The sequence below is a fragment of the Diospyros lotus genome, chromosome 4 (genome assembly GCF_014633365.1).
Source record: "Diospyros lotus cultivar Yz01 chromosome 4, ASM1463336v1, whole genome shotgun sequence".
Taxonomy (NCBI): domain Eukaryota; kingdom Viridiplantae; phylum Streptophyta; class Magnoliopsida; order Ericales; family Ebenaceae; genus Diospyros; species Diospyros lotus.
In genome coordinates, this window is record NC_068341.1 from 30371563 (window position 1) to 30443651 (window position 72089).

General features: G+C 39.1%; 1 protein-coding gene across 8 annotated transcripts; it reads left to right on the forward strand.

Annotated features, from left to right (window-relative positions):
- The first annotated feature begins 32767 nt into the window (after nt 1-32767).
- On the forward strand, nt 32768-46242 carry LOC127799468 (uncharacterized). Of its 8 annotated transcripts, none has more exons than XM_052333519.1 (5): nt 32768-33008; nt 33263-33374; nt 37205-37427; nt 37506-37619; nt 45198-46242. In XM_052333519.1, the coding sequence occupies exons 3-5, from the start codon at nt 37244-37246 to the stop codon at nt 45941-45943; spliced, it is 1044 nt and encodes a 347-aa protein (XP_052189479.1). In that variant the 5' UTR covers nt 32768-33008; nt 33263-33374; nt 37205-37243; the 3' UTR covers nt 45944-46242. The 8 variants fall into 8 exon arrangements, with proteins under 8 accessions (XP_052189479.1, XP_052189478.1, XP_052189480.1 ...); XM_052333518.1 differs by having other exon boundaries at nt 33263-33355; XM_052333520.1 differs by having other exon boundaries at nt 33263-33333.
- Nucleotides 46243-72089: the final 25847 nt, after the last annotated feature.

Sequence of the window (72089 nt, forward strand, 5' to 3'; positions counted from 1 at the left end):
ATCATTTATCAAGGGATAGACAAGTCCCATCTTGGTTATGCACCCATCTCCATAAGCCTCACGATATGTCCAACGATCGTCCACATGCATACCGGTCTTCTTATGAGATGACCGTGACAACCTTAGGTCCAAGGATTAGTTACACCCATCTCGTATGAGAATACCATCAACATATAACCAAAATGGATTCTCATGGTGAGTCATGTACAGTGACACGTTCTTCAATATTGGTCACCTATGTACTTGTCTAGGCATTCCAATACCTATGGGTGTGAGACCCCCATTACTATCACATAGCAAAAACATAACACATACAAGTCTTACCGCAATTGTCAATATCCATTCTTGACATTGCTACAACTTGGGACATTTAATGATGTCTTGAAACTGTGATGCATCATCTCACATCTTTATAGATTAATCATAGTATACATCATATGGACTTCTATCTAGTTTCATCCAGTCATTACAATAATAACAAGAAACTAATAGAACGACTTCTTTGTGAGATTAAATAACTCCTTATTCAATAATAAACATGATTACAATTGTCAGTGTACAACATGCCCAATCCGATTGGGTCTAGAGCACCTACACTAACAAATACTTAATATATGAAAGGCGTAAAAGAAATTTAACTCAAAATAAAGGCAAATGAGGAACTTACAATGATGAGGTAGCACTCGAACTCATCCATGTCCTGGAGAGATTCCTAAAATACGGGTGAAGGCATAGATTAGGCAAGAGTCGACACCGAGCACATCCACGATGTTAGTATCAAGCACTCCAGGGAATAAACGAAAATTCTCTCCTCAAAAATAAAGGCTATCCAGGTTGATCCCTCCCCAATGAGGCTGGGGAAGTTCCAGTAGCATGGGAGTTATCCCATGGAGCCTTTGCTCTGCATGTAATGTTTGACAGTCAACTTGCTAAGGGTTGGTAACAAACTGGCAAAACTAACCATGGCCACTCATCAGAATGGAATCAATAACCTCCTAGTCTATGCATGAAGTGACCTCCACCTTCGGGATAGCGGGCTATGCCATAGGAGGCTCAGGGGGTGTCTTACGACCAAAATCAATTGACATAGTGGATCGAGCCCATCTAGGTGATGGAGTCAGCTCAGCGACACACGCTATAGATTGAGCTTGTACGGGTGCTGGGCTATACTCAAGCAAAGTAGATGGACCTGCCTCTTGGTGATGACTTCTTCTCATCTTCCTCTACTACAGACCCCCACTCGTCTCTCCTTCTTCTTCTTCTTCTTCTTCTTCTTGAGGTGAAGGGGTAGGAAACTTAGGAGGGGGAGAGGAAACCTCGGGCTAAACAGGATAAGGTAGAGGATGCAGGGCCGTTACAATATCTTTAGCTACCCCTTTACATTAACCTCATAAAACTTCTCATGTCTACAAAAAGAAAAATGCTCACAGTTATATCTCGAAAAAAGCATAAATAGAGACAAACACAATAAAAAGAAATCCACGACTAAAGATAAAAAGTTGGGAGGAGAAAAAGAAAAGGCGCAGTTGGGAGATCCAAACCCTCAGGAAGTGGCTGCTCATGTAAGAGGGTGGCCCCTTCTTCTTTCAAAACGCAAGTTACAGAAGGAGCCGGGGGCCACTAGGGCGACATAGAAGGTCCCCAACGCCTCAAAGGCTCTCTCGTATAGAGAAACCAGCCAACCCTTCTCAATTGGTCCTCAGAGAGAAGGTCTAGGAGGCTCATTAGACCTCTATGTAGGAGTTAGGCTATGTTGCTTTTAAGGTGCTTCCTAAGTTTCATAATCGGCTCCATGAGAATCGGTTTTTCCATGAGAACCACCGTGATCATCTGTTGCTTTGGCATTCCACGCATCCTCAATATGGACCATGGTACCCAATTCTACTCTGGAGCATTTTGGGTATTTTGTCAGCGATGCGGGATCAGTTTGAGGATGGCATCTATGGTTTACCTATAGGTTAATGGGCAAGATGAGGCTAGCAACAAGACTATTTTGCACAGATTGAAGACTTTCCTGGAAAAAGCCAAAGGTACGTGGGTTAATGAGTTGCCCAGCATCTTATGGGATTATCGAATAACTAGCCGAGTGTATATAGGAGAGACCCCATTTAACCTGGTGTATGGGACTAAAGCCCTTATTCTAGTAGAAGTGAACCTGTAATCACCAAGGGTTATAGTCTTTCATGAAGGGGAAAATTTTGATCAATTGTGGGGGGGAATTTAGACCTATTAAACGAACTGAGAGACATAACATTTGTTCGATTGGCAACATGGTTCGTCACTAGCCACTTCAAGAGAGGAACCTTGTGCTCAAAAAGTCGACAATCACTAATACCCTCCGAGACAAAGTGAGGTTCAGACCAAATTGAGAAAGACCCTACAAGATTCAAAGAATGTTGGGACCCAACACATGCATACTACTGACGCTGTAGGGGGAGACACTAGCCAAGACATGGAACCCAATGCATCTGAAAAAATACTTCCACGTGTTAGAACAGGTAGGTTCTATGGCACACACCAAGAGGGGGGGTGAATTGGTTATTTTAAAAACTTAAATGATAGAACATCAATATAAAAACTTTTTGATACAGATTGAGGATTTAGAGTTTTAAAGCGTAAACCATAAAAATGACAAATGAACAAAGATAAATATGAGAACCGAGGAGGAATAATGAAATACTTGGAAAGATAAATATATCAAAGAACACAAGCATAAGAAAACACAAGGATTTATAGTGGTTCGGCTTAACCAAGCCTAATCCACTACCTTAGCTCCTCACTAAGGATTTTTTTAAACCATCCACTAAAACCCCCTACTTAAACCAAGTAGGTCCTCTAGTCCAAGACTAGGAATTACAACCTCTTGCTTATACAAGCAAGCCCTCTAGCACCTAGCTAGGAATTACAGCCACTTGCTTTAACGAGCAAGTCTTCTAGCACAAAGCTAGGAAAATAAGAGTGATACAAATGTAAACGAGATGCTAAGAGTGGGCACTCTTAGTTACAAGTTCTCTCACAATAAAAACAAGGCTTGAATGAATTAATACAAGTTAAAATCAAAGCCTTGAAGAGAGAAAAAATTGAAGCACAATCACTGTAAATACAAACGAGTAACAGTAAGCTCAAATCAATTCATTCTCGTCCATTTGCCTTCTCTTGATCTCCTTGATATGTATATATAAGCTTCCCACAAGATTGAAGAGAAATGAAGCCGTTTGTGACCGTTGGAAAATGAGAAACTAGCCGTTGGAGATTGAAAAACTAGCCGTTGTAAGTTTCTGTGAAACACATAGTCGACAGATCAAATAGGTTAGTCGACTATTTTATCAAATAAAACTAGCCATAGTCGACAGACAGAAAATCATAGTCGACTATCTTATAACACAAAAATCCCATAGTCGACAGATACATATGCATAGTCGACTATTGCAAAAATGTGAAGAAAATTTTGAATTTACAGAACAAAAATAGTCAACAGATGAAATAGCATAGTCGACTATCCTTTCACAATAGTCGACAGACACAAAAATAGTCGACAGATGCAAGATATAGTCGGCAGATTGAAGAAGCATAGTCGACTATCCTTATGCATAGTCGACAGATTGAAGCACACAGTCGACAGATGAAGAAGATTTTCAACAGAATGAATTTTGAAAACATTACAACATATTTACATGTCCTCATTTTGTTTAATTTATATTTTACCTTCCATTTACTTTAATACATAAATGTAAATAAGAAAGTACCCCCCATTTGGATTCAATAAAAATATCTAAAAAATCAAAATCCATAAGAATAAAAAAGTAGAATTTGGATTTTAGTAGGAACTTAGGATTTTGCAATTTTATCACCTCCAAGATATACACTTTTCATCTCTTGAAAAATTCGTTAAAAATCATTTTATCACTAATGAATGTTAGTTATTGAATTACCGGGAGTTAGTTTTCTAAAAAGAAACCATTTTCATATATGTCTCCTTATAAGGTGCTAGGCTTCTAGACTTAGAAAAATATTGAAGCGTTATCAAAACGAGTTTCGAGACATGATGCATGAACTAAAGGATTTTTCATACTATTAAGTTTCAAACCAAAACCTTTCATGCATGTTTCAAAATATGAAAGCTTATTCTGAAGAATGAGATTAACATAAATGATTTTTCATACTTAAGATTGAATTTTCATCAAACACATTTATGTTCAAGTTGGTCTTTTGCCTTAGAACAATTTTAGCTCTATGTTGACCAACGACTTCAAAGCTAATTTGAAAATCGTTTTAGGAGATTCTTTTAAGACTAAAAACTTGACTTTGCAAATCTCTAACTAAAATAGAAAATCATAAATCTTTTGGTTTTCATTTTAACAATGCACTTGAAATTGATTTTTGTTGAAAACCACCACCTTGATTCATGACTTAGGGATTTAATAACATATGTTTTTCATCATCAAAACTAAGCACAAGGGTAGAACATCACCACGCTTCCTTTTGATTTTAGTCTTTTGTTGTTTATGTAATGTTACATCCCCCATGAATAAAATATACACCCTTTGTATTCTTGTGGACATAGGCAAACTATAAATCAAACTACATAAAATGTCTTGTGTGTATGTCTGTGTAATACACAAGATTTTGTAAAGTTTATATATTTGAGGAAATAGAAATTTCCTTAGGGTTCGGGGGCGAAATCATAATTTTGAAATTCGAGTAAAAGTGTAGTTTTTGAAACATTTGGGGTAAGAGTGAAATCTTTGAAATGTTCGGGTCAGGGTACGATAACACAAAGGCCAAAGTATAATAGTACAAAACTTCGGGCCACTGTATAATTGTTGAAAACTCGTAACTGGGTGATTATAGAAATCAACCAACATAATGGGCCATTTGGAGTAATGATGAGTCACACAAACCAAGGCATGAGGTTACGGGGCATGTGGCAATCAACCATTGGCCACTTAGAAGTCATGATGATGCCTCATAAATGACCCTGAGGTAGTGACATGTGGATAGCCTGGGATTTCAAGAGAGTTCAAGTTTAATTGAGAGGGTTTGAGGAGAGGAATCTATTCTTGAGAGAGAGGATAAAATTATGCAAAAAGAATGAGTGAAATTGATAAAGAAACGAGGGAGAAACGGGCTTCACCGGAGTTTTCAAAGTTTTTCTAGATTCTGGGCCAAAACTATTGGAAAATAGTGAGGTAAGTTCGATTAAAGTTTATATTCCAGTAGAGGGGAGAGAGAGGAGCATGTAGGAAAAAATGGGAGTTGAATCAGAGCTAAAACGAGGGAGATATGGCTGAAAAATTGAAAGGTTATCACTCATCGTCGGAGAAGATGGTGGCATGTGCAATACATGTGCCGGAGAAGGGCTGCGCGTGTAGACACATGGCCGGTCTTCTTAGGGCATGTGAGAGCGCATGGGACCTCCTTTTTACTTGTAAATTTCCATAAAATTAGTATAAATTATTTAGAACAAGTTTTTATAAAAATATTTGGGTTTTGATTTACAGAAATACGTATTTTCTACAAAAAAAACCTAAACCGACAAGCGTGAAAGTACATCGAAAAGGTAAAAAGTCAAGGTGAGTAGTTCTTACATACTTTTGTGACATATCGAACATTTGTTGATTCATTCGCATGTGGTATGTGGCCTACATAACATTTGTTTCTTTGAAATTGCATTGCATCTCTATTTGTCATGCATCTTGGCATTTGTGGCTAGTTGGTGGGTTGTCATGTGTGATCTACCACGGGGGCCTGTGTGTAATACCCGAAGTTTTTTTAGCCATTGTTGTTCAAGAAGTAAAGCATTTCCTTGGAAGTCGAAGGATACGGTTGACACATGTGAAGTTCTTGGGTAATCGCCGAGGAACAAATGAAGGATTTTCTGAAAGATCATGGAGACTACTGCGAGGGGATATCATCTTAAGGGATTTTGGAAAGGTTTAAGGAAGTCTAGGGCTCAAGTGTCATAAGTACAAAGAAGTTTTGGGCTAAGGAGTTATTTTAGAGAAACCTAAAAAATCTTGTAACTAATTGGTTAAGAGAACCAAATGAGCTAAATTATGGTTAGGAAAGTAATCATGAGCAATGATGGGGAATCTTGAAAATCAAATTAAGCATGTGGTGGCACATATCTAAATGGACACTTGTTGCAAGGGTATGAAATGGCACAAATCTCTAGGGATACGTTGCGCGATCCTACGAAAGCAATGATTACCTACCTTATCCAAGCGACACATGGCACACCCAGATTGGCCGAGGATGCCTATAAATATTAAGCCTTTAGAAGGGACATTCTCACCATTAAATAAGAGGAAAAGGAAGTGAGTTTGAGAGGAAAACTTCTGCCCAAAAATAGAGTGGAAAAACACTTTGCTGGAAAGATCAGGCCACCACCATAAAAGGAGCCAAATAGCATTAAAATAGCAAGGTAATTCTAGTTTCTTTCATTAGTTCGATAAAAAATTGAATAAGGGTCACTTGGGTTCAAAAGGGGGTCAAATTGGAGTTCAGACGAGGGAGAATGGGCCAAAAAAATAGCAAGCGGTCAAAACAAGAGGGGCGGCACGTGCAGCTCACGCGCCACCTGCCTGCTGTGAATGTAATGCGTGGGGGCCCTTCCCCCAGCACGTGTGGGGCCCTCCTGGCAAAAAATTTTGTAGATATGGTCCTTAAATTTATTCCTAGGACCCTATGTAAAAATATTATAGGTTTGAGTTACGAAAGTATGTTATTTTTGCAGGAAAAACATTCATGATCCCTGTGAACAATGCCTTAACGCTTCCAAACCAGCAAGGTGAGTGCTTCTTGCATCTTTATGCTACATACTGAACATTTTGTCTTCACACGGGTAAGGGTGATTACTTGCATAAGCATGTCTTTCCTTTAAACCAAGCATTTTCTCTTTCTTTGCCATGCATCACTTGGTATGTGTGGCTAGTTGAAGTTAGGATCTCATGTTAGACTAGTGAAAATTAATGGTAATGTGAGAACATGATTGATTAGCAAGGGTGATTGCAACACCTCAGCGTTACTTCCACACAGGTGGTTTCATGTCATTTTGCATAACTCATTAACATGCATGCTTTCTCTTCTTGATGCACTCACTTAGATATAATTGTCTAACTTGGGTGTCTCATACCCTTGGAACATTCAACATTCCAGGTGGGTTAGTCGTGATAGGTGCCCCAGAGTCGAGCTAAAGGAAAGGAAATGAAGTGATTCTTGGATAGCTAGCTTCTTTACGTTTTTATTGTAAAAACGTTTTATTGTGGCTTAGTGTGAGTTTTAATTGTTATAAAAAGGGAGTCTAAATGATCCCTGGATCCCCATTTTGTTTAAGAGGTTGTCAGGTTGTTTTTACATTAAAATCATATAGTGGGAGCCTTGGTTGTCTAGCTTATGGATTTTTAAAAGCTTTCAGGTTTGATCCTTTGCTTTCGTCAGCAAAGGCTTCCATAAACGCCCTTGATAATCTTATGGACGCTAGCATCATCATGCATCTTTGTATACGTGTATGGAGAAAAGAAAAGTGGGGCATTACAGTTGGTATCAAAGATGGATTTACGTAACTCGATTTAGTTTCCTTACATGATTGACTTTGAGGATGTTTTTGGTTAAATACAGGAAATAGACCCCAATGTAGTTGAGCATCAAAACCAGCGCATTATCATGGGATGGTGGACCATGCAACTAGGGAGAGTGTACATGATTCCCGGAGATGCCTTAGGGGATTTTCTTAATGCTATGTCACCTACCATCCTAGAGCTTCCATCGGACGTAGTGGTGCCACATCTTGTAAGACTTCAAATAGCCTACTTGGTTTCCTTACTCACCCCCGAGTGGAAAGATGCAGGCAATCATCTCATTATTCATGAGGTTCACCCTAATTTTATAGCTTTCATGAATCGCCTACGTGAGGTGGAGGTCCTCATAGCTGATCAGGTCATACTCGTACTTGAGGAGGTACCCATACAGGAGCTCGAGGGACGTGCCCTGACACCCCCATCTAGGTCCGAGGATGAAGAGTGCTTTTGGTTGGAGGTGTAGGAAGACAATTTTGGTTCATGTAAATTTTGGATATGTATATTAGGGAAGTGGAATAGTGGCGGATATAGCTTATACATATGTATACGTAGAATAGCGATAGTGGCAGATATGGCTTATATATATGTATACTTAGAATAGCAAAGTAGGAAGGCCGTGGTAAGGATATGAACTGCTATGTATGCATAAATAAAAAGCAGTGATGTAATATACAAGATGTTATAGTCGTACTAATCTTGATGGTTTGTGGTGACATGTTATGTAAAACATAAGGAAGAAGGAAGCCAAAGGAATAACACCTAGACTTGATGAGTAAGTGGATTAAGGCAAGAAAGAGTAAGTTGGTCATTACGTAGGTTAAAACCACTTTATTGCCATAACTAAGAAGCATATTGGATTTTTGGAGGTAATTTTGGTTTGATGTATAGAGACCTAATTATTGCTTCCTGGAACTTGATGGTTATTATTGCTTAGAAATTGGTGGTTATTGTTCTTAGAAGTTGATGATTGTTACTTTCCAAAAAAAAAAAAAAAAAGAATAAGTGATGGTTATTGCTTTTGGGGATGTGATGTTTTTTATCATTTGGAGATTTGTTGATTGCTACTCTTTAGGAATTTGATGGACTAGGACCAACTGAATTTTGTTGATAAGGAAACCTTGAGTAATGGTTTGTGAAGTGAACAAGTGATTGTAGGTGAAGGATTAGGAACCTTGAGGATTTTGGACAAACTGACTTGGTAAATTGTTGATGTTGTAGGAATTTTGGGGTTGTATTGTAAGCCTAAAGGCCCTGAGTATGTAACAAGAACCCTAAGAGGTTGTTATAATATGGAATTTGGGACTTAGGGATTTGCATGCTTGATAATGGCTTTATAAGAATGGGTATGGATAGGTGGGTGATTATCATATAGAAGGTTAGGACGTGTGGTTGCGTGCTTTATTCTATTAACTAGGTGTATATCTTTGGGAGAATATGTTTATAAATTGTTTTTAAAATTTCTTGTAAATGGTTTCAGATGGTAAATACTCGTCGAACCAGGAACCCTAGGAGCGAAAACAACGTTCAAGAGGAGGAGATGCAGGACCTCCATAAGGAAGGGATGGAGACGCCTCAAGGTAACCCACTACTAGAAAGGAACCAAGAAGGAGGAACTCGAATGAATCAAATGGAACGGGTCTTGGAAAATATGGTCACCCTTATGTGAGGAGCGCAACCAGCAGGTCAAGTTATCCCCCAAAATCCTAATGTTAGCGACAGGTTCCAGCGGTTAAACCTGCTTATTTTTTGAGGAAAGGCAGGGACTGACCCCTGTGAAAGTGAGTTTTGGCTGGAGCAGATTGAAAAGATCTTTGACTTTATTGGTTGTGAGGAGGAGAACGAAGTTGGTTGTGCAACATTCATGCTTCGTGATGAAGCTAACCAATGGTGGAAAATAATGCAGAGAACCCTGCAAGGTCTTGAAGGATAAAGTATGCCAGTTACTACGTGGGTGCAGTTTAAGGAACTTTTTAAAAAGAAATACTTTCCCTTATGTAAGAAAATGGAGAAAGGATGAGAGTTCATGAATCTAAAACAAGCTTGAGACATGTCTATCTCCCAATACGAGGATCACTTCACAAGGCTAATCAAGTATATGCCTATATACAACCTGAACGAGGAAGCCAAAGCGCAGAAGTTCATTGGGGGACTGAAGTGGAAGATTCAACTGGCCTTAAGCTCCTTGGGGACACGCACCTATGCAGAAGTGGTGCCGCAAGCCTTGACAGTAGAAAGCAACCTTTAGTGAATGGAGACTTTGGGAACAGAGTTTTATGGGCCCGAGGAAGGAAGGTTGGGAAGAAAGCATAACTTGGGGACTCGAGGAAGAAAGTTTAAGACCAAAGGTATGTGCTCGAAATGTTAGAAATATCATCTAGGGAAACCCTGTAGGATAGGAACCCAGGGATGTTATTCTTGTGGAGGAATTGGCCACGTGGCTCAGGATTGCCCAAAGGGGACCGTGTGTTTCACTTGCCAGAAGCCTGGTCATATCTCTCGCGACTGCCTTAAGAAGAAAGGTATTGTTCAACTTAAGGTAAATAAAGGAAGCATGGAGCCGTAGTGGGGACGCGTGTTCAGTTTGACAAGAGAAGACACCAGTGCCAACCCGTCGATAATACAAGGTACAATGATCTTTCTTGATACGCCGGTGCAAGTATTGATAGACCCAAGGTCTACTCATTCATTTGTATCGCATGCATTGGCACATTGTTTAGAATTGGAAATTGGAGAACTAGGGGGTCCCATGATAGTATCTACCCCTTTTGGAAGACAAGTAAAAACATATACAGGCTATGGGGATGGACAAATCGTATTGGGGAATAATGAGTTTCCAGTCGAACTTACGTCCCTGGATATCCTGGATTTTGACATAATCTTGGGGATGGATTTTTTGACTAAATATAATGCGAAAATTAACTGCCAAGCAAAGATAATTAAGTTACAAGCAGATGATGGGACTTGGGAGAAGTTTCAAGGGCAAAACAGGAGTGGGAGAATCAAATGGATAACATCCCTTAAAGCTGTTAGGATGTTAGAAAAAGGAGCATATGGCTACCTAGCTTGTGTACAGGAGGATAACAAAAAGGTTGAGCTTGGGGAAGTGGCCATAGTAAGAGAATTCTCTAATGTATTTCCTGAGGACTTACCTAGATTACCCCCTCACTAAGGAATTGAGCTTGCCATAGATGTCCTACCAGGGACAGACCCTATATCAATACCTCCTTATATAATGGCCCTAGTAGAATTAAGAGAATTGAAAAGTCAGTTGTAAGACCTTTTGGACAAGGGTTTTATCCAACCTAGCATGTCACCTTGGGGAGCACCTATATTGTTTGTCAAGAAAAAAGAAGGGAGTTTAAGGATGTGCATAAATTACCGCCAATTGAATAAGGTTACTATAAAAAACAAGTATCCGCTCCCTAGAATTGATGAGTTGTTTGACCAGTTACAAGGTGCTAAGGTATTCTCGAAGATAGATTTGAGGTCGGGCTACTACCAGTTGTGAATTAGGAAGGAAGATGTATCAAAAACTGCCTTTAGATCTCGTTATGGACACTATGAGTACTTGGTGATGTCGTTTGGGTTAACTAACTCACCAATAGCCTTTATGGACTTAATGAATAGGATATTCAGGCCATACTTAGACCAGTTTGTGATTATGTTTATTGATGATATTCTAATATATTCAACTAGTAGGGAGGAACATGAGCAACACCTGGAAACAGTCCTAAAGACGTTACGGGAGCATAGACTATATGCCAAATTTTGTAAATGTGAGTTTTGGTTAACCCAAATAGCTTTTCTGGGCCATGTCATATCAGAGGAAGGAATAGCGGTGGATCCTTCAAAGGTTGAAACAATAAGAAACTGGGAGCAACCTAAGACTGTGTCTGAGATACGTAGCTTTTTGGGGCTAGCGGGTTATTATAGAAAATATGTTGAAAGATTTTCTCATATCGCTTTACCACTTACCCAGTTAACGAGAAAATGAGTTAAGTTTGAATGGAATATGGCGTGTGAGCATAGTTTTAATAAACTCAAAAAGAGACTAACCTTTATACCCATTTTAGCTATATTATGTGGGATAGGAGGATTCGTAGTTTATACTGATGTCTCAAAAACTGGCTTGGGGTGTGTACTCATTCAGAACGAAAGGGTGGTGGCATATGGGTCTTGGTAATTGAAAAATCACGAGCAACACTATCCTACCCATGATTTGAAGTTGGCTGCAGTCGTGTTTGCCTTGAAACTTTGGCGGCACTATTTGTATGGGGAAAAGTTTGAGATCTTCACAGATCATAAGAGCTTGCGGTATTTATTTTCACATAGGGATTTGAATATGAGGCAATGACGATGGATGAAGTTCTTAAAGGATTATGATTGTACGATCCAATACCACCCTGGGAAGGCAAATGTTGTGGCTTATGCGTTAAGTAGGGAAAGACCTGCTTTGGTGGCTAATTTGATGGCCCGGGAGTGGGGACTGGTGGAGGCTTTAAGCCAATTATCAGTGGGCGCTATTCCTAAAAGAACGTCTGTCTACGTTGCTAGTCTAGTGGTTAATTCCCATCTGGTGGAACAGATCCGGCAAGCTACTTTGGAAGACTCGAGGGTGAAGTTGTGGGTGGATGACCGGGGAAGGGTCAAAAACCCTGATTTCAGTTTTTCTGATGGTATATTACGGTTCATGGACCGAATCTATGTGCCTAGGGTCAAGGAATTGAGGCAAACCATTATGGGAGAGGCGCACCGAGCCAAATATACTATCCACCCTGGTGCTACCAAAATGTACAGGGACTTGAGAAATTTGTACTGGTGGTCGGGAATGAAGAAAGACATAGCTCGTCACATGAGTCAATGTGACACCTGTCAAAGGATAAATGTTGGTCCCTTAGGGTATGGCCGCTCAAGAGGAGGGGTGAATTGAGTGATTAAAATTTTTCTCAATTCTAATAAATATTCTTGATTGATGATTTTATTGAAAAATATATATTTGATAAATATAATAAATTATATTTGAGATTAATAATAAATGTAAGCCACAAGATATAAGAAAAATAAATAATATGAAGCACAACACAATTTATAGTGGTTCGGTGTTTCCACACACACCTAATCCACTCTCTCAAGATTTAACCACCCTTGGGGTTCCACTAAATCAAGATCACCAAGGTTTCCACACTAGCTCACCTTGGAAACTAGATATACACCTAGATTATAATGGGTTCTAGGCAACCACTTAAATGTTACAAATAATTTGTCCACACTTGGACACAAATAAGCAATTAAGAACAAATTATACAAGGCAATAGTATTTAAATAAATAAATTTGTAATCACAAATGGAGAAGTTTGGATTTGTCGTAGAAGACTTGAAAAACTTTTCTCCTCTTGCCTTGTGGCTCTTCGGTGGATGAACAATGAATCTTTGAGAGCCTTTGAATACTTGAAAATTAGCTTGAGAGTTTTTGAGAGATTTGAATGTCCAATATGTGCAATGGATATTCAAAAAATGAGTTTGGGGGGTATTTATAAGCATTTTAGCCACTAAAGAAAGGGTTAATATGAAATTTGAAATTCAAAAAATGTTTAGACTTTATCAAACAAAAAGAAAACATGTCATACCTTTAATTTAAAATAAATTTACTTTTTGCTTAAGAAATCAAGATTTAAAAATTCAAATATATGCTTTTGAGACATAAATGATTAAAACAAGAAAACATGTCTAAAAGCAATATCCTTTAATTCAAAATAAATTTAATTTTTGCATAAGTAAGAGAAAATATGTTTAAAACCAATTCTCTTTAATTCAAAATAAATTTACTTTTTGTATGAGAAAGAGAAAACATGTCTAAAAGTAATTCTCTTTTAATTTAAAATAAATATATTTTTTGCATAAGTAATAAAGCATTTATCAATAAATAAAAATTCAAACATAAACTTTTGAGACATAAATGATCAAAAGTAGAAAACATGTCTAAAGACAATTCACCTTTAATTCAAAATAAATTTACTCTTTGTACCCACTTTTAATTCAAAATAAATTTATTTTTTATATGAGAAAGAAATACATTTATATCATAAAAATACTTTTGTTAATTATCAAAACTTAATTAATATGAGCAAGTTGGCTCAGCAATAAAGATCTAACATCAAAAGCCTATTGGGAAGCTGTAACCTCTAGATATTCTTGAATGGAAGTGGGAGCATATCACTATGGATTTTGTTACGAGTTTGCCAAGAGGACCTACAGGAAATGATGCAATATGGGTAATAATGGATAGACTAACAAAGTCCGCTCATTTTCTTCCCATGAAAGTAGGGTAACCAGCAAATTAGCCTAACTGTATATAAAAGAGATAATCAGACTGCATGGAACTCCAGTGAATATAGTATCCGATAGGGATTTGAGATTCACTTCTTGATTTTGGGAGAGTTTGCAAAAATGTTTGGGGACCCAATTACGACTAAGTACAACATATCATCCCCAAATAGACGGACAGTCAGAATGGACAATTCAGATTATGAAAGACATGTTGTGAGCCTGTGTGATTGAGTTTTCAAAAGGATGGGAGGAGCACATACCCCTAATTGAGTTTGCATATAATAACAGTTATCACAATAGTATTAGTATGGCTCCATACGAAGCCCTCTATAGTTGAAGGTGCAGAACACCTCTATGTTGGACCGAGGTGGGAGAAAATCAGCTTTTGGGACCTGAAATGTTGCCACAAACTAACGAAAAGATTAAAGTGATTCAGGAGAAGATTATGCCAGCCCAAAGTCGATAAATGTCATTTGCCAATAATCGGAGGAGGGATTTGGAATTTCAAACTGGAGATAAGGCATACTTGAAGATCTTACACTAGGGGAAGAAACAAGGAAAGTTAAACCCATGCTATGTTGGGTCATATGAGCTTTTGGAACGTATTGGGCCAATAACATATCGGTTGGCACTACCCCCATAAATGTTTGATGTACACGATGTGTTCCATGTGTCTCATCTACGGAAGTGCGAACCCGATCCTTCCCAAAAAATTCCAGAAGAAACGGTTGACTATAAGAGAACTTGACCTATCCCAAGGAACCCATTGAAATCTTGGACTAGAAAAAGAAGGTGTTAAGAAGCAAGGTGATACCACTAGTGAAAGTGTTGTGGAAACACCATAACATTGAAGAAGCCACTTGGGAGAGAGAAGAAGAAATGTAGCAAAAGTTCCCATACCTCTTCAACCATATGGAGACCTAAGGGTTGTATTTCGAGGACGAAATCTTTTTTTTAAGGGGGGAGGATGTAATACCAGAATTTTTTTTAGGCATTGTTGTTCAAGAAGTAAAGCATTTCCCTGGAAGTCGAAGGATACGGTTGATACATGTGAAGTTCCTGGGTAATCGCCGAGGAACAAATGAAGGATTTTCTAAAAGATCATGGAGACTACCATGAGGGGGCATCATATTAAGGAATTTTGGAAAGGTTTAAGGAAGTCTAGGGCTCAAGTGTCATAAGTACAAAGAAGTTTTGGGCTAAGGTGTTATTTAAGAGAAACCTAAAATATCTTGTAACTAATTGCTTGAGAGAACCAAATGAGCTAACTTATGGTTAGGAAAGTAATCATGAGCAATGATGGGGAATCTTGAAAATCAAATTAAGTATGTGGTGGCACATATCTCAATGGACACTTGTCGCAAGGGTATGAAATGGCACAAATCTCTAGGAACACGTGGCGCGATCTTACCAAAGCAATGATTACATACCTTATCCAAGCAACACATGGCACACCCGGATTGGCTGAGGATGCCTATAAATATTAAGCCTTTGGAAGGAACATTCTCACCATTAAACAGGAGGAAAGGAAGTGAGTTTGAGAGGAAAAATTCTGCCCAAAAATAAAGTGGAACAACACTTCATCAAAAAGATAAGGCCACCACGGTAAAAGGAACCAAATAGCATTAAAAAAGCAAGTTAATTCTATTTTCTTTCATTAGTTCAATAGAGAATTGAATAAGGGTCACGTGAGTTCAAATGAGGGTCAAATCGAAGTCCAGACGAGGGAGAATGGGCTAAAACAACAGCAAGCAGTCAAAACGAGAGGGGCGGCGTGTGCAACTCACGCGCCACCTGCTTGCTGCGAGTGCAACGCATAGGGGCCCTTCCCCCAGTGCATGTGGGGGTCCCCTGGCCCTAAATTTATTCCTATGACCCTATGTAAAAATATTTTAGGTTTGAGTTACGAAAGCATGTTATTTTTGCAGAAAAACATTCCCGAACCCTGTGAACAGTGCCTTAACGCTTCCAAACCAGCAAGATGAGTGCTTCTTGCATCTTTATGCTACATACCGAATATTTTGTCTTCACACGGGTAAGGGTGATTACTTGCATAAGCATGACTTTCCTTTAAACCAAGCATTTTTTATTTCTTTGTCATGCATCACTTGGTGTGTGTGGCTACTTGAAGTCAAGATCTCATGTTAGACTGGTGAAAATTCATGGAGATGTGAGAACATGATTGATTAGCGGGGGTGATTGCAACACCTCGGCGTCACTTCCACAGAGGCGGTTTCATGTCATTTTACATAACTCATTAACATGCATGCTTTCTTTTCTTGATGCACTCACTTAGATATAACTGTCTAACTTGGGTGTCTCATACCCCTGAAACATTCAACGTTCTAGGTGGGTTAGTCGTGACAGGTGCCCCAGAGTTGAGCCAAAGGAAATGAAAGGAAGTGGTCCTCGGATAACTAGCTTCTTTACATTTTAATTGTAAAAGCGTTATACTGTGGCTTTAGTGTGAGTTTTAATTATTGTAAAAAGGGGATCTAAATGATCCCTAGATCCCCATTTTGTTTAAGGGGTTGTCAAGTTGTTTTTACATTAAAAGCATAGTGGGAGCCTTGGTTGTCTAGCTTATGGATTTTTAAAAGCTTTCAGGTTCGATCCTTTGCTTCCGTCAACAAAGGCTTCCATAAACGCCCTTGATAATCTTATGGATGCTAGCATCATCATGCATCTTTGTATACGTGTATGGAGAAAAGAAAAGTGGGGCGTTACGTTATGTAAGGGGGCTGACCACGTGGGCCTATGCAAGAGTGCTACCTCATGCCTGTGTATGGGCCTTTCCTGAACCATCTCACTTAGATGTAACTATATAATTTGGGTGTTTCATACCCCTAAAACATTCATTGTTCTAGGTATATCGAATATGCTAGGTACCCCAAAGACAAGTAAGATGAAAGCAAAGAAGTGGTCGAAGCTTAATTTGATTTTTTGTTGTTCATGTACTACGAATCCTTGTATAAAGAAAAGTTATTGTAACCTTTAGGTTTTTTTGTCTATTTCTATATTAGACATTGTGTAAAGAGGCTATTATTATGGGTTTTCATTACAATGAGGTTGTATACCACGATTGTACTTGTATCATAGTTGTGTAAACAGGGGTTACAGTAAGGCTTGGGTTTATCATTGTTCTATTGAGGGTTGTGTGTCGTAATTACTATGTACTGTGGACGTTGTATAAGGAAGCTACCATGATTAGGGATTATTTGTTATCTTTTTAGGACGTATGTTACTATTGTACTTGTGTTAAAGATTTTATAGCGAAAATCCTTATTATCTAGCTTTAGCTAGCTTTCAGGTTCGATTATTCGCTTCCGTTGGTAAGAATTTTCATAACTCACACGTGGGATATTAGCTTGAATTTAGCATCATTGTGTATTGAAAAGTGGGGCGTTATAGTTATGACTCTTATGCAGGTACCACAAACCAATGTAGCTTTTTCAAGGGCTATACGATACGCCATCTTAACAATTTGTAAGACCAACTAGCCTCAAAACTGCTAGTCTGACAGTGGGGGAAGGTCACCCAGTAACTATTTGGTGTCAAATCTACAAACTAACTCTGATTCCCTATTGTGTTCCGATGTTGTACCATGAGACTAACATGGATGCTCTGTTAAAGTCGGGAACCAAGCCCTCGGGCTAACCCCAACTCCTTGCATATATTCGATGCTAAGTTTCCTAGCAAACTTGGACACCTGGTCGTAATCTGAAGCAAAGCCCTTTAGTTAAATCTCTAATGTGAACAAACTCGAGGATAGAAAGCAAAAGAGGGCACCTTTCTACAACAGCCCAATGTTAGGCCTGTGAGTTAACTCAAATTCCCTGTTGTGATTCGGGGCCATAGCTTGAGACTAATCTAGATCCCTCGTTGCAGTTTAGTGCCAAGCCCTAGGTTAACCTTGACTCTATGTGTAGATCCCAGGCTAAGTCTCTTGGCAAATCTGAACATGCATCATTAAAACATCCATGTAAAATAATAAGTATTATCTAACATGCATCATTGAAACATCTATGGAAAAAGTATGTGAAAGGAAATTTTTCAGGAAAAAAGTACATTCATTCATTACACAAAAGGGGTTAACCATCCATTGAAACAACAAATTCATCGAAACAAAAAGCAGTGTATGAAAATTACATGTTTAAGAAATCAAAAAGTACATCTACTAGTCTAATCAACTAGTGATGGAGGGAAATGCACCAAATGGTCTAGAAGCGGACTCAGAGAAACGCTTTCAAGCATCTCTTCGTGTGCCTCGTGCAGGCCTTGCTCAATCTCATGGAAAGCCTTAATTACCCAGGAGGATTCAGTAGGTTCTGGCATGTAAGGGCTCCATGAGCCATAGAAATTAGTCAACTCATCTGTCAACGAGGTGTCAGATACTCGTCTGGGCTGAGGAGGTCTAGGTCGTACATCTGCCAGTCAAGAAGAGTAAATGAGGCGGCTTTGGAAAATACCATTTCTGAGAATGACTCCCCGGAATGCCTAGAAGAAACAAAGGAATAAGTTGAATGATGAGATCACCATCCTTTCCCAGCATAGTATGAAAAAGCCAACAAATTAAGCCCAGCCATTGGTGTAATACCCAAGAATTTTGGGTTATTATTTTATTGAAAAAATGGAAATTCAGGGAAGATTGGTATCTAAAAAGCCCGAAAAATTTATCAAATCAGCCACAGGGACTACCCTGAAGCTTAAATGTCTAATAAAATAGGAATGCCTCTAACGAGCATGTCGAGGTATGATTTTTAGCACTGAAAGAAATCGAATCAGAAACCATTTTCGGTACAGTTATGGATCAAGCTAAAAAATAAAATTGTTATAGGAGACTCCCGAAAAGATAACGGAAGCCCTAGTAAGCTTTGATTCATCAAGTAGAACAACCCTTCAGTGGTTTCAAAAAGAAACGAAAGGGTTTACGGCCAAAATGAAGAATCGGTTCTAAGTGTAATTTTCCAAAATTGCCCGAGAGAAGTAAAAAAGACATTTGTTTTTTGGATTTTCGGGGCAGAAATGAAAGGATTAAGACTTGAGGGACTCAATGGAAATTATGAAAAGTTCAGAGGCTTTGTGGTAAGCATAAGAGACAAAATAGTTGGGGGGCAAAAGTGTGATGAAGTAAAAAATTGGGCAATGGGAAATCGACCAAACCACTATCAGTCCCCGACCGCCAATTTCAACCACGACAAACATGAGAAGGGTGGTCGGGGAAGCCTTTGGGTAGTGTTTGGGTTGACAATAGCCACGGGGGTAGCTGGATTTTTGAGTTTGTTGAAGCTCTGTAAATCGAGATTGTGGTCAGGTGAAAGTGTTTCCAGGGCGATCTATAGGAGGTAGAGACGTCTAAGGCAATGGATTAAGCAGCCAAGGGCATTTCGAGGGTCGGTTTTGGCTATAAATAGGGGTTGAAGTGGCAAAAAAATTAGAGAATTGAAGCTCAAATCAGAGGCATTTTAGGTCGAATCGAGTAGCAAGGATAGAGGGCTTTTGATCCTTGAGAGTAGTAAAAAATTTCTGGAAAGTTTAGTGATAAAAGGAGTAGAAACAAACGAGATCTGAAGCTTCGCTAGAGCCCTAGAAGGACGATCTGGCCGAGACTTCGAGCTGCCGGTTGAGTAACTTTCGACCTTCCTTTCGAGCCATTTCAAGTACCATTGTGATCGACTTGGCCTATACTTTATCTAGATGCAAAAATTCGAAATCGTCGATGTACCGGCTCTAGAGAAGATGATCGGCGCTTGAAGCTCACGCTCCAGTCTCACTCTCACTTTCACGCGCAGGCACGTGGGGCCTTGGTATTTTCTGTAATTCTTTTTAATATTCCTAGAAAATTATTTTAGGATTTATTACATAAAAATATTTGGAAAAATATTGATGTAGGTATTTATTTTGGATTGCTAGAGAAAATAATTGGAGAAAAATAGAGAAAAAGGTAAGAAAAATATGGAAAATATGTTTTAATGATTATTTAAGTAAATATCTTTGATAGGGTGCTTTGGGACTTGAGGTGAAGTAGTTGGTGTGAATTTTGAGTTTGGCACGAAAATTGAGGCAGGTGCATGCTTTTAGAGGTATATCAAACTTTGTGAAAGGTGAGTGGTTTTGTCTCAAGAGTTTATAAATGACATGATTACTTAAATTATGCATGATATTTATGGAAGTTACGATCATCTTGTCATATTTGTTCATATACTATTGCATGGGAAGTCGTGATTTTCACATGGCACGATATTATTGGCATATTAATACTCATGCATAGGATTGGGATGTCACCCTGATAGTTTAGCCGTAATTCTCTAAGGGCAATTGATGGAAAAAAGCTAGGATTATTCTGCAAAAGGGTTGAGATTCTGCCTAGGGTTCCGTACCGGGCAAGTGATCCAGGAAAGTTACACTAGGGTATCTATTTATACATGTTCATGCATCATTCATTCATTCATGATTATTTTAACCATCTCTTAGAAGATTTCATCTTCTAATATTGGATTATGTCCCTGGAACATTTCATATTCCAGGCGAGGCAAGTGGTCGGAAAGGCAAGGGGGTGATCGAGGTATGAACGAGACGAAAATTGTGTGGGTCTCATGCTGGGCTAGGACCATCTATTTCATTCGGCTGTATTGTTTAGGTTTCAATAGTATTTGTAATGATATGTTAGGTGAACGATGTGTATGAACCCATGTATGTTATGTTTTCGAGGTTCCTTAAAGGTTCTAATCTTGCTTCTGCTTATGTTTAAGTATATCATGCCTTTGCTATGTTGGGAGTGTTAATCTTAAAGAGATGTGTTGAGGATTTTATTGTGATTCGTATTTGATGTATGAAAAAAAAAAAAAAATCCTAGCATATAATATAACGCCCTTGAAAGGCGAGGTGTTAAAGTTGGTATCAAAGCAAAACTTTATTTGGAGACTTAGGAGAGATCATTAGGAATCTATGAACCTGAGATTTAGAAAAACTTAGATTAAGAAATCTGATCGATTTTTTATATGTTAAAAGGAAGGAGACTACCTTGAGCAATTCTGGGTGACTAACTAGATCAATCGATGGGCGGACAACGAACCAATGATGGAAGACGTCTTCAGTTGCCTAGATATTCTTGAAGGCATATTAAGAGATGTGCCACCGAGCAATTTTGTGCGACCAAGCCTGATGCATGCCCAGGTGAATTTTCTTATAAATCACTTGGAAGGGGTTTGGAGAGACCTAGCTGAAGGACTTCGCCTTCAAGGCAATTACGCTTCCTTATACTTCTATTGTCAACAATTTTACGACCATGTCTCTAACATGTACGAAGGAATTGTAGTGGAACGAGAAGAAATGTCTGACTCAGATGGAGATTGGGACGACATCGAGGCAGTCGAAACCGATATGATGGGTGCTAGCTACCTTAGCTCAGATGATGAGGAGGAACGACTCATGTCAGCCCCAATCAGGGAATCAAGGAACGAAAAGAAAAGTTGCTTCGACACTTGCAGTACGATGATGAGGATAAAGTGAATTGTGCCACTTCTATGCTGGAGGAAGAAGCGGGAAGATGGTGGCAGACAGCAGAGCGAGCTTTGCGACGATCCTGCTCAAGGCAAGGATCGGAATCCGACAAGACTCCGGTAATGACCTAGGAGGCATTCAAGAAAGCCTTCAACGACAAGTATTTCCCTCTTAGCTAAAGGCAGGAAAAGAGCTGTGAATTTGCAAACCTAAAACAGACTGAGGAAATGTCGGTGGCTCAATACGACACCAAATTCAACCAACTCATCAAGTACGTGCCAATGTATGATGCCGATGAATGGTAAAAGGCACCGAAGTTTTTGTTAGGACTTTGAGTAGAGCTGCTACAAGCCTTAAGCACTTGGTCTATTGACTCTTATGAAGAAGCCTTGAGCAGAGCCTTGACGATAGAGAGGAACCTCCTGGAAGTGAAGCTAATTAGGTCTGAAGAAATGAAAAGGGACTTGGAGCAGAAATCGAAAAATAAAAATCCCCAAAGCAGTAGGCAATGCCCCAAGTGCAAGAAGAGTCATCCGGGGAGAAAATGCTTGGCAGGGATGTCTAACTATTACTCATGCGGAGAGCGAGGACACATAAGTAGAAACTATTGCAAGGGAAAAGAAATGCCTCTAGGGAAAGGCCCAATGAAAGTGGTGTGTTTTCAGTGCGAGGAACCGGGACACTACGCAAGGAACTGTCCAAAAAGGCCAAGAATTAGGCAAACAGAGGGACCAACTGAAAAGAAGGGAGAGGCTTGTGGGACTCGTCTACAACCTCACAAAGGAAGATGTGGGGAAAGATCTGACAGACGTACAAGGTACGTTCTTTATATCAGAAACCCTTGTGCATGCATTGATAGACCCTGGGTCAACGCATTCATTTATGTCATATGCACTGGCTGGGAGTTTGGGAGGAGAAACCAAACCTATGAAACCTTCGATAATAATTTCGACGCCTATGGGTAAAAGTGCAAGGTCCTCAAAAGTGATAGAAGAATGTGAAATTAGCTTAAGTGACGCTCGATTCCAGGTTGATCTAATTTTGCTGGAAGTATACGACTTCGACATAATCTTAGGAATGTACTTCATGTCTAGATATGATGCCAGTATAGATTGTTGAAGAAAAATAATGACCATAAAGAAACCCGAAGAGGGGTGGGTCAAATTTCGGGGGCATGGTGACCCCAAGAATGGAAAAATGATTTCGGCCGGGAAAGCAGAAAAGTTGATAAGCCAAAGAGCTCTTAGATGTATAGCTTATGCTCGGTTGGAAGAGAAAGAAGCACTAGAGCTCAATGAGGTGAGGATAGTACGAGAATATGAGGACATGTTTCCAGAAGAATAACTAGGACTACCACCACCTCGAGAGATCGAGTTCTCGGTTGAGCTAGTGCCAGGAATCCAACCGATATCAATCCACCATATCGGATGGCTCTGGTAGAAATGAAGGAATTAAGAAGTCAGCTTCAGGAACTGATTGATAAGGGGTTTATTAGGTTAAGCACATCGTTGTAGGGTGCGCCAATGCTATTTATAAAAAAGAACGACGAAAGTTTGAGAATGTGCATTAACTATCATCAACTGAATAAAGCCACAGTAAAGAATAAGTATCCACTTCTGAGGATCGATGAGCTGTTCGATCAGCTGTAAGGAGCAAAGATATTTTCAAACATTGACTCGAGGTCTGGACACTATCAGTTGAGGATTAAGCTGAACGATGTTTCAAAAATGATTTCGGTCAAGGTATGGCCATTTTGAGTATTTTGTGATGCCATTTTGGTTAACGAATGCTCCAACGGCATTTATGGACCTCATGAACAGGGCATTCAGACCCTATTTAGATCAGTTCGTGATCGTGTTTATAGATGATATATTAATATATTCCTCGAATGAGAGTGATCATGAAGAGCACTTAAGGGTGGTGCTAGGAACTCACAGGAAACATCAGTTGTACACTAAGTTCTCGAAGTGCGAGTTCTGGTTATCCCAAGTTGTGTTTCTTGGGCACGTGATCTTTGCCAAAGGAATCTCGGTAGATCCAACAAAAATTAAGGCTGTTCAGTGATGAAAGCAGCCAACAAGCATGTCAGAGGTGCAAAGCTTTTTGGGATTAGCAAGCTACTATCGAAGATTTGTGGAGGGATTTTCAAAAATAGCCGCATCTATACTGATGCTCATACGAAAAGAGGTCAAGTTCGAATAGACTGCCAAGTGCGAAGAAAGTTTTCAGGAGCTTAAGAACAGATTAACTACAGCACCTATTTTAGCAATGCTAGGTGGGCCTGGAGGATTCGTTGTGTATACGGATGCCTCTAAGATAGGTCTGGGTTGCATGCTAATGCAACATGGTCGAGTGATCGCATATGGATCACGATAGTTAAAGAGGCATGAAGTAAACTACTCGACTCATGATCTGGAATTGGCGGCCGTGATATATGCTCTAAAACTATGGAGACACTACCTGTATGGTAAAACCTTTGAGGTGTTCATAGACCACAAGAGCCTGAAATATGTGTTCTTGCAAAAGGAGTTGAACCTTAGGCAGCGACGATGGATGGAGTTTCTTAAGGACTACGACTGCACGATATAATATCGCCTAGGGCGTGCCAATGTGGTGGCTAACACACTGAGTAGGAATATACCTATTTCTATAGCCGGGATGATGGCCTGTGAGTGGCAGATGTTGGAGGCTTTTAGCTAACTAACGGTGAGTGTAGTGTCGAAAGAATTATTCGTCCTTATCCCTGGCATGGTAGTTCGGCTGGATTTGGTGAACGAAATACGGGAGGCATATGTGGATGATAAGTGAATACGCTTATGGGTCGATGAACATGGCCAGCCTAAGAGATCTGATTTTGAAATGCATAATGGCATACTAAGTGTAACACCCCCTCTCCTAGAACTGCCCGAGAAGAAATGCTACAGGAAATAAAATAAAACTAACTGATAAACTGAAATCTGATACCATAAATAAATATCTCAATCAACTGTAATAAAACTCTAAGTCAACATAAACTGATAATCATAAACTCTGTCTAAGGGAAAATCCCTCAACTGAAATATAAACTAATACTAAACTGACAAACACAATAAACTAACAAACTCCCAGACATTTTTAATCTTGAGCAGCTCCATGTACACACACTACTGACCATTGCTGCTAAGCCCCACATCTGGTACTCCCCCACTAGAACCTGGAATGGTGAAGAGTACAAGGTGAGCTGCAAAGCTCAACAAATAATAAACTGCAAAGAATAACTGAAGCTGAATCGAGAAATATCGATACTTATAAAGATAATAACTATCCTTGTACTGAGAAATATAAGAATTACTGTAAGGTTGCATTTACAAGATATAATGCACATAACCTGTGAAATAAATGCAAGTATGCAACTTTGGCTCATAGGCCCACATAACTGTAATACATACTTGACTAATCTGAATCCTGCAAACATAAAAGTTATAAGCACGTATTTTGGGCAACATGCCCCTAGCCCCTTGGTGGCTACCAGGCGGGCAACTCATAAACTGATCTGTAACTGAAACTGATCTGATGGGATCCCCGCGGACAAGCCACATGGCGCGCATAATGCAATGCTCATATAAATGTTGGCACACGATATGTAGTGCTCCATATAAAGTCATGCTCGATGCTCATACCAATATGTATGCACACAATCTCACGAAATAATGATGATCATGTTATAACTTCACACAAAAGTATAAAATGCACAAGCAGTTATTGGAATCCAAATATTATGCGTGTTTTTCCTTAAAATACCAAATTTATTTATATTTATTTATTTATTCTGAGGGTGCAACATAAAAACTTCCCAGGGGGTCACCTATCCTATCATTACTCCCACCTGAGCACACTTAACTTTGGAGTTCTTACATTATTGGTTGCCAAAAGGAATGCAATGTATGGAAAATTTGGTGTGAGTAACTTGCACCTTACTGCCATTCGAATGTCTCCAAAATTCATTCGAATGAATTTGAAGGAACTAAAGCATTTGAACAGGGAAACTCATTCGAATGCTAGATGATGCAAAGCAAAGGCTTACTTGGATCTTTCAAGGACTCTTTCGAATGACAAAAAAAACTCATTCGAATGACACACTGAAAACCTTAAGAACATATTCGAATGACAAAAAAACTCATTCGAATGACACACTGAAAACCTTAAGAACACATTTGAGTGATACGATAACACTGAGAACTCATTCGAATACCACAAAAACTCATTCGAATGTCTGAAAACTCATACAAAATACAGCTTACGATAACAAAGACCACATCTTGAATCAAAAACTTAACATTACTACACCATTCCGAAAGAAATCTTGGGAGAAAAATCCCAATTGATATAGAATAATATCAAGATGAATTAACAATCGTATTGGGAAGGAAACGCTTGCGAGAAAGTTATGCATAGTTTATCAAAACTCACTGTACACTAATATATTACATTTATATATATATAAACATACTGTTTGATCAATCTGAAAACTCAAATAAAGAGTTAGTGAAACTGAGACTAATACTGAAACATGATCTCGTAAGAATGGTTTACCGAGATAGATACTTGCCCACGACTTCACTGTTATACGCATACATATATATATTTACGTATTTGCTTACTGATGTAAAACAGAAACTTAATGAAGCTATTGAATAATCTGAAAATGTACTCACAAGAACCTGTAATGGAAGGGATTACAGGGAAGATATTTACCTTGATAATTCTGAGCGACTCCACAATTACAATGCAAAACTCGCACGAAAATCCTCATGGACTGCAATCTTGAACTCTCTATTGCAACCTTCTCAACTCTATGTTCTTCACGGCATGAAGAAAAACTATGTGCTATGAATCTATACATACAATGGAAAGGCAGCCCTAAAGCCCACATCTCTTTCTCCTTATACAACTAAGAGACTTCTCAATCCTTCTCCTTCTCACGTATGAACTCCCACTCTCCCTTAAATACATAGTCTCACTTAATTAATAATAATAAGAAATTATTATTAAAACTCTTAATTAATAATTAAACTCTAGAATTACCTTCATGCCCTTGCATTTAATTCTTAAATAATTAAATACCATTAAATGTTATTCCTTAATTAAAAATTCTAAATTACCACCTTGGCAAATTCTCCAAAAATTAAATAATTACTTAAATAATTCTAAATAAAATTTGGGCCCTCTAACGGGTCGTTACACTAAGATTTTGGGGAAGGATTTAAGTGCCAAACCTAAAAGACTTGAGGCAAAGAATTTTGAATGAAGCCCACAAAACTCATTATATAGTACACCCATGAGTCACGAAGATATATAGAGATCTTCGAGAGGTCTACTGGTGGTTGGGAATGAAGACAAGTGTGGCAACGAAGGTAGCTCAATGCGACACGTGCCAAAGAGTAAAGATCGAGCACCAGAAACCAGCTAGGCTCATGAGACCATTAGATATCCCAGAATGGAAATGAGAGCATGTCATGATGGATTTTGTGACAGGGTTTCCTAGGGGTCAGAGAGGCAACGATGCAATTTGGGTCATCGTAGATAGGCCAACGAAGTTGGCACACTTCTTGCCTACGTGAATGGATAGGCCAGTTCAAAAGTTTACATAGCAGTATATTGGAGAGATAATCAAACTTCATGGCACACCAGTAAGCATTGTCTCCGATTGGGATATGAGGTTTACCTCAAGATTTTGGGGAAGCTTGCAGGAGTGCATGGGGATGCAATTGAATCTTAGTACGACTTATCAACCGCAAACCGATGGACAGTCTGAAAGGACCATTCAAACATTAGAAAACATGCTAAGGTCATGTGCCCTAGATTTTGAAGGTAACTGGGAAGAGTATTTACCTTTGGTGGAGTTCGCTTATAACAACAGTTACAACAATAGTATAGGAATGGCACCCTATGAGTCTCTGTATGGAAGAAAAATGTCAATCGTTTATCTGTTGGATTGAGGTAGGAGAGAGACAAATATTGGGACCTGAGCTGGTACAGCAAACTATGGAAAAGATCCGAAAGATTCAAGAGAGAATCCAAACTGCACAAAGTCGACAAAAGTCTTATGCAAACAAAATGAGGCATGATTTGGAATTTAAAGTGGGAGATCATGTGCATCTAAAGGTATCGCCTTAGCATTTGGCAATGCGGGGAAATAAGAAAGGTAAGTTGAGACCCCGATTTACAGGACCCTATCCGGTCAAAGGGCGAGTTGGACCATTGGCTTATCGTCTAGAACTTCTTCTTAGCTTGTTCAACATCCATGATGTTTTTCATGTGTCTCAGCTTCAGAGGCATATACCGGACCCGACCCAAAAAATTCAAGTGGAAGTAATCAAGTTAAGAGACGATTTAACTTACCTAGAGTCGCCCGAACGGATCTTAGATCGTCGGGACCAAGCTTTGAGGAATAAAGTCATCCCGTTGGTAAAGATTCAGTGGAAAAATCACACTGAGGAAGAAGCTACGTAGGAGCTCGAGGGTATGATTTGGGAAAAGTATCCGCAGTTGTTCAAAGAAATAGAATTAGAGTAGCAAATTTTTGTGGTTTTCTAAGAAACATTACCAAAAATGTTGTGAAATAAAGAGATGATTATGAATAATGCATTTACGTTTGAGATAATATAGACTATTCTTGATGTATGTGACTGATGGTAAAGAGTTACAACGGAAAATTCTATAAAAGACATAGTATGCCCGATAGGCATTATTCGTGTAAATGGTACAAATTGGTGTGTTTACAAAAGGATTAGTAATAAGGTATGGCTAAGGTATGAAAGTCATTGCTATGGAAAGTTGGTAACTAGATATAGGTGTTTATAATTGGTCAAAATGCAAAATTTTTAGGATGAAATTTCTTTAAGGGGGAGAGAATGTAATACCCAAGAATTTTGGGTTATTATTTTATTGGAAAAATAGAAATTCGGGAAAAATTGGTATCTAAAAAACTCAAAAAAATTTATCGAATCAGCCGCAGGGAGTACCCTAAAGCTTAAATGTCTAAGGAAATAGGAATGCCTCTGATGAGCATCTCGAGGTATGATTTTTAGCACCGAAATAAATCGAATTAGGAACCATTTTTGGTATAGCTATGGATCGGGTTAAAAAATTAAATTATCATAGGAGACTCTTGAAAGCCTCAGGAAGCTTTGATTCATCAAGTAGAATAACCCTTCAGTGGTTTCAGAAAGAAATGAAAGGGTTTACGACCAAAACGAATATTCGGGCCTAAATGTAATTTTCTAAAATTGCTTGAATGAGGTCAAAAAGATTTTTTTTTGGATTTTTGGGGGAGAAATGAAAGGATTAAGACTTGAGGGACTCAATGAAAATTATGAAAAGTTTAGGGGCTTTGTGAAAATAAGCCAAAGCATAAGAGATAAAACAGTTGGGGCGAAAGTGCAATAAAGCAAAAATTTGGGCAATGGGAAACCAACCAGGCCACTGCCAGTCGCCGAACTCCAATTTCGTCCATGGGGAACACAAGGGGGTGGTTGAGGAAGCCTTTGGGATGAGTTTGGGCCAACAACAGGCACGGGGGTGGCCGAATTTTTGAGTTTTTCGACCGAAAGTAGGTTGGATTGTTGAAGCTTTGTAAATTGAGATTGTGGTCAGGTGAGGGTGTTTCTAGGGCAATCTAGGGGAGTTAGAGACATCTAAGGAAATGGATTAAGCGGCCAAGAGCATTTCAAGGGTTAGTTTTGGCTATAAATAAGGGTTGAAGTAGCCAAAAATTTTAGAGAATTAAAGCTCAAATCGAAGGCATTTTAGGTCGAATCAAGTAGCAAAGATAAAGGGATTTTGATCCTTGAGAGTAGTAGAACATTTCTGGAAATTTTTGTGAACAAAGGAGTAGAAACGAGCGAGATCCGAAGCTTCGCCAGAGCCTTAGGCGGACGGTCTGGCCAAAACTTCGAGTTACCGGTTGAGCCACTTCCAGCCATCCTTTCGAGCCATTTCAGGTACCGTTGTGATCGAATTGGCTTGTATTTGTTGAGATGCGAAAATTTAGAATCGTCAGTGTACCGGTGTTGGAGAAGATGACCGGCGCGTGAAGCTCACGCGCCAATCTCACTTTTCCTTTCACATTCAGGCGCATGTGGGCGAGTGGGGCCTTGGTATTTTCTGCAATTTTTTTTAATATTCCTAGAAAATTATTTTAAGATTTATTGTGTTAAAATATTTGAAAAAATATTGATATAGTTATTTATTTTGGATTGCTAGAGAAAAAAAATGGAGAAAATAGATAAAAAGGTAAGAAAAATATGGAAAAATAGGTTTTAATGATTATTTAAGTAAATATCTTAGATAGGGTGCTTTGGGACTTGAGGTGAAGTAGTTGGTGCAAATTTTGAGTTTGGCACGGATATCGAGGCAAGTGCACATTTTTCGAGGTATATCAAACTTTGTGAAAGATGAGTGGTTTTGTCCCAAGAGTTTATAAATGACATGATTACTTACATTATGCATGATATTTATGGAAGTTATGATCATCTTGTCATATTTGTTTATATACTATTGCATGGAAAGTCATAATTTTCACATGGCACGATATTATTGGCATATTGATACTCATGCATGGGATTGGGATGTCACCCTGATTAGTATAGCTGTAATTCCCCAAGGGCAATTGATGGAACAACGCTAGGATTATCCTACACAAGGGTCGAGATTCTGCTTAGTGTTCCGTACCGAGCTGGTGGGCCAGGGAAGTTACACTAGGGTATTTGTTTATACATGTTCATACATTATTCATTCATTCATGATTATTTTAACCCTCTCTTAGAAGATTTTATTTTCTAATATTAGACTATGTCTCTGGAATATTTCATATTCCAGGCGAGACAAGTGGTCGAAAGGGCAAGGGGGTGATTGAGGCATGAACATGATGAAAAATTTGTGGGTCCTGTGCTGGGCTAGGACCATCTATTTCTTTCGACTATATTGTTTAGGTTTTAATAGTATTTGTAATGATATGTTGGGTGAACGATGTGTATGAATCCATATATGTTATGTTTTCAAGGTTCCTTAAAGGTTCTGATCTTGCTTCCGCTTATGTTTAAGTATATCATGCCTTCGCTATGTTGGGAGTGTTAATCTCAAAGGCATGTGTTGAGGATTTTATTGTGATTTGTATTTGATGTATGAAAAAAAAAATCCTAGCATATAATATAACGTCCTTGAAAGGCGGGGTGTTACAATTGGGATGAAGCTGGGCTAGGGCCATTCTATTTTTGCCTAAAAACTCCAATCCAAAGGGATTGAGAGGAAAACAAAGTCCATTCTTCAAACTCACTTCGTGGGTTGTGAAACCTTCGTCCCGAACGATAACAATACAGGTCTCACCTTAACCGAAAACCCTTACTTGATAAGATGAGGAGACATTATTATTACGAATAAGTTGACCAACATTTTTCCTCAATAAGAGTAGAACGACTCCCCATCAAGATCTTATAATCTTGGTCCTCGAGAGTATGGGGATGAAAATAGGCTTTACTATTTGCCATGATGGAAAATTGAAAAACATACTAGAAAAAGAAGGGTTGGTTAAACAACTTGAGTTTCCTGCAGGAAGCCAAAAGTTTCTTCCGAGGACAGGGAACGTTTTACCTGGAGCATGGAGGATTCCTTGGAGAAGAAGATATTTTCTTTCGAGAAGAATGAATGTGTAGTAGGAAATGAGGGAATAATCGAATAAATAAAGCAAAGACAGAGGAAAAAGCAAAAACTTGAATGGGAGAATTTCAAGAAAGAAACTGATTTTTCAAGGAACAAGGAACTTTCTTCTTGGAATGAGAGTGTGCGAGAGTAAAAAGGCCAAAGCAAGGGCAGTTAAAAGAGGTGAAAGCATTAAAATGATGGCCGTAAAACTTGGTATATATAGGCAAGTTTCACCCAGAAGACAGAAGGTCACGAAGGTAATTATTTCCTCCTAGAAGAAGAAAGGTGAGGGAAATAATTAATTCCTCTTAGAAGACGAAAAAGACAGTGATTTCTTCCCGGGATGGAGAATAAAGAAGAAAAAAATGTTAAAATCTACTCTTCCATTTTACCCAAGGGTAAAACAGAAGAGAGCGGGGCAATTGTTGTACCATTCCATTTTGGGGGGATAGAAAATTTTCCACTTGGGGGAAAATCAAGTAGTCTTCCCTGACAACTGTTCTTCCTGGATAGGCATTTCCTCCTAGACATGTTATTTCTTCTCGGGTAGGTAGTTCCTACTGGGCATGATATTTCTCCCTAGGTAGGCATTTCCTCCTAGGATATTATCTCTTCTCGAGTAGGCATTTCCTTTTGGGCATGTTATTTCTTCCCGGGCAGCGTATTACACCCAGGCACAGTCTTTTCTCCCGGGACCTCCAAGTTTTTGGGGATGCGAGACAAGCGACCCTCCTAGATTCTAGGGATGTGAGACACGTGGCCCTCCAAGATCCATGTCTATAAACACCTAGCTAGAAGATAGAGAAAGGATCTTTTTCCACTTTTGGTAACATTTATTCTCATTTAGTGTGAACTATCTACATTGGTTTTTGTCCAGTTTTGACTTAAGTATCGAAGGGTATTCACAGGTGAGAAATCCCTGCGTGCCTTCTAACTATTACTCGTGATCATAACTCACTCGAGGAAACTACTGTTCTCTAGGAGCAATCAACTTTTTTCCTAGAGCAAGAAGCCTTCATCTGAAAACAAGTAGCCTTTTTCTCGAAATACTCAGTTGGCAGCCTTCTTCCCGAAATACTCAGTAGTCTTCCCAGAATCAAACACCTTCTTTCTTTTCCTCTCAGAAGCCGTCTTCTCGGAGTCTCGCTCTTCCTCCCAAAAGCCACCTTCTCGGAGTCTTCTCTTTCCTCTCGAAAGTATCCTACCCAATGCCAACTCTCCTCCTGGAGTCCGACCTCCAGGAGCCAACTATCATTCCTTCCCGCGCGAGCATTGTTACCTGGAGCTAAATGGACATCTAGCGATCGTTCCCGCACTACAAAATTCAATTACTATATTTTGACAACAACAATTTGAGACCTAATAAAGAAGTAATTGAAACTTAAGAAATTTGAACTCATTAATTGAATTACCTAACTTTAAGCTATAATTCTGATGGTAAAAAAAAAAAAAAAAACTTTTGTTGGGATTATCGCCCTTACGTGGTCTTCCGTCACTCGTACTCTTGATTTTGATAGGAAAGAAAAATTATATGTAAAAATATTATCTCACTGTATAAAAAAAAAATTAAACTCATAATCTATTTATACCAATCTCAAGTTATCAAGGCTCAACCATGACCTTGGGGGCAAAGAAAACCTTTCTTATTTTTTGTTTTTTAAGAGTGCGCTGCGCTTAATAAGGCGGGACAAATTCTCCTGAATCCTAACGACCTTGACCCCACCCCACCTTACGCTCTCTATTGCTCCGTTGCCTTTAGAAGCCCTAACCCTAATCGTAGCCCTAAAACCCCAAACGCAAATCAATAGGTTCGATTTTTGGACGACCTTTCTTCTATATCTTCTTGTTCCACAATACTATCATCGATTGTGGACTTCACCAATTTCATCTCAAGCTGATTCCAACGTAATGACTCAGGTAGTCTTTATTCCTTTCTTCTATTTTCAGCTTGATTTTGGTCATCTCGACTTCGTATTCGTATGCATACTCACTTAGCAGCGCGTTGGCTATATTTTGTTATGTTTTTTTTTTTTTTTTTGTCACTGATTTTTTTTCGTCTGATTACGTGGTTTTGGGTTCTGTTGGGTAGTTTCGGAAGTAGTGTATGGCACGCCTTCCGGTATATTGCATCATTTAATGTGGGTTTTTTTTGTTATGTTTTTTGTATTAAGGTTCTGCAACGGAATGGGTGAGATGCGGGTGTCTGTAGAGTGTTTGGGCATTTTCAGCTCCAATTAACTGTGTACGCTAGCCCATATGGCCGTGTATGATTGACATTTGGAGGCACTGGAGTTGTTTCTTTTCTTTATCAGATCTAGTTTGAGCTTTGGGTTGCTTGGCTTTTGTAATGCAAAATGGAATGCTCATTTGGATGTGATTCATATCTTGTCCATAGCAATTGAGAATTTTTTTGTTGAATTGGGAAACGGCTGTAGCAATTCAGCGGGAGCTGTAAGATTTGACGGTTAAAATGTTTAGGCAAGAGGATTGAGGGACACCCAAAAATCTGACTTTTTAAAGGCCCTGCAGGCCTGATAACACAGATTCATTCTGCTTTCCCCTCAGTCAACATACTTTTGTATTATGGGAAAATATACAGTGTAACTGTTATGCCATGCAATCATGTATAGTTGGTCTAATAATCCAGTTAAAAATTAGCTAACCCAACATTGCAATCAACTCTAGGAGTTCATGATCTCTCACCTATGATCTGAATTGGGCAATCTTCATTCTTAAGCATTTGCCTATCAGATCATGACATATTCCTACCTTGTTTTAGATGAAATATGACTAAGAAAATTAAAAAAATAATAATTCAAATATTCTAGAATGTTGGAATCAAGAGCAATATGAAGATAGGGATATTAAATTATTATTAGGGAGAAAGTTAAACAAAAGGTAAATTTCATGTGGATTCCCTGTGGTTTGGGCTGTATTTATTGACAGACAATGTAGTTTACTTCTGGTATTTTGGCTCCTATGGTTTATTACTGTAAACACATTTTGCAAGATAAACACAATTTTGACCTCTTGAAAAGGGTTGTTTAAAAAAAAAAAAAAAATCATAGCAACCCTAAATACTAAAAGTAAGCCATATGTAACAATGGCACAAACCACAAGGCGTCACAGTGGAATTTATCCTAAAAGGCTCATCAACATATAATTTTCTTGTGCTCTTGTATTGTGCACAGAGAAAAGTGTCATAATTTTATGGATTTGTAGGTATATAGAAAGAGATTCATTGTTTAATTTTTTTTTTGTTTCTTATTTTTTTTTTTTTATTTTTTGTTTGATTGCAAGTGTCTCATAGAGATGAGTTAGATTGGAGGAAATGCTAAAATGTTAACAAAAGTTGGATATAAACATTTGTACTTGGGGAATGATTGTGGAAGGAATATAGTGGAGATTATTATGGATAAGGTGTTAAAGAATATGGTAGTGCATGTGAAGTGAATAGGATTATTGCAACTAAAGTTGTAGAAGAAAAGTCTGAATTGACCAAAAAAAATAAAAGTAGAGACCATGAATATTATTAGTACATGTGATTTATGGCCAAATACATATTTTTGCTCCTATACTTGCAAATTTTTTTTATTTAGACACTCGAACTTTTCGTTGTTTTAATTACATTCCTAAACTATGCAATTTTGAGTCAATTTAACTCTTATAGTTTGACCTTTTTTCATGTAGATGTTCGAACTTTTTGTTGTTTCGATTACACCCCTGAACTATGCATTTTCGAGTCAATTTAATCCCTTCTCAAAAATAATATTCTGTGTGATTGATGTATCTAACACTTGTATTGATTAGACACATAACAAAATACACAAATACATAAGTGTTTCATTAAATGTCATTTTAAAGTGTCCAAATATCAGTTTTTATAAATCATTGTTTTAAATATGTTTTGCAAACTTATAAATTAAATAAATAATTGTATAATACTAACTTTTTCTAGATATAATTAAAGAATAAAGCATTAAATTACTAACAGAAAATTAGGAAAAAAAATTAAAAAATAAATCTACATAGAATAAAATTGAAATTTCAAACCAAATGAGAGCTCATTGGCGTAAAATTGAAGTTTCAGAGCTTGTTATATTTTACAGTGGTATCATATCTGCATTCAATTCTTTCATTTGGTTTGAAGTTTCAATTTTATTATATGTAGATTTATTTTTTTAAATTTTCTCTAATTTTATGTTAGTATTTTAATGTTTTTTTCTTTAATTATATCTGAAAAAAGTCAGTATTATATAATTATTTATTTAATTTATAAGTTTGCAAAACATATTTAAAATAATGATTTATAAAAAAAATGATATTTGGACACTTTAAAGTGATATTTAATATAACACTTTTGTATTTGTGTATTTTGTTGCGTGTTTAATCAATACAAATGTTAGATATACCAATCACACAGAATATTACTTTTGAGAAGGGGTTAAATTGACTCGAAAATGTATAAGTTGAGGAGTGTAATCAAAACAACAAAAAGTTGAAAAATTGTCAAAGTACAAGGGTAAATTGACTCGAAATTGCATGGTTCAATGGTGTAATTAAAACAATGAAAAGTTTGAGTGTTTAAATGAAAGAAAATGCAAGTACAAGGCTAAAAATATGTATTTGTCCTATCATTTATGACCTGGGTTAGGAGAAGAGATAAAGACAAAAGTTTTTGATGATTTAGAGATGTTGGTGCTAAAAATAATTTTGTGAAGACTTGGAGATGTTGGTACAAAAATATACCTAGACCTAGAGGACAAAAGATCATTGCAGGAGGTCACTTAAATGGTCATGTTAGCAAAGAAGGAAATGGGTATAGAGATGTACGTGGAGGTTATGGATTTGGAAAAAAAAAATGTAACGAGGGTTAAAGCTATTTTGGATTTTGCTACGGCATTTGAGCTCATCATAGGATGGACATGAGTTTAGAAGTTAGGATTATAGATTAAGAATCGGATAATGCAACATCAAGACTTTAATAGGAGAATCATTGGACTTTTCTTGTATTGTGCACATTTTATGTTGGCTCATGTCCATTTCTCTCCTGGCCCTGATTTGTTGATTTCTGGCCATGCAAATTTGACTTGTCAATATTCCAAACCTTTCTACTATCAAATAGAATGCATTCTTATGGAGTTTGGACTGGGAGTTTCTTCAAGTTCTGTTTTCCTTCTATTGTACCATATGCTTCTTAAATTGATTTTCTATTCTACCATATCTCTGTTAAATTAATTTTAGTTGTATAAATCTTTATCTTTTTATATTTGTTTTCTTTCCCAGTTTATTAGTATACTTTAATGTCTCTTAATTTCCCTCTTTATTTGTTAGTTCTCATGACAGTGTTTTCCTTTACAGTATTCTTTTTGGTACATATTTTTGTGTAGACAAGAATAGATGCTTATAATTTAATGATTTTTCTCTATAATCAATTTATTCAAATCCTGTCTTTTACATGAATTTTCCTCATCAATGTAGTTTATTTCTTTTCCTGAGAAACCCATATATAATTCCAATAACATTCTCCTTTTACCATTGCATTCTGTGCATGTCACAAGATTTAATAAGTTCTTTGATCGGCATTTTTAAGTTGGTCATCTAATCTCCTCTCATTGTTCACATTGTTCTAAATAACTCTGAGGTCCAAGTTTCATTCATCAAGTCTTTACATATTAAGAATTTCATTAATTGTAGTCTACCACCTTGGTTTTGTGGTCCAATCATTGGCACTAAGTGATTTATTTGGAAAGAAAATGCCAAGTGGTAGGATCCTGGTATCTTCCATCACAAAGATTTTTTTTTTTTTTTTTCTTTCGTGAAATTCTTGAGAAAAATGGGTCCAATCTTGTAAAGGTGCTATGAGTTTGATGTTTGAACTTCAATTCTAGGCATTTATTTCGTAAGTAGTCCTTCCATAAAGGTGCTCTGAGTTTGATGTTTGAACTTCAATTCTAGGCATTTATTTCGTAAGTAGTCCTTCCATATTAACTTCCAGGGCTGTTCTTCCAATGTTATCTTTTTATTTCTAATTTTCAAGTTTCAATTTATTTTGGTTTTTGTAATAAATGAGAGAGAAATAGCAATCATAAAATGCTGGATCTTCAACGTAGGTGGAATTTTGATAATCCGACCGTTCAATATTTCTTAAAATGAATCAAAGAAGCAATGGGTTATCAAGCGCTCAAAGGTCCAAGAGTTTCCAAGGGGAGGGTCCAAATTGGGTGCTTATTGCTGGTGGTGCCTTATTGAGTACATTATCTATTCGCCTGGGTTTCAAGCTGAAACAGGTGCTTGATTCAAAGGAATCAGAGAACATTTGCAATGGCTTAAAAGGTCTTTAATTATTAAAGGATTCACTGGTTGCTTTTCTTAAGTTTGTGCATCTTCTTGCTTACTTTTCATTGTTTTTAGCAAAGCCAGGGAATGGAAAACCTACTGACAGAAAGAAGTCAGGGAGTTGTCATTTGCATTCTAATGGATACTGCTTTGCCCAGGATGAGGATGCCTGCTTCAATTACCTATCATGTGAGAACTTCCATAGTTCCTTTGCTCTAGAGTTCTGGGAATATTGATTTTGTATTATGGATTAAAGTTTTGCTTGTTTTTTTGGCAATTCTCTGACTGACTACTGGCTACTACATATGGGGCATCTGTCACCTTTAGATTGGAACTCTATTCTTTCATGTTGTGGCTTTACCGTATTAAGTTTTGGAGGTATTGTTTTGTTTATTCCTTGCTATATATAATTTTTTCTTAGTAATTAAAACAGTGTTGAGGAGGAAAGGGATAACTCGTAATATTTTGTTGGAGCACTGACTGAACATTGTTAATGCCCGACAGCTAAATATCTTTTCATTACCTACTACCATAGGTGCTGGCTACCAAGCTGTTGCAAGCTGTGTGCGTATTCTATTCCTTCCCAGGACAACATAAAATCTTGGAAAAGGTTGAGAAGTTCAAACAAAGAATAATCAAGCTTTAATCCAATTGGGTGGGTTTGGCTATATTGGTTCTCACTCACCAATCATTTGTGTCTCTGATATATTTTTTACAAGGCTATTAAATATCATTTTATGCAAGAGAGTTTTCTATCAACTTTTCCTTTTTCTCCATCTCTTTTGTTATAACTTCTTTCATTTCTCTACTATTCTCATATGTACATTTAGGTCTTTGTTTTACATGTTTAAATCATTTTAAATGTGTTTTCCATATCTTTATCTTCAATGTGTGTTTTTTTTTTGGGTATGTTCTGAAGATTTCGAACAGAAAGCATAAATATTCATTATGTGCAGCCTTAATTATAGGGTTGGAAATTACAGCTATAGAAAGTTTACAATAGGAAGGATTACAACACATTTAGGAAAGATTATGATACAATGGGATTAGGAAAGACTCCTAATCTGTTTTAAGAAACTAATCTAATCAAAATCTTAAATAAATCATTCCAAAACAGGCTGCAACCTCTTCTTCTTTCCTTTCCTTTTATGTTAACACTCCCCCTCAAGTTGGTGAATGAATATCTATCATTCCTAGCTTGCATATTAGATCTTCAAATCTTCTAGTTGGCAATCCTTTTGTCAAACAATCTGCTACCTGTTGTTCAGAAGAAACATAGGGAATTTGAATGATATATTTTTCAAGCTTTTCCTTTATAAAATGTCGATCAATCTCAACGTACTTGGTCTTGTCATGTTGTACAGGATTATGTGCAATGCTTATGGTTGATTGGTTGTCACAAAATAACTTGATTGGTTCCTTGACATCAATCTTCAAATCTTCTAGCACAATCCTCATCCATAGTAACTCACATAGGCCAAGTGCCATAGCCCTAAACTCGGTTTCAGCACTTGACCTTGCCACTATGCTCTGCTTCTTACTTCACCAAGAGACAAAGTTCCCTCCTAAAAACATGCAATATCCTGTAGTAGATCTCCTTTCACTTACAAATCCAACATAGTCTGCATCTGTATACCCCTGTATATCCAAAACACTTCCTATTTTAAATAAGATTCCTTTATTTGTGGCTGTTTTCAAGTAGCACAATATTCTCCTTACAGCCTGCATATGACTCTCTGTCGGGCAATGCATAAATTGACTTACTAAACTCACTACATAGGTTATATCTGGTCTAGTGTGTGATAAGTAAATCAAACGCCCTACTAACCTCTGATATCTGCCTTTATCTACTAGTGGGCTTTCGGTGTCTTCTCCTAATTTCACATTAGGCTCTATTGGAGTACATACTCCTTTGCTTTCCAATAAACCTGTCTCCTTCAAAAGATCCAATACATATTTACGTTGGGATAGAAATATACCTTATTTGGAATAGGCTACCTCTATTCCCAAAAAATACTTAAGTAATCCCAAGTTTTTGATCTCAAAATTTTAGGCTAGTTTGCTCCTTAGATCTTGCTGTTCATCCATATCATTTCCTGTCACAATGATGTCATCCACATAAACCAACAATGCAGTCATTTTTCCCTTTCTCGAGTGCTTGAAGAAGAGAGTATGGTCTCCTCTACTTTGGTGATACCCCATACACTTCATAGTTTTAGAGAACCTGTCAAACCAAGCTCTTGGTGACTGCTTGAGGCTGTAGCTCACAATCCCTAAATCCTGGTGGCTGCTCCATGAAGACCACTTCTTCTAAATCACCATGAAGAAATGCATTCTTCACATCTAGTTGGTGTAATTGCCATCCATAGTGAGCTTCTAAGGACAAGAGAATTCTTATCGTGGTCATCTTGGCCACTGGAGCAAAAGTCTCCAGGTAATCAATTCCATATGTCTGGGTGTAGCCTTTGGCCACCAATCGAGCCTTATACCTCTCCAATGAGCCGTCTGCATTGTACTTTAGGTTGAACACCCGCCTACAGCCCACTGGAACCACTCCCTTTGGCTTAGGTACCAAATCCCATGTGTTGTTTTTCTTTAATGCCCGCATCTCCTCTGCATGGCTAGTTCCCATTTTTTATACTTTAAAGCCTCTTCCACCAAATTAGGAATAATAATGGTATCTAGAGTGGTTAAAAAACTTATATGTTTTGAGGACAACCTGTGATAGGAGAGATAGTTGGCTAGAGGATGCTGAGTGCATCTTCTAACACCTTTTATCCAAATCAGTAGCAAAGGAATGAACAAGATCAAGGGAACAAACCTTCATAGAATCTGGCTGGGGATTGGATGTTGTTTCATGCTGAGAATGAGGCATGAACTGTTGTTTCCTGTGATACACAAAAGGAGAGCCCTTGAACCTTACTGGAGATGTTGATAATCCAGGTTGATGAGTTTGCTTAGGGCTTGGGTACTCATTTGGGATAGAACCAGAGTGATCACTCGAAGATAAGGGGACAGAACCAGTATGCAGGGCAAGATTAGGAATAGAATGTTTAGGGTCTATTGATGTTGAAGAATGTGGACCAAGGTCAAGACTGGGAAGGAGATTGGACACGTGGTCTTCAATTGGATGATTCTCCCCCTGAAGACCAAGGGTAGAATGACCGAAGTAGGGTTGTGACTCAACAAAAGTCACATCTTTTGAAATAAGAAATTTTCGAGTAGGGGGATGATAGCACTTATAGCCTTTTTGTGTAGGAGAATAACCAAAGAAAAGACACCTAAGTGCCCTAGGGTCCAGCTTGTCTCGAGTATGAGGTGGAACAAAGACCCTAAAAGGAAAAGGGGTATGTAGGGTAAGAGAGGGAAAAAATGTCGAAAGGCATTGAAAAGGATTGTTGTTCCCAAGAACCCTAGACGGTACCCGATTGATTAGATAGGTTGTGGTCCAGATAGCCTCTTCCCAGAAGATTTTTGGAACATTATGATGATGAAGTGTTTTAGTAACATTGAGGAGGTGTCTCATTTTTCGCTCAGCCACTCCATTTTGTTGTGGAGTGTTGATGCAGGAAGACTCATGAATAACCCATTTGTCTTGAAAGAATTTATGCAAGTGTTGATTAAAATAATCCCTTGCATTATCAGTTCGAAATTTTTGAATAGGAGTACCAAATTGAGTTAGAATCATTGAATAAAAGTGCGGTAACACAGTGCTAACAATAGCCTTATCCTTAAGAAGGAAAACCCAAGTCATTCTAGTACAATCATCTATGAAGGTAACAAACCATTTAGCCCCAGAACAATTGAGAATCCTAGATGGACTCCAAACATCCGAATGAATGAGAGCAAAAGGATGTGAGGATCTTTTATTACGAATAAGATAGGAAACACGATGATGTTTGGAAAGTTCACATACATTACAATGAAAAACACTAGGATCCACATGTTCAAATAAAACAGGAAACATAGCTTTGAGTAAGGGAAAAGGTGGATGCCCGAAGTGATAGTGATGAAGCCAAATGTCACTACTAGAAGACTGAGAAGTGCAGGCTGATTTAGGCTGAAATCTGGACTGAATGTGATGGGGCTGCAAGGTCTCCTTTCTCAAAACATACAGCCCATGTTTCTCTTCAGTAGCTCCAATCATCCTCCCCGTAGCCCTTTCCTGAAACTCACAAGAATAAGGAGAGAAAATGATTCGACAATTTAGATCCTTAGTGAGTTGATGAATTGAAATCAAGTTAGTGGACAAATTAGGAACATGCAAGACTCTTTGAACAGAAAGTTTAGGACTGAGAGTGACTTGTCCCTGACCTTTGATAGGAATAGAAGTCCCATTAGCAATAACAATCTGTTTAGGTGTCACAAGAGGCTGATAGGTATCAAAAACATTTGGATTAGAGGACATATGGTCTGTAGCTCCTGAATCTAGAATCCATATATCATTCCTATTGGTTTTAGAGGGTGTTAAAGAACTCAAATGGAAACTATTACCTGGCTGATTATTTTGCTGGGCAATAGAGCATGATCCATCCTGAAGAGTTTTCAAGAACATCTTGAGTTTGCGAACTTCATCAGCAAAGTTGCTGATTTCATCAGCTTTCAGTTGATTCTGCTCCAACTCGGGTGCTGCCTCAGTTTTTTCCACAAGCTCTTCTTGCCTATTTGAAAAATAGGCCTTATTTCGAGAGGTCATATTCTTAAAGCCCCTTAGTTTCTGCAACACAGCCTCCTTCCCATGCAATTTAAAACATGTCTCTCAAGTATGCCTCGGCCTCTTGCAATGGGAACACCATAATCCTTCTGTTCTATGTGTTTTGTTCTGTCCATCAGTCCACATACCTTCCTTTCCATGCAGCCTACATTGCACATCACCTCTTCCTTGCAGTGGTTTAAATTTGGACCCTGCTCCTTTGTTTGTAAACATTGCTGATCCTTTAGAAGTCATATCACCGTGCATTGCTGTCCTCCTGTTTTCTTCACTTCGAACAACTGAAAACACTTCATTAAGGGATGGGAGTTTTTCCTTTCCAAGAATCTGCACTCGAACTTGATCATACTCATTATTAAGTCCAGCCAAGAACTCTACAACTCTATCCCTTTCAAAAATTGAATGAAGAGTGGCTGCATCTTTCCCACATTCCATTATAATGTTCTGGTAGTGATCAAGTTCCAGCCAAAAACCATTCATTTTGTTGTAATATTCAGTGATTGTTGAGACCCCTTGCTTAGTACTATGTAACTTCATCTTAATCTCGTAAACAACTGACGCATCTTAAATCTTAGAGTAGGTATGTCTAACCGTTTCCCATATATCTTTAGCAGAAGACAAGAACATGTAATTTTTACTGACCTCTGGTTGCATGGCGTTCCATAGCCATGACATGATCATGGAATCCTCTATATCCCAAGCATTAAACCCTGGATCAGATTTCTGTGGACTAGGCTCTGTCAAGTGGTGAATCTGTCCCTTCCCCTTAGGAATGTTTGAACCAGCTATGCCCACTGTAAGTAGTTGTGTCCGTCCAGTCTGTTTGACTGATGCACCCCTGGTAAATCGTTGGAAGAAAAACCTCCTATTAGAGCATCAACTCCATTATTCTCACCGGATGTCATGGCTGAAACTGGCGTTATTTTTGATATTTCTGACATGATCAGAAAGAAAAATGTCTAGCAATGAAGGCAAAGACAAGAAGGAATTTCGAGGCTTGAGCGACTGAAAGTATGGCAACAATCGGCCAAAAACAATCGAGGAAGAAGAGCAAGGAATCAGCAATGAAGTCTGGGGAATGGACTGAAATACAAAACGCAATGAAGGCTGGAAATCATAGGGCAATCGGAAGTGGCTCTGATACCATGAAGATTTCGAACAGAAAGCACAAATATTCATTATGTGCAGCCCTAGTTATAGGGTTGGAAATTACAGCTATAGAAAGTTTACAATAGGAAGGATTACAACACATTTAGGAAAGATTATGATACAATGGGATTAGGAAAGATTCCTAATCTGTTTTAAGAAACTAATCTAATCAAAATCTTAAATAAATCATTCCTTAAATAAAGCATTCCAAAACAGGCTGCAACCTCTTCTTCTTTCATTTCCTTTTATGTTAACATGTTCTTCAATATGTGTCACTCCAACCTTACGAGCAATCTCAGTTCTAGTTCTGCTCATATTTTATATGGCCATACATCCAACTTATCACTCACAACTTAGTTACATTTATATTTTGTATTTGTTGATACTCTACTTTCTAATGTTATATACCATGCAATAAAATTGGTGTTATATCTTTTACAATTTACCTCTCAAAGGATTTTATCATAGTTGTCAAAGGCTCAAGGCACACTCAGGCTCAAGTGTGCTGGAGCCTAACGAGAAGTGCCAAGTGTAGGTGTGAGCCTTTTGGATGCAAGGCGCACATTTATTAGATAAGCAGTGTTTCTATTGTTTTCTCAAATTTCTTTTAATTTTTTTCCTAGTTATTTTTTGTTAGATTTTATAAGACCAGCAAAAAATAACAATGAAAAAATTCTGACACAGGCACAAAAGGCACGTGCCTCATAGAGTGAGGTGCCAATAGCCGAGCCTTGAACCTGAGGTGAGCTTTTGACAATTATGGATTTTATAATCAGAAAATACTGGAAACACTTCTCTAGTTTAATTGTCCTACTTTGATTCTGTAACATCTTCAATATGCTCTTTGTTTTTTGGATAATTGATCCATGATATTAGAACTAATCATTTTTTTTCTTTTGTAAAACTTGATTTTCAACTCTCACCACAATATCATCCATGCTGATATTTCCACCAAACATTACATATGTTCAATTTTTGACTTGCTCGACTCAAAACCTTTGGTTTCTAAGGGTGTTCTATAACTCGAACTTGAGGTTAGTGTTCATGATGAAAGGATAGTTATCTCAAGAAAGGAATAGGACCTAGGCCATGAAGGCTTAGCTCCTTATTTTATCTCATCCACTAAGACAATGTTATTTACAAATAATATATGCTGTTGCACGTCCTTGGAGTTTCTCCACCACTTGAATGTGCCTTTTTTGTGATATGGTCGTGTGTGTACAGCTGCATAAGTTTAAAGGTGACTCGCGATCTTATCTTCACTGTTATGGGGTATTGTGATATAATTTTCCAGTAACATTCATTATAAGATTCCCACCTGCAGAACCCCCTCCCCCCCCCCAAAAAAAAAAAAAAAAAAAAACACTGAAAAACAGAATAAAAAAGAAGAAACATGTACAAGAAATCAGGGAGAGAGGGGAGGAAAACTCAGTTGTTGCAATCTGTCAACATTTTGGTCTTCATAGTTGCAAGTTACTTAACCAAAACCTGGTATGGTTTTCCTCTTATATTTGTGCAATCATTCTACTGTGGTTTTCTGGCCAAAATTTACATGAGAGGCCTTGCAAAAAAGTCATGCTACCAGGCAAAGCTCTTATGTGACAGCAAGGTCTAGGAATGGAAGTATGGAGTAGCCGGTTCCCATTACTCAAACCACACCATAGTGCTGGGGTTCAGAAGAGGGCTTGTGTTAACTAGAATGTTGAGATCTGTTTACATGTTTGGGCAATTCATAATCCCAGCCAAAATAGACAAATTTGCCCTCAATTGTCATGGCATGCCATTCCTTTTAGCATCATCACAAATTTGAAATGATTCTTTCCTTTAGTCCCTGACATGGCCAGTTATCTTTATGTTGGTGCCTTGAAAATAATTAAATAGATACTATCTATAATGGATTTTTGTAGCAGCAACTCAAGGTTTGGAAGAAGTTAAGCAGGAATCTGATAGCCAATTGTTGGCAGAGCGTGAAATGGCTCTGTCTCTGGTGACAGTTCCCGCTACTGAATTCAATAAAGAGAATGGCATAACATGGTCGTCATCTGCTGACCGGCTTGAGCTCCCCCAGAAGCCGTTTCATCACTCGAACAGCTCCGACTCTCCATGTGTTTCAGAATCTGGATCTGATTTCTTCAGCAAGCGAGAAGTGATTCAGAAGCTAAGGCAGCAGCTGAAGAGAAGGGATGATATGATACTGGAAATGCAAGAGCAGATTGTGGAATTGCAGAATTCACTCAGATCACAGTTGTCTCATTCTTCTCACCTGCAATCGATGCTGGATGTTGCGAACCAAGATCTGCTCAACTCGGAACGAGAAATCCAGAGACTGAGGAAAGCAATTGCTGATCATTGTGTGGGACAAGTTGATCCCAATTACAAGCCACTGGCAGTCCCAATATGGCCATCTGAAGGGACAAATGGCCACACGAATGGGTATCTGAACAATGAGAGTAGATTGGAGTCTTCATCAGAGAAGGGCGGAGGAGAAAGACACAGGATTGAGACTCTGAAATGGGAAGTTGATGAGTTGAAGGAAGTTATAGAAGGGAAAGAGTACCTGCTGCAGAACTACAAGGAGCAGAAAGCAGAGCTGTCCACTAAGGTCAAGGAGTTGCAGCTGAAATTGGATTCTCAGCTTCCAAACATTTTCTAGACGAGGTCACTCACTCAATCGCTCTTGTGCATTCTTCGCCCGGCTTTCTATTTTCCGTTTCTTCTCTTTTCCCTTTGTCTTTGATTTGAGGTACCAAATTTTTGAAAAGCTGTGTCTCATTTCATTCCTTTGCCCGTTGTTGTAATGCTTTCCATTTTTGGATGGTGTGTGTGTGTATATGCTGCTAAATCCCAAATGTTTTGAAGATGAGAGAGAGAGAGAGCTCGCTCTTTGTGTGTTTTTACTTTTACTTAGCCTTAAACTTTAATGGGTTTTGATTTTGGAGTGTTGAAATGTTATTTGTTTGTTTGTTTTTTGCTTGTGCCCTTTCTCTTCTTGTCAAGAGACGGCTGATTAGGAAGGAAGAGGAAGAAGCATTAGTGGAAGCAATGGGAAGCAGGTATGTTGTGATGGGCAATAATGTTACAAAGGAGCAAACAGGTTACAATGACAAGAAAACTAAGGGCCAACTCTTTACTTACCTTAAAAAAAAAAAAAAAACACTAAGGGCCTGTTTGGTAGATTTTTTGTTCTTATTTTTACTATTGTCAAAGTAAATATTTGAAGTAAAAATAAAAATAGTTTGACTGCTTGTTTTGTTTCTAAAATTTTGAAACTTTTGAATGGCATAAAAATAAGAGATGCATTTTCATATTTTTCTTCTATTTATTCATACTCCATTCTCTCTCACAATGGAGCAATATAAAGCACAAAAACGGTTTGGATACGGTGAAAATGGCTCGAAACAATTTTTGGGTCATTTTTGTAAATTGTAAAACATTTTGGCGTCATTTTGTAAGTTACACGAATTACTTGGAAATGTGTTTCCGATCGAAAACGTGTTTTCGAGGACAACTCTGGTGTCACTCACACACATCCCAAGGTCAAAGCCCCTTTTTTCCCTCTCTTCTTTCCATTTTTTTAGTCTTTTTCCTTCCTTTCTTTCTTCTTCTTCTTTCACGACATTTTCGTTTTGAATTGCTTGCTACCCTAGGTGTTCCTATGTTGACGTTTCCTCGCATTCGGTTTTAGTCGTCATTCCTTCACTAAAGATCGATCATCCTTCTCTCGGTCACTCATGAACGCATCCCAAAGGTTGTCATTTCGGTCACTCACACATGCATCCTGAAGGCTCGCTAGTAGTTGTTCCTTTTGTCGGTCGCCGTCGTCTTTCATCTGAGTAACCCCCCTTTCTCTGTTCATCTGGCTATATGTATGTATGTATCATTTGTTGTTGTTATATGTATCATTTGTTGAATTAAAATGACTCTTGTTTATATAAACTATTTTAACTCAACTTTGGTTTATATAAAACTAAAATGAACAGAATGAGTATTAGTTCAATTGGCTAATATTTGTAAATATTGTTGATAGTTGTTTGAATGTATTGTGGACTTTATGTTTATGTTTGTTTGCATGCATTATTGAACTTATGTTTATTGTTTATGTTTAAATTATTTTTTATAATTTTCTATATTAAAAATTATATTTACAAAAAAACTTCTATATTTTTTAAATTTATAATTTACCTCGCATTTTTGCTTCCTACTTTTTTTAGAAAAATGTCATTTTCATATTTCCATTTCGTATTAAAAATGTTTATTGTTTTCGTTTTTGTGCAACTTAGATAGAGCATAGAGAAAAAAAAATTTAAAGAAAAAATGTGCAAAATGTGCTCAATACTTAGGTTAAAGGTACGTGCAATATCATGTTGTAGTTTGTCCTTTATTGTTAATTAGCATCAGTTAAATATTTCAAAATAATCAAAATATCTTAACATTTTAAAATAATCTTTCTATACTATCTATTTTATTTTCCTTCTCTCACTCTCAACCGTCGATAAGGGTGTAAAAAAGTAGAGTTAAACTATAGCCTAGCTCTATTTGAGCTCAACCCATTTAGTTTTGAAATCATTCTAAGCTCAATTGGCTTATTGATGAGCTTTATAAAAACTATTCGAGCTCAGATCGTTAATTTTTATTAATGTTTGGGCTCCACTTGAACTTAACTCCTATAACTTAGACAAGTCCTTGACAACAACCATTGACTACTTTACTAAGTGGGTGGAGGTTGAGCCTGTGGCGACTATCATTGGTTGGAGGGTAAAACAATTCCTTTAGAAATCTATTGTCTGTTGGTTCGGTATTACCGGGGTGCTAATAACAGATAATGACACCCAATTCGAGGACCGGTCGATGCAAGAATGGTGTCGCGAGTTGGGGATTAAGTAACATTTTACCTCGGTGGCCCATCCTCAAGCTAATGGGCAGGTAAAGCTGATAAACATGACCATTCTTCAGGGACTCTGAGCTCGGGTTGAGAAAGCGGATCGCCGATGGGTAGATGAGCTCCCTAGCATACTGTGGTCCTATCGAACCACATCGTGAATGGCTACAGGAGAATTCCCTTTCACATTGTGCTATGGCTCGGAGGCTCTTATTCCTGTCGAGATGGGGGTGACTAACTATCGAGTGGAGCATTTCGATCCTGAGGTGAACGAGCAAGGGCTAAGGTGCAACTTGGATATGATGGATGAGCTTTGAGACCTGGCGCGGATTTGACAAACTGCGTATAACCAACGCATTGCTAGGTACTATAATCGACGAGTACAGGCTAGGAGATCTTGTGTTGCGACGATTTGACATGAGTCATCCTTGGGACGCCAATAAACTAACCCCGAATTGGGAAGGACCGTACCGGGTGGTGGAATCCTTGAGTCCAGGAGCGTATCAACTAGAAGATATGGAAGCCAAGCCCTTGAAACATACTTGGAATGTGCAAAACTTAAGGAAATTTTATCAATAAGAAGGGGAATTTCTTGAAACCTCTTTATACTCTTTTACGACTAATGGCAAGACTTCGGATTCTCTCCATCCAATAATAATCTTATAAGGGTCAAGAGCCCTAGGCCATCCCCCAGTCAGGATGGACTAATGGTAAGGAGAAAAAACTCAGAGCCTGACACCCTTTTCTGCGAGGAAGTGGCTAAAATTTAAGGGTCAAGAGGTCTAGGTTATCTTCAAATCGAAGGCGGACTAATGGCCAGGAGCAAAAACTCATAGCTCGACACCCTTCTCTACAAGGGAGTGGCTAAAATCCAAGGGTTAAGAGCCCTAGGTCGTCCCCAAGTCGAAGGCGGACTAATGGCTAAGAGAAAAAACTCAGAGCCCAACACCCTCATCCGCGAGGGAGTGGCTAAAATCTAAGGTCAGGAGCCCTAGACCGTCCCTTTAAATCTGTCAACTAAAGAAGGACCAAGGGGCAGATTAATCCCCTTCAACTATGCAAAGGATCAGGATTCAACTAGTCCTATCTCGTATATTCGTAATCAAAAAGTGAAAAGTCAAAGTAGAATGGAATTATATAAAAGCAAAATTGTCCAATACATGATGTTGGAGGAAGTACAAAAAGTCCTAGCTAGAAAATGAGAAAAAACTCAAGCATCAGGAGGAGCGTCTTCATCATCTGCCATCTCCGAGTCCTCTTCCAGCTCAACCACAATCTCTTCAATGGATTGAACATGGGACATGTCCAAATATGAGCTCGTAAAACCTTGGTCGCATGGGCATGGAATCCCTTCCTCCAAGCCTCCTATATGTTCTGCTGGATGAACTCCTCCATCTCAGGAAGTTGGGTGGACTCGGCATATTTGCATTCGTATTGGCGATTGAGGGAGTTCGCCCGGGATAACTCCTCCTCGAGCTCCTGAATACTGCGTCCCAAAGACTATTGCTCGGAGATCAGCTCATCCAAGTCCTTCATCTGACTCTCCACTATCTCGTCCTTTTCTTGCAATTGAGTGTCTAGTTCTAGGGTTTTCTTAGAAGCCTAGGAAAAGCATCCAGAGAAGTCCAAAGACAAGCGTGACCACCTGTAATAAGCAAAGTGAGTAAGGGAAGCATAGCTAAGCCTAAAAGATGCCAGTAAGGTAAAAAGGATTACCTGGGCTAGATCCTTACGCAAGGTGACCTTTACTGCCTCTAAGGAATGTTCAGCCAGCACTTGACGGTCGACAGGGGTGACAAAGTGATGAATCATTCGTCTTGCTACTTGGCTGTTCTGACTGAAATCATTTTCCTTCACTCCCCAGTTAGGAACATGATCTGGGGAGTATGGGGGAGAGTCGGATGCTAGGATGAGTTGTCTCGAAGGTTGAGAAGTTTTCTTTTTCTTAGGACAGCTAGACTCCCCCTCCCCAACTGGGGAGGGGTCCAAGGCAGCTTTTCCCTTCTTGGGGGCGGTGGCACCCTTACCCTCCGCGGGTCTCCACTTATTCTTTCCCCAGATGAAGGTCGTGCTCACCATTTCAGCTGCAAAAGCACATGTAAGATGCTAGTAGCAAGGAAAACAACAAATCAAATGTGCGAAAATAGTGAAAGAAGTGACTACCTAGAATGACATCGGGCTCGGAATAGGCGTGAGTGGATAGACCTCCCAAGTACAAGGTACGGTCACATATCAATACTCGAGCACTGATAGGGTTCAACTCCCTCAAAGTCTGAATGTCATGAAGCTCATCATGCGAGACCTCCGGACTATGGATTTTAGAGGACTGGAAAATCCACTCAACTGGCACCCCGAAACTAACATCCTTGTCCTTCAGACCAGCAAAGAAAAATATACTCTTCCATCATTTTACTGAGGTAGGATTATCAACTATGAACTGACGTTGATTGAGGGGAGAGAAAGCGAATCGAGTTTCGGTCTTGCTAGCAGGGATTACCTTAAACATTCTAAAAAAGAGTTGAGTAGTGGGCTCGATATCTCAAGCTCGGCAAAAGAGAACGAAGACAATAAGAAACCTCCAACCATTAGGAGTCAACTGAGAAATACATAACTTCATGATAGAGAACACCTCGATTACAAGAGCCGCGAGGGGAAACCTAAGGTCGGTAGTAAGGGCTTGCTCATACACGGTGATACAACCATAAGGGGCTTGGTGGGCTTTTAAACCCTGGGGTTTTCTATACCAATAATCATAAAAAATGAGGTGGCATTTCTTGAAGAGGGGAATCAACTCTTTCTCGATTATAGTTGAGTGGTTGATAGTTAAATCCTTAGGCAAGTTCTCTGAGTTGGGATCACTATAATGATCCATTCCCACCTATGGGTGTTACCAGTGAATAATCAATTGGATTAAAACGCCTTAGGTGGGCACTAGGCTTCGTCCTTCCCTTTACTCTACTTGAGGAATCGATCCTAAAATATAAAAGGAAGTACAGCAGAACGGGACCCAAAACCCGAGTGAGCTTCACCTTTCTTCAGCTGGCCTCACAACAAGCCAAAGGTGACCCAAGTACAAAACTAGCACATCAAACTTCGCCGAGTACTGAGAATTTATGGGAACATACATTTTCGATCCTTACCTAATCCTAAACTTGGCTTCACCAACTGAAGCCATATACATCCAGTAATCTCACAATCACACATCACACCATGATGATTACAACAACTAGATACATCTAGTGCACAACAATATTTACATTCAATCACATGAATACATATACGACTATATACCACATACAAACTCAGGCGACAACGCTAGTCGCCACATCATCCTCCCAACGCCATCCCTGCTTGTATCTGGACTCATAACATCTACCACATGAGGTAAAACCTTATGAGTCATAAAGACTCAGTAAGGGTGCAAATGCATAAGTAAATGAAGCATGAAAGAACATGTAATGCAAAAATGCAATGCAAATGGGTAGTCTTTCATGCTCTCATAACCTCCATAGGTTAAGGCATTAACCAACCCTTCCCACAACAATAGTCCTCCATATGGTCATAGATACATTAGAACTCATATCATGCAAGTATTAACCACTACATGCAACTTATAAAGAAAAACATTTACAAATGCATGCAAGACCACCACCATTGGGGTCATCCTTTACCTGGCTCAAAGCCTTATTGGTCAAAAGTGAGAATGCCAGCCTGCTTCGAACTCTTCTAGGACCACCGCCTCCTCGGTAGAACCTAGATGCCACACAAAATCCAACAACAACAGAAATTAAACTAGGGCCTATGTTTTTGCCATTCATAGCAAAAATCCACTCATCAACAACTTCCAAACAACCCATAACACGGGCATAATCCAACCATCACTTCACATTACATTAACTCACATAATGTATATAACTAGAAAAGAACTTATTATTTTATCGCGTCGAATATGGAGGAGAAAACTGGCCAAACGCTCACACTAGCGTTGCCTCATGGAACGCCACCTTGCGCTCAAAACCCCATTTTTGAGCCTCTTGCATGCTCCTTGAGCACCAAAATAATTTTCAAAATTTTCTCACATTTTTCTAGAATTTTTTTGGCATTTTTCCAAAATTTTCTCTATTTTCCAGAATTTCTTTTATTTTTTTTCTTTCTTCTTTTCCCTCCCATCTTTTTCTTCCTCCCGCGCGCAACTCCTGCGCTCGCACCAGCTACTGCCTACCGCCGCTGCTTGCCCCGCTGCCATCGTCGACCCACACGGCCGGCCCCGCATCACGTTGCCATCGACCACCTCATCGCAACCATCGCAGCAGCCTCCCGCATGTGATTGCCATTGCTACCATTGTTGACCCCTGCCTTCGCTGCAGCCTTAGCCATCCCTGACTACGCTCGTCGTCGTTGGTCACAGCGGCCACCATTGGCCGCCTCCGCCACCGCGCTCCTTTGCCAGCCATCGCAATCGACCTCCCCCCATGCCTTCAGCCACTGCCACTGCAACCGCTGTCGCTGTAACCGCCTTCGGCCACCAGCGACGCCATCTCCTCCCTCTCTTGATCTCTCTCTTTCCCTCCATTTCTTTCTTTCTCTTAGCCTCAACTCTCCCGAGTCCTCTTCTTTCTCTCTACAATTTGAATCTTAGAGAAGGAGGCCATTGTTGAATGCTTGCTCCCTAAGCTCACGCACAAGTATATATATATATATATATAATACACAAATTACATATTAATCCCTAAAAAATCTTTAATCTCACTAGATGAATTATTAATTACACTTGGGGATTTTATAATTGTACTTGGACCCTCCAAGGGTTAAATTAATTACATTAAGCCACTTAAATTCTTGATTTCTCCAAAATTAATTATCGAGAATTACTCGCTAAATTCGATTTCATCATTGCGCTTGCACGAGACCTTTATTCCACCCAAAAATGCTTTAGGGTTGCCTTACTTGAAAAATCGGACCACCCCTAGGGTCCCCTCAACTTCTCGGAGGTCCCTTACGACCATTCGGTTCAAGCAACCATTTGGGCTTATACAAAAATTATTTCAGAAACCATTCCTAATCTAATTGCTTTCAGCATCAATAGCCTCGCCTCGAGACATTCACCAATCTCATGCCATCTTCCCTTGAGATCCAAATCCCAGGATATTCCCTACTGTCGATTCGGCTAATTTTTATTAATTAATTCCTTGAAATCGACTTTTGGCTTCCTGGACCACTCGAGGTCCTTTCAAAATAATCGCAAATAATCTCTTTTCCATCACTATGTAATACTTGGTATTACATCCAACCCCTTTTAAATGAATTTCATCCTCGAAATTCTCTTCCACTTACACTTCTGCCCAAGACAATCTCATTCTCAAGCTATCTCTCGAGTTCTCATACTCGAGAATCTCATAGCTTAGTTGATGCTTACCTTTCTCTCAAGCTATCCCCACCTCGAGGTTTCGCTTAGGCTACCAATCCTTTGACTATCGAGGATATTCATCACTGATACCACTTTGGCCTCCCGCTAAATCCCACAATTACTAGCTGGTCATGACTATCACAATGACGTCCATCCTCTTGATGGATTTCATTTGCCTAGCTATAAGCATCACATTGCAGTTAACTTCCCATTTCCCACATAAACCAAAACCAAACACAACAATGCCAATCAACTCGACAACATTGCATCACTGATTAGTCAACAACGATTTTACGCCGATCACACACGATAACGTTTCCCTTGCCAATCACACATGGCCACGATTTTATGCTGATCAAACACAACAACGTCTTAGCACTGATCAATCACCGCAATGTCACTTCTAATGCCCATGCATTCGTGGCATTTCGTCGTCAATCACATACACCCATAGCTTGAGTCGATCCCCATGACAACATCTCATTACCGATCGACTATAGCCATACTCGCACTATATGGGAAGCAATCATCTAGCTCCTTTAGCCATAATCGACCATTCTTCACATGGTCTGCTACCTTGACCGACTGACCTCCACTTATCACTGTGACTTAAGCATAACCTACATACCTATACATCATAGTGGGTACTTCATGCTTTAGCCAATAACATGCACTACTCGAGTCCACACCTCTAGCTTAACGATGCACATGCCATAACACTCTCGCAACTAGGGATTCATTCCATATTCAACAAAGATACTGAGGTTTTTCTTATTAGTTGATACCACTCGCCAATTGAGGTCACTTACCCATACCTGGGACCTCTCATTGGGGTAACCCCTCTTAAACGTTATGCACTTATACCTCATATTTCCACTATCATGACCCATACTAGGCCTTACTCTGGCTGTCAAACCCTACAACCAGTGAGTGATCATACCATTTTGCTTTAAGGTCGTGGAACTTTTAACCACATCCCTTGCCATCCCCTACTGTGCATGCTACAGATCTTCGACCCCTGCCCACCCGTATAATCATTGTGTTGCCCTGTGCATTAGGCGAGCCAACACCCAGTCCTCACGATCGTGTTGCTCCCATACAGATGCATTGGGGCCCAACACCAGTCTCCAGTAGCATGGCCCAGGTCCGTCACTGATTGCATCGCACCCGTAGTATGACTCCAAGCCTTCAGGTCCCACCTCCATTACCTCAAGCCATCATAGTTACACCACCACCCGTGTAACGGTTTTCTAGCCAAGTTTACTAGCCTATTTTTCAATTCCATTCAAATATTTCTATATTCCACAATTCCTCGACACAACCTCACCTTCACAGGGTATGAGACTACATGGCCATCCCTTAACAGTTTCCTTCTCAACTCACAACTAACACTTGACCTTGAGACTCTACCACGCACAATGGTACTCTTTGTCCTCCTCAACAATGTCCTCATCATGACCACAACGAGACTCTTCCCAAGGTCATTGCATCTTAAATTTCACAAGTTATCTTAACCTCCACGACCAAAATCTTGGATTAGCCTTTTCCTCAATACTTTGCCATTCATTGAATAGCTTACAAATCCCTCAGAAGCTCCGACTTCTCTCAAATTCTTCTTATTAAGCACACACCAAAAGCTGGCTTCTCTGACCTCGCCTGGCTTCTACTAAGCTCACCTTATATGGTTGGTAGTCACATTGGCTCTAATTCCACCATCACCAACCAAGACGACCTCTTGTAGTTGCTCGCCGCCGCATCCAACTGCAACCGCGGCTCTAGAGCCACTACCGCTATCGACCGACCACCCTTACAATGCCGCATAGCCATGGCTGGCCACTGCTCGGTCATTGCCGCTATCATCGGTCGGCGCCTTCGATCACCACCGGCCACCCCCATCCGGTCACCGATCGGCTTTGCTTGCTGCTTTCTTTCACACCCATTAACCCTAATCATGAGGTTAATTTTCATCAGTTGTCCAAACACTAGGGCATCCCGACCCTTAGCTATATCACTTACAGTTATTAGGTGATCTCATTAGCACCGAAACCTCATTCATAAGGACCAATGTCATCCCATATCATACTCATTCGAGCTCTTAATACCCATTGGCAAAATCTCAATTCGCACTCAACATCCATCTAATCCACTTGATTAGTTCTAGTTGAATTGTCGGCTCACAACCAACACAATATTCCTCTAGGCACTACTCTAGCTGTAGAAACCCTCTCGAGCTTAGCAGCTCGGCCTCCCAACAGCTTGGTAACTTGGCCTCCACCATTTCGTCGGCTCGGCCCTCCACTAGCTCTTCTTGGAAGAACATCTCAACTTTCATCCCAGACCACACTTAAAACTTCCATCTTTAACCCTCGCTACGGAGCAACACTCAATCGAGCTCATCCCTGCTCCGACCAACCACCTTCTAGACTTTGGATCTCTTTCTCAAAAATCGACCTATCTAATCACCAAATCTCACTGAACCCTCATACTAGTGCCATACATGAAAATCAACAAAGCTTTACTTCATAGTCATCGAGCCTCGCGCTCCCATCATTTCCATTATAGGTGCTATCACTTGGAAACCCATCCAGTGCTACATGAGAATGCCTCTTCAGTATCACATCGACACATTCAGGATTAACACTTGACTGTGCAACTGTGACCCTTCATAGATTCCGCAACCATGCCATAACCACATGTTCAGCCTATCTCAAACCCACATCACAGGTTTAGAGATCCATATACTTGAAACCCCAACACATTTCAGTATTCCCATTTTATGGTTGGATTGCATCTCGTAAGTCTTTCCATCCACGACACTTACTTCACATGACCTCCTGAGGTCACTTGCTAACTCATCCAATCACCCTATATTTCCGCATCGCACAGGGTCACATTGGGTCCATCACCCCAATTTACCAGATCAAACATGATCAACTCTAGGCACATGTAATACCTAAGAACTTTGGGTTATTATTTTAAAGGAAAATTGGAAATTTGGAAAAATTAAGTATTTGAAAAGCCCAAAAAAATTTACCGAATTAGCCGAAGGGAGTGCCCTAAAGCTTAAATGTCTAAGGAAATAGGAATGCCTCTAACGAGCATCTCGAGGCATGATTTTTAGGACGGAAAGAAATGCAATCAGAAACGATTTTCGGTACAGCGAAAATGTAGCCGCCATTTAAGCTACAAAATTGAATTCTCGTAGGAGACTCCCGAAATGATAATGGAAGGTATGGGAAGCTTTGGTTTGTCGAGTATAGCAACCCTTTAGAGGTTTCAGGAAGAAACGAGTAGGTTTAAAGCCTAAACAGAGAAATGGGCCTAAGTGCAATTTTCCAAAGTTGCCCAAGGGGGGTCAAAATGTCATTTTTGCAAAAGTGGAAAAGAGGAAATTGAAAGATTGGAACTTAAGGGGCTCAATGGAAATTGAGGAAAGTGTAGGGATTGTGAGGAAAGAGGCCAAAATGCAAAAATCGAATCTGAGGGGGCAAAACTGCAATTTTGGAAACTCCATAGCCATGGCTTCTGACAGTGGCGCACCATCTCTGGCCGGCCGTTTCAGGTAATGGGCTAGCACGAGCGATGGTTGGGGATCTCGTAGGAATCATCATGAGTCGCAATCGGGCACCGGGATGGCCAGATTTTTGAAAAATTTTGACCAGATCGGAGGCGATAATGTTGCAACCTGCAACTTGACATTTTGGTCGGGTGAGGTCGATTTCGGGTCGATCTGGGGGAGGGGGAAATGCTTAATGCAGTGGGTAAGCCATCCAAGGCCATTTCGAAGCTCAACATTCGCCTATAAATAGAGCTCTTGATGGCCGAAATTTTCAGAAGTTGGAGGCTCAAATCGAAGGCTATTTCGAACGAATTGAGGGGCAAGGATAAGGGGCTTTTGTTTCCCATAAGGTAAGGATCATTTCTGTGCATTTTAAAGAATTTTGGTTGAGATTTGAAGGCTATTTGAAGCCTCGCCGGAAAACGAAACGGACCACCTGGCCGAGCCTTCAAGTGGCTGGTTGGGCAGTCTCCGATGCTGCTTTCGGGCTGAAACCTATGCCATCGTGATCGACTTGGCATAGGCTTTTTGGTGGTGCAAAAATCCCACTTTCTGGCAAGGCCGTGGCCGGAGAAGACGACTGGCGCGTGGGCCTCACGCGCCAGTCTCAATCGCCCTAACACGCGCCAGTGTGTGCGGCCGCGTGTGACCTTGTTATTTTCTGAATTTTTTTTTAAAAATGTTTAGAAAGTTATTTGATGATTTTCCATGTAAAAATATTTGGAGAAAAATGGGTGTGGGTATTTATTTTAGAATATTAGTAAGGAAAAATTGAAGAAAAATAGAGAAAAAGGCAAGAAAATAGAGGAAAAATAGTGTTTATTGATTTTTTTTTGAATAAACATCTTGCCTAGGGTGCTTTTGGACTTGAGGTGAAACATTTGGTGTAAATTTCAAAATTGGCACGCAAATCAAGGCAATTTGCACGTTTTTTGAGGCATCCCAATTTTTGAGAAAGGTGACTGGTTTTGTCCCTACAACCTGTATACGACATGAATACCTTTCTTTGCATGATTTCTATGTATGTTATGATCATCTTTATCATATTTGTTCATAATCTACTGCATGGAAAGTTGTGTTGTTCACATGGCACGATATTATTGTCATATTGAAAGTTATGCATAGGATTGGGATGTCGCCCTAAGAGTGTGGCCGTAATTCTCCAAGGGTAATTGATGGAACAACGTTAGGCTTATCCTGCAGAGGTTCGGGGTTTTGCCTAGGGTTCCGTGCCAGGCTGGTAGGGCCAGGGAAGTTACACTAGGGTATTTGTTTATAAATGTCCATGCATCATTCATTCATTCATGCTTATCTAACCCTCACTTAGAAGATTTTATCTTCTAATATCAGACTATGTCCTTGGAATATTCCACGTTCCAGGCGAGACAAGCTGCCGAAAAGGCAAGGAGGTGATCGAGGCCTGAGCTTGGAGGAAATTTTGTGGGTCCCATGTGGGACTAGAACCATATATTTCATTTATCTATGTTATTTAGATTTTAAATAAATGCTTGTAAGGATGTGATTGGAAGACGAGGTTATAAACCATGTTATATTTTCAAGGCTTTATGCAGGTTCTGATCTTGCTTTTGCTTATAGTAAAAATGTACCATTCCTTCGCTTTGTTTGGGAGTGTTATATATATAATGGTTATGTTGATGATTTATTGTTAATCTATGTTCATTTAAAAAAAAAAAAAATCCTAGTATATATTAATGCCCTAGAAGATGGGGTGTTACAGCACAAATGCGTTAAGATCCTTTAACAAAAAGCATTATCACGGGCCTTGTCATCATCACACAAGACATCACTCAACTGCTTCATAAGCTTTCTAACTACCACGACAAACTAGCAGCACTACTACGACACTTCAATCCCCATGGAACTTAGGCTTAGCTCGGACATAACCTACAGTTCACTCTAGGTCTTCGACGTCTAATCGTCTCCACAGCAAACTGGTTACCCCACACAGAGGGCCACGGTCCCTCGTTATGAGATAATCCAATGGCCACTTGCCATCTGCATTCAGTGGTCTCTAGCATTAGACCCGTCACTGGTAGGCATCACTTGTAGCATTATTCGAGCCATTCCTCGTTCCTTGGGTTCCACTCTCTGAACAACTCGAGCCACCATACGACCTCAACATTCGTCGAACCATTTCATGACTGCTCCCACTCGAGCAAAGGACTAAACTCCTACTTGGGCCTTTGTGCACTTCGCCCAACTTGGCCTCCATGCACTTACCCGACTCGCAACTCTTAGCTACTCAATTGAGCTCACCTTTTGACACTAAGCGACTAATCACCACGATACATGAGACATTATTGCTAATCATGCTACCCCAGTCCCTCGGTCACCTTGACCTTCACGAAAAATTATCATTCCTACGAAACCTAGACCCTTAATCGACATAATTCCTATAGTGCTGCTCTAGATCTTCGGCATCTGATCGTCACATATTGTTCATTATGTTGCTCCAGCCAATGAGCCACCTGCCCTTACCGCGAGCCAACTCATTAGTCCTCTGCCATATGGTCCATAGCATAAGATCTGTTACTGCGAGCCTTGCACCCGTCATTTTAATGCCACGACGAAGTCTCCGCGAGCCGCAATGGTTCCACCACCATCAAACAAAAGTAACCACATCAAGTTGTCCTTCCCTTGATAACCCCAAGCTCACTCCATAAGCCTCATTCCTCAAGACTTTATCCCTTACAACCCTCGAAAATCTCAACCACTCTAACTCTTAAAGCCTCATGATCTTACCCTATGAGATCATACCTCACGGCTTTTCAATTAAGATCTGAAAGACCTATCTTTCCATGCTAATGGATCCTGATCCATCACGAACCACTTTGCCACCAAGCTCATCCCAAAGCTTGACTACCTCTTATGGGTATATCATTTCAACCCGTGGTATTTTCCTATTCCTAGAACAGGAATATCCAAACATACCATTCAAACCATCGCAGGCCTCAACGCCTCGACCCAATCCTTAGGGTCCTCGGATCACATGTCCTACATTTAAGGCCATCAAATCAACCTCACATTAAATCTCAAAATTTCAAACCAACCATTCCCAACCCCAACTCAACAGCTAAGACATTTCGACTTACATTCAAATTATGCCAGACATCCTCGACTCAAAATTTTGGCAATCGCTCACACCAATCACCTAATCGACTATACATAACACCACCAATGCGCTAGCTTTCCCCACTAATATTGCTATCCATGCTCTGATACCAATTGTAACAATCCCCTCCCACCTATGGGCACTACTGGTGAATAATCAATCGGATTACTCACACGACAAACCAACAATTGAAGGGTTGGACTATGTTTCAACAGGAAACGCCCTAGGTGGGCATTAGGCTTCGTCATTTCCTTCACTTCACTTGAGGAATTAGCCCCAAAACATAAAAGGAAGCATAGCGGAATGAGACCTAAAACTCGAGTGAGCTTCAGCTTTCTTCAACTCACCTCACAACAAGCTAAAGGTGACTCAGGCACAAAACTAGCACATCAAACTTCGCTGAGTACTGAGAATTTATGGGAACATACCTTTTCGATCCTTACCTGATTCGAAACTCGACTTCACCAACTAAAGCCATATACATCCAGTAATCTCACAATCACCCATCACACCATGATGATTACAACAACTAGATATATCTAGCGCACAACAATATTTACATTCAATCACATGAATATACATATACGACTATATACCACATATAAACTCAGGCGACAATGCTAGTCGCCACATCATCCTCCCGACGCCATCCTTACTTGCATCTGGGCTCGCAACAACTACAACATGAGGTAAAATCTCATGAGTCATAAAGACTCAGTAAAGGTGAAAATGCATAAGTAAATGAAGCATGAGAGAGCATGTAATGTAAAAATGCAATGCAAATAGGTAGTCTTCCATACCCTCAAAATCTCCATAGGTTAAGGCATCAACCAACCCTTCCCACAACACTAGTCCTCCATATGGCCATAGGTACACTATAACTCATATCATGCAAGTATTAACCACTACATGCAACGCATAAAGAAAAACATTTACAAATGCATGGAAGACCACCACCCTTGGGGTCATCCCTTACCTGGCTCGAAGCCTTATTGGTCAAAAGCGAGAATGTTAGCCTGCTTCAAACTCTTCTAGGACCACCACCTCCTCGGTAGAACCCAGATGCCACAGAAAATCCAACAACAACAGAAATTAAACCAGGGCTTATGTTTTTGCCATTCACCGCAAAAACCCACCCATCAACAACTTCCAAACAACCCAAAACACAGGCATAATCCAACCATCACTTCACATTACATTAACTCACATAATGTATATAACTAGAAAAGAACTTATCATTTTACCGCATCGAATATGGAGGAGAAAATCGGCCAAACGCTCACAGCAGTGTTGCCTCATGGGATGCCACCTTGCGCTCAAAATCCCATTTTTGAGCCTCTAGCATGCTCCTTGAGCACCAAAATAATTTTTAGAATTTTCTCCCATTTTTCCAAAATTTTCTCTATTTTCCAGAATTTCTTGTATTTCTTTTTTCTTTTTTCTTTCTTTCTTCTTCTCCCTTCCATCTTCTTCTTCCTCCCGCGCAGCTCCTGCGTGCGCACCAATGGCTGCCTACCACCGCTACTTGCCCCTCTGCCATTGCGGACCCACATGGTTGGCCTCGCATCACGCTGCTATTGGATTCCTCACCGGAGCCATCGCAACAGCCTCCCTCACGTGTCTACCGCTGCTGTTGCCATTGCTGACCCCTACCTCCGCTGCAGCCTTAGCCATCGCCGGCTACACCCGTCACCGCTGTAGCCGCCTCCAGCCACCAGCAACGCCATCTCTCCCCTCTCTTGATCTCTCTCTTTCCTTCCATTTCTTTCTTTGTCTCGGCCTCAACTCTCTGGATCCCTCTTCTCTCTCTCTACAATTTGATTCTTAGAGAAGGAGGCCATTATTGAATGCTTGCTCCCCAAGCTCACGAGCGGGTATATATATATATATATAATACACAAATTACATATTAATCCCTCAAAAATCTTTAATGCCGCTAGAGGAATTATTAATTACACTTGGGGATTTTATAATTGTTCTTGGACCCTCCAAGGGTTATATTAATTACATCAAACCACTTAAATTCTTGATTTCTCCAAAATTAATTATCGACAATACTCGTGAAATTTGATTTCATCCTTACGCCTACATGGGATCTTTATTCCACCCGAAAACACTTTAGGGTTACCTTACTTGCAAAATCGGACCACCCCTAGGGTTCCCTTAGCTTCTCGGAGGTCTTTTATGACCATTCGGTTTAAGCAACCATTCGGGTTTATACAAAAATTATTCTGGAAACCATTCCCAATCTGATTACTTTTAGCATCAATAGCCTCGCCTCGAGACGATCACCAATCTCATGCCATCTTCCCCTAAGATCCAAATCCCGGATATTCCTTACCGTCGATTCGACCAATTTTTATTAATTAATTCTTCGAAATCTACTTTTGGCTTCCTGGATCACCCGAGGTCCTTTCAAAATAATCGCAAATCATCTTTTTTCCATCACCATGTAATACCGGGTATTACAATCACTACTCAGACGGGACTTCAAGGAAGGATGAAGAGAAACTCAGTGAGGCCTCCTAAGCTTTTTTGGCCTACAGAGGGGGTCGTGGGAGGGACTAGATGATTCTAGACTCAATTCCTCACTGTGCAGGCTAGTACTCTAGGTTTTTGAGTAGAAGGAAGAGGAAGAAGAAGAGGAAATAAGATCAACTAGGAGGGAAGAATTGACTAGGAGAAAGGGGCAAAAAGTCATGAAAGGAAAATCGGAACTGGGCACAGGCTAAAAGGAAGCTCAGCAAATGCGACCTAGCTTGGAAAGTCTCAACCACGCTTGCGATGAGAGCAACAAGAAACAGGTTAGTTAAGCCAAAGTTTCAAAAAAAAAAAAAAAAGAAAGAAAAAAAATTAAAGGGGGCAGTAGTGGGGCAGAAGCCCCGAGGGAGATCGGCCATAGCCGAGCATTATGCTCGGCCTCTGCCCCAGACGGCCGAGCTTGGTGCTCGATCACGGCTGACCTTCGACCTCGGTCGGGCTGAGGTCTAGCTCGTTCGATCTCGCCTTGGCCAAGCTCGGCTAAGCTAACCTCGACCCTGGTTGAGCTCGGCCATAGTCGACGTTGGCCCTGAAAGGGCTTAGAAAAAAAATAAAAAAAAATAAAAAATATAAAAAGAAAAAGCAAAGGAAGAAGTAAAAAAAAGAGAAGGGAGGGAAAGACTAACCTCAAAAGTTGGGAGCTTGGTTGTCAAGTGAGGTGATAATTGATGGGTGGGGCCTTGGGCTTATATAGAGGGACCCAAGCCCTCCAACCAAACTCTCCTTATAATTTCAAGGTAATAAATGACTTTGTTAAATGTTAATCTCATACTTAAAAATACTCTTGTACACCTCGAGAAAAGTCTACACTCAAATAACTTTAGAAATTAGGCTACTTCTTGACCCAGCATGATTTTCAGCTTGGCTCAAGGAATGGGGGGCAAGTGATGTGGCATTACCTAAATTACTAAAATACGCCCTGCGAGCTAGTAGTCTGGCTCGCCACGTGGATCGCCCAAGAAATTGACACGTGGCAAGTCCACAATGCGGAGTGGGGAACAGTCCTATACGACTAGTTAAAGGACATTTGACAATGCTTATAGAGTAATTCAGAGTGGAGTCCAAAAAATTCGGACCAGACCACGAGGCTCGTTCCAACTTGATCGAGATCCTCGAGAGCCCGCCCATCCCGGGCTTTTTCTCGGGTACCGTATAACGGACCTGCTTTTAAAAACAGGGGTCCTCACTAGGTATTACAAGTCCCTAGCTCTTATATTTCCTACTACTAGCATTTACTCTATTGACTTGAGCGTCGGAGTCTATCCCAGGGGATCCTAGCCCCGTCACTCCGTTGTCTTGTAGGTTGTATTCCCAAGGCCTGACATAGCCAAGTCTGAAGTTTCCATTCCTGAGGTCCATTCGTCAAAGCGGCACGTGGTGGTCGGTCTCAAACACCATCATCATGAATCCAAGCTTATTAAATGAGCTAAATTTGAGTTTGTTACTGATCTCATTTATGAACAACAACTTAGTGAGTTCATTTATGTATAAGAAGCTATTAAACTTGTATCTTATACAATGAATAAGATATAATTATGAATGAGTCTATTTGTGAACAAATACAATTATAAACAATAAATGAACTTTTTTTCGATGAGTAAATACAATTATACTCATAGATGCATGTTCCATTATGATACAAATTTTTACCTTATAAAGAGTTGAGAACTCATAAAATACTAAATTGTTAACATGGTATAATTGTATTTGATAAACATTGTTTTTTGATAAATAATGAATATTATTAATCAAGTGCTAAAACTAAAATCTATCAAGAGACACCCCAAATATAAAAGTCCTAAAAATTGCAAAAGGCCTAACAAACAACCCCACCTTCCCTAAATCAAGGCCTAATCAACCATAACTAATTGCAAAACATAGAAATATATAGGGAGCGTTTGATATAGAAGAAGTTTTTAAATTCCTGTGAATATTAGGTTAGGAATCTACATTATCATGTTTGATATAATTTTTTTAAACAAGAATTCTATAAAAATAATATTCTCACAATTTATTTTTAATGAACTTTCTCACAAAAAAATTTCCAGGGGGGTTGAGAATCTTGGATTCCCATAGACTAGGGAAAATTTTTAACAAATAAAAAGACTAAAATACCCCTTACCCTCTTATAACCCCATAGTCCTTTCACGATTATCTTCGCCATATCCTAAACCTCTTATAACATCATACCTTTTATCCTCTTATAACCCCAAAGCCCAATATTTTATATATTAGAAGAAATTTATCATTTTTAAATAAAAAATCAAATAAGAATAATTTTAGAAAAATAACATGGATTCCTAAGAATGTTGCATTTAAACTAAACATATGAATGTAAGATTTCTAGAAAAAGAATGCCCAACATTCCTAAGAATGTTTAAAACTAACCAAACATAGAATTATATAAATCTTGAGAATCAAAGATTTCCAATAATATTCTCAAGAATCATGAATCCCAGAAATCTAAAAACTTCTCCTGTACGAAAAGCCTCGATACATCCACCACCTACAAAAGATAGAGCTATAGAAACGCTCAATAAAGCTTCAAGCAAAGAGATCCACTACAAAATAGAACCCACAACCCATTAAATAAGACTATTAACACCCTTAGAAATGAGTCATCTCGTCACTAAGAGTCATAACCAACAAGAGCAAATTCAAGGGCAAACCATGCGTGCAAGAAAAGAATTGAAAAACACCTATAGCAAAATCAATTCCAACACCAAACAAAAAATCAAGCCCCCCCTTGGAGCAATTGGTGACCATAAAGACTACATAAATTAGTGATTATTTACATATACTTAGTAAACAAGTCAATATTATAACTCGTTAAACTAAAATGAATATTTGCATTTACAATACGCTTATGTATGCATGCCCACATGAAGTTAAAATTGATACATTTTTTTGAAGATCCATCAACTAGTTCTTTCTTAAGATCCACTTGTTCCTTCTTGGTCAAAGGAATGGTCAGAGGCAGGCCTACAATGGCAAGGGATGGGCTCTGGTGATCGGTCTGTCGGGGGGTGGCTGGCACCTGCAAGCACTCAAACCTCAAGTGAGTAAAGGAGTAAAATGACAGAGTATTAGTAGGCTAGAAAGAGAACATACCTTGGCTCTGGGGAGAGTTGGTGTATATATAAGGAGGGGAGGCCATCCTGCATGCACGTGTTGTGCGTTTGTAGGGTGATAGGACTGGACGTCAGTCATCGGAGCCTCTTGGGGGCGGCATGGTGCCGATAAGATTGTCATTAATGTAGATGGGATCCGTCATTAATGGGGACGGGATCTGCCATAAATGAGGATTGGATCTTGAGTGGGCGTAGGAGTATCCAGTGTGCAACTATAATGATGATGTTGCAGGCTGGCATAGGACCAGGATCGGGCCACAAGCCGAGACTAGGCCATGGGCTAAGGGCCGATATCGAGCCAGTACAGTCCACTACCAAATAGCTTTTGAACAAATTTCCACATAGGACTTTATGTGACCTAATTGCAAACATAAATTAAATCTCCTTAGAAAAACAACCAGTTCATGTCAACACATTTAAAAGTCTAAACATATTAAAAGTCTAAATAACACCTCACTCCTCACATTAATTTCTAGAAGAAACTAGAAAACAAAGGTTGATCAGTGATTGTATATGTCAATTGAAATCGCTTAAATTTTTATTTAAAAACCTCATAGATTAGGGTGGATATTTGTAAGTCATAGAGATTAAATGCTCAAGTGAAGAGGATTAAGCAACTGGTTAAATCATCGAATCACACTCACAGGGATCATACTAGACCCTAGAGGGGTTGCATGAAAAAATAAGGTGGCAACAAGGAGCATGAGACAAGTCCAACAATGGGATCAAATTTTGAAACATGAACCAAAATCAAAGCGAGAAAATACCAACTAGATTGAAAGAATTTGGAAAAGATAATTGGGAAAACTTGAATGATTGAGATGGTAGTAGAATTGGACATAAGGATTAATCTTAGAAGAATTTGAGGGCGTGCAAAATCCTAGAGTTGCATTACAAAGTAAGATATTAGCTAGCTGGGAAATTTTAGAGTAACTAGTAGAATTGGATGTAAGGATTAATCTTATGAAAGTCTTAGAAGAATGGGAATCCCGAAGAAGAAGCTGAAGCCATTCCACGAAAATCTAATCGACTTTTTCGAAGAATAGGTAGGCATTAAGGGTTATATTGATTTATTGACCTTATTTGGAACGACCCCTCTCATCAAGACAATCAACATTCAGTACTTGGTCGTCGACTGCCAGACACCGTACAACGCACTCCTCAGCTGCTCGTCTCTCAATGTCCTGGGTGTAGTAGTATCAGCTCCTCATCTAGCCATGAAAGTTTTAGTATTGGCCATCGAGGTCAGAGTTGTTCACACTGACCAGAAAGAAGCTTGGCAGTGTTACCACGATAGCCTCAAAGCCCGAGGTCTCGAGCCCAACAAGGACGATAAGGGAAATGAAACTTCTAATCTCAGTAACCAAGCCGCAGGCACAAATGGCCAAACTCCACACCACTGTTGTTTTACTTTTGTATACTTAGTTTTGATGATGAAAAATAATATTTTATTTAATCCCTAAGTCATGAATCAAGGTTGTGGTTTTCAACATAAATCAATTTCAATATCAAGTATTACTTTGTGAGAATGAAAACCAAATGAATTTTAAGTATCGAGATTTCAAAGTCATATTTTTCTAAGTCTGGAAGGTTAGCACCTTATAAGTAGACATATATGAAAATATTTTCGTTTTAGAAAACTAACTCCCAGTAATTCAATAGCTAACATTCATTAGTGATAAAATGATTTTTAACGAATTTTTCAAGAAATAGAAAGTGTATATCTTGGAGGTGGTAAAATTACAAAATCCTAAGTTTGTACAAAAACCCAAATTCTACTTTCTTATTCTTATGGATTTTGATTTTTTTGATATTTTTATTGAATCCAAATGGGGGGTACTTTTTTATTTACATTTATGTATTAAAGTAAATGGAAGGTAAAATATAAATTAAACAAAATGAGGACATTTACTTAAACTAAAGAAATGTAAATATGTTGTGATGTTTTGTATCAATCAAGTGTGCTTCTACATGTTATCTGCTAAGTTTTCAGATTTCCCAAATGGATTGTCGACTATGTGTTTTAATGCTGTCGACTATACCTGTCAATAGTCGGCTATATGCTTGAGGATAGTCGACTATGCCTATATGATCTGTCGACTATGTATGGCTTCTGTCAACTACTTTCCATTCTGTCGACTATTGTGCAAGGATAGTCGACTATGCTATTTATTCTGTGGACTATGTTTGTGCATGATATTTGAAATCCTCTTCATAATTTTTCATCTGTCGACTATGAGAATGGTTTGTCGACTATGGGTAGTTTTTGTTAGAAAATAGTCGAGTATGCTTTCTTGTCTGTCGACTATGCCTTAGTTTTATTTGAAAGTATAGTTGACTATGCCTTGTTTTATTTATGAATCTGTCGACTATACATTATATTATGTCGACTATCTCTTCTTGCAGAAAGATATAATGGCTAGTTTTTCAAACTCCAACGGTCACAAAACGGCTAGTTTTGGGCAAGGCTCTTGGGATGCTTATATATTGTAACACCCCCTCTCCTAGAACTGCCCGAGAAGAGGTGTTACTGGGGATAATAAAATAAACCAACTGATAACTGAATTCTGATACCAATACTGTATATATATCAATTAACTGTAATAAGACTCTGAGTCAACAAAAACTGAAATCATAACTGCATCTAAGGGAAATTCCCTAAACTGAAAATTAAAATGAATCTAAACTGATCAAGCACTAACTAACAACTAATAACTAATAACTCCCAAACATCTTTGGTCTTGAGCGGCTCCACGTACACACACTACTGGACACTACTGCTAGGCCCCACGTCTGGTACTCCCCCACTAGGACCTGGAATGGTGAAGAGTACAAGGTGAGCTACAAAGCTCAGCAAGTAATAAACTGGAAAGAATAACTGAAGCTGAATCGAAGAATATCGATACTGATAAAAATACTTACTGAACTTGTACTGAGAGATATAATAATCACTGGATGGCATTTATAAGATGAAATGCACATAAGCTGTAAACTAAATGCAGGTATGCAACTTTGGCCCATAGGCCCACATAACTGTAACACATACCTGACTGATCTGAGTCCCGCAAACATAAAAACTGTAAGCACATACTTTGGGCAATATGCCCCTAGCTCCCTGGTCGACATCAGGCGAGCATCTCATAACTGAGATATAATTGTACCGATACTAGTGGGATCCCCGCGGACAAGCCGCCTGGCGCGCATAATGCAATGCTCATATAAGTGCTGGCACACGATATGTAGTGCTCCATATAAAGTCATGCTCAATGCTCATACAATGTGTATGCACATAATCTCACAAAATAATGTTGACCATGTCATAATGAACTGCTAAACATGGTATATGATTTTTACTAGAAATATTGAGATTCAAATATTCTGAAATTTCTAAGTATAGGCATGGCATATTGGATTTAGTCTTATCTTGGCATAAAAATTCAATATTTGAATAATTGAATATTTATTTTAAATTTAAGACTTGAATCAAGAACTTATTGGAAGCTATTTGGATGCCATTTGATACTATTTGGATGATTGAGAAAGTCTAAGGAGGAAATTTGAATGAAAACAGCTCATTCGAATGAAAAAAAATGGATTTCAGCAAGCTCATTCGAATGGCAGAAAACTCATTCGAATGACAGAGACTCATTCGAATGACAGAAGGCTCATTCGAATGACTGATGATATTTCAAGGCTATTCGGATCTGATCTGGGACTCATTCGAATGACTCTCAAATTCATTCGAATGAATTTTGAAAATTTCCAACTTTTGAACTGGCAAAAAGCGACTCATTCGAATGCAACAGTAACCTTATTCGAATCAATTTGAAGGTCATTCGAATGACAAGAAGGCTCATTCGAATGCTAAGCTATACAAAGCAACAACTTACTCACATCTTCAAGGGCTCATTCGAATGACAACAAGGCTCATTCGAATGACAGTCAAAAACCTCAAAAATACATACGAATGATATGATAATCACATGACTCATTCGAATGACCCAAAAACTCATTCGAATGACTGGAATATTATAGGGGAAAAGCCTACGATAACACTGAAACTTATTCGGATGCTTTGAAACTCATTCGAATGACTCAAGGCTTATTCGAATGACTGGATTCTTATCAGATATACAGCTTACGATAACAGAGATCATAACTTGAATCAAAACTTATCTTCACTACACCATTCCAAAAGAAATCTTGGGAGAACAATCCCAATTGATATATAAACAACTTGAGGGATGATTTACTGATCATAACTAGTGTAAACATTGCAAGGAATATATACATGAACTGGTTGGTACTCACTGTACGCATGTAAATACATATATAAACATGCACTGAACTGAAATAACTCACTGTAACGCACATATATATATATACATGCACTGGAACTGATTCAATTCTGGAAATCTGATATCAAACTAAATCAAGACCTGTAAGAAAGGATTACAGGGGAAGGATACTTGCCTTATGATCTTCTTAATTGACTCAATAATCTCACGAGAGCCTCCTATGCAAGACTTGAACTCACTGCTCGTGCCTATATATATATATACACTGACTGTAACATAAATCTGAAACTTAAACAAAGAGTTGCTGAAACTGATGATCGAATGCTAAATACGATCCTGTAAGAAAGGTTTACACGGAGAAGAACTTGCCTTTCAAACTCTCTGATCGATCCAATGATCTAACAGAAGCCTCCAACGCAAAGCCTTTAATTCGCTGTTGAAGCTTCTTCTTCCCTCTGTTGTTCTTCACACGGCGAAGACAACATGGCTAATGACTATTATATATATACATATGCTTAAGAGAAACCCTAACGCCATCTCTCTCTCCTAATATAACTAGGAGTCTTTCAATCCGAATCCTCCTCACGGCTGGGATTAATTAATCCCTTAATCAAAATAATTCTATTTACTAATTGAATATTAACATCCAATCCGTAAATGACCAACACGTCCTTGCATTTAATTTTCACAATAATTAAATATAATTAAATGCTATTTTCTCAATTAAATCTCTAAATTGCCACATTAAATAATTAAATGACAAATCCTCTTAATTAATCGCTTCAATAATTAATTAACTAATTCTAAATAAATACTAGGCCCTCTAACGGGTCGTTACAATTTCTCCCCTCCTTAAAAGAATTTGGTCCTCCAAATTCGTAACTGGTTATTTGAACAATGAGGGGTAAAGACGTCTCATCTCTTCTTCTAGCTCCCACGTCGCCTCTTCTGCCGAGTGACGCTGCCATTGTACTTTCACAAGAGGAATTGATCGATTCCTCAAAGTTTTCTCTTTTCTCTCTAATATACTGATGGGCATTTCTTCATAAGATACGTCCTCTTTAACTTCAAGAGTCTGAAAATCGATCACATGCTGAGGATCTGGCACATACTTCCTCAACATTGAAACATGGAACACATTATGGACATGGGACAACTGAGGTGGCAAAGCTAACTCATATGCCAAAGTCCCTATCCGTCTCAAAATCTCAAATGGACCAACATAACGGGGACTAAGCTTCCCTATTACGCCAAATCTTCGCACACCTTTAATAGGCATGACTCTCAACCAAACATGGTCGCCTACCTCAAACTCGAGGTCTCGCCGTCGCTTGTCTGCATAGCTCTTCTGTCTGTCTTGTGCTGTCTTCATTCTTGTTTTGATCACCCGGATCTTTTCTGTCGTCTGCTCCACAATTTCAGGACCCAATAAAGTCCTATCTCCAATCTCTTCCCAACATATCGGCGATCGACATGGTCGCCCATACAAAGCCTCATATGGTGACATTCCAATACTTGAATGGAAACTATTATTGTAGGCAAATTCCACCAAAGGTAAATGCTCATCCCAACTACCTTGGAAATCTAAAACACAAGCTCTCAACATGTCCTCGAGAGACCTAATAGTCCTCTCTGACTGGCCATCTGTCTGCGGGTGAAATGCCGTGCTGAACTTCAACTTAGATCCCAATGCCTCATGCAAAGCTCCCCAAAAATGAGAAGTAAAACGAGGATCTCGATCTGATACAATGCTGGATGGAACACCGTGTAATTTTACGATCTCCTCAATGTAAATTTTCGCAAATCTATTTAATGGATAAGTCTTCTTAATAGGAAGAAAATGGGCTGATT

Coding starts and splice junctions, on each gene's coding strand:
- LOC127799468 (XM_052333519.1), top strand. CDS start 37,244: ATGAATCAAAGAAGCAATGGGTTATCAAGCGCTCAAAGGTCCAAGAGT. Junction 37,428..37,505: donor CATTTGCAATGGCTTAAAAG/GTCTTTAATTAT, acceptor CATTGTTTTTAG/CAAAGCCAGGGAATGGAAAA. Junction 37,620..45,197: donor CTGCTTCAATTACCTATCAT/GTGAGAACTTCC, acceptor GGATTTTTGTAG/CAGCAACTCAAGGTTTGGAA.